Source organism: Medicago sativa, chromosome 1 (assembly GCF_051527215.1).
Source record: "Medicago sativa cultivar Bolivia chromosome 1, Bolivia_mono, whole genome shotgun sequence".
In the NCBI taxonomy this organism is placed as follows: Eukaryota; Viridiplantae; Streptophyta; class Magnoliopsida; order Fabales; family Fabaceae; genus Medicago; species Medicago sativa.
The window spans coordinates 3816417-3872768 of record NC_140749.1 but is presented as its reverse complement, the minus strand read 5'-3'; the positions used below and the strand labels follow the sequence as shown (position 1 = coordinate 3872768).

The 56352-nt window shown below is 32.7% G+C and overlaps 8 protein-coding genes, 2 long non-coding RNA genes and 1 pseudogene across 14 annotated transcripts in view; 4 read left to right on the top strand and 7 right to left on the bottom strand.

The window, feature by feature from the left end:
- The first annotated feature begins 2260 nt into the window (after positions 1 to 2260).
- On the top strand, positions 2261 to 5890 carry LOC146951834 (uncharacterized). Of its 3 annotated transcripts, none has more exons than XM_085755265.1 (6): positions 2261 to 2384; positions 2816 to 3053; positions 3184 to 3324; positions 4398 to 4517; positions 5257 to 5352; positions 5481 to 5890. In XM_085755265.1, exons 2-6 carry the CDS (start codon positions 2835 to 2837, stop codon positions 5625 to 5627), a joined length of 723 nt encoding a protein of 240 aa, XP_085611391.1. In that variant the 5' UTR covers positions 2261 to 2384; positions 2816 to 2834; the 3' UTR covers positions 5628 to 5890. The 3 variants fall into 3 exon arrangements, with proteins under 3 accessions (XP_085611391.1, XP_085611384.1, XP_085611399.1); XM_085755258.1 differs by lacking the exon at positions 2261 to 2384 and adding an exon at positions 2407 to 2690; XM_085755273.1 differs by lacking the exon at positions 2261 to 2384 and adding an exon at positions 2477 to 2680.
- Positions 5891 to 6395: 505 nt separating this feature from the next.
- On the bottom strand, positions 6396 to 12784 carry LOC146951833 (WD repeat and SOF domain-containing protein 1). The gene is made up of 17 exons (XM_085755248.1): positions 12658 to 12784; positions 12354 to 12422; positions 12145 to 12234; positions 11922 to 12033; positions 10136 to 10163; positions 9694 to 9792; positions 9516 to 9585; positions 9398 to 9432; positions 9218 to 9292; positions 9024 to 9119; positions 8351 to 8414; positions 8046 to 8099; positions 7831 to 7916; positions 7685 to 7745; positions 7532 to 7596; positions 7250 to 7355; positions 6396 to 7016 (listed from the first exon to the last, which is right to left on the bottom strand). Exons 2-17 carry the CDS (start codon positions 12417 to 12419, stop codon positions 6765 to 6767), a joined length of 1359 nt encoding a protein of 452 aa, XP_085611374.1. The 5' UTR covers positions 12420 to 12422; positions 12658 to 12784; the 3' UTR covers positions 6396 to 6764.
- Positions 12785 to 13955: 1171 nt separating this feature from the next.
- Positions 13956 to 16184, bottom strand: LOC146951832 (Peroxidase superfamily protein). Its single transcript, XM_085755231.1, has 4 exons — positions 15852 to 16184; positions 15262 to 15453; positions 14827 to 14992; positions 13956 to 14700 (listed from the first exon to the last, which is right to left on the bottom strand). The coding sequence occupies exons 1-4, from the start codon at positions 16122 to 16124 to the stop codon at positions 14288 to 14290; spliced, it is 1044 nt and encodes a 347-aa protein (XP_085611357.1). The 5' UTR covers positions 16125 to 16184; the 3' UTR covers positions 13956 to 14287.
- Positions 16185 to 18395: 2211 nt separating this feature from the next.
- On the bottom strand, positions 18396 to 25022 carry LOC146951831 (GTP-binding protein, HflX). The gene is made up of 13 exons (XM_085755218.1): positions 24605 to 25022; positions 23789 to 23931; positions 22718 to 22834; positions 22198 to 22312; positions 21778 to 21915; positions 21467 to 21562; positions 21249 to 21362; positions 20836 to 20904; positions 20639 to 20709; positions 20423 to 20516; positions 19029 to 19157; positions 18838 to 18927; positions 18396 to 18717 (listed from the first exon to the last, which is right to left on the bottom strand). The coding sequence occupies exons 1-13, from the start codon at positions 24986 to 24988 to the stop codon at positions 18619 to 18621; spliced, it is 1659 nt and encodes a 552-aa protein (XP_085611344.1). The 5' UTR covers positions 24989 to 25022; the 3' UTR covers positions 18396 to 18618.
- A 793-nt stretch (positions 25023 to 25815) lies between these two features.
- On the bottom strand, positions 25816 to 27754 carry LOC146951830 (uncharacterized). The gene is made up of 5 exons (XR_015032395.1): positions 27615 to 27754; positions 27354 to 27512; positions 27070 to 27155; positions 26929 to 26950; positions 25816 to 26693 (listed from the first exon to the last, which is right to left on the bottom strand). It is a non-coding gene; the product is annotated as an uncharacterized LOC146951830 (long non-coding RNA).
- A 7895-nt stretch (positions 27755 to 35649) lies between these two features.
- Positions 35650 to 36919, bottom strand: LOC146951829 (small ribosomal subunit protein uS3x). The gene is made up of 4 exons (XM_085755208.1): positions 36805 to 36919; positions 36556 to 36703; positions 36104 to 36462; positions 35650 to 36011 (listed from the first exon to the last, which is right to left on the bottom strand). The coding sequence occupies exons 1-4, from the start codon at positions 36832 to 36834 to the stop codon at positions 35829 to 35831; spliced, it is 720 nt and encodes a 239-aa protein (XP_085611334.1). The 5' UTR covers positions 36835 to 36919; the 3' UTR covers positions 35650 to 35828.
- A 1120-nt stretch (positions 36920 to 38039) lies between these two features.
- On the bottom strand, positions 38040 to 44230 carry LOC146951827 (uncharacterized). Its single transcript, XR_015032377.1, has 2 exons — positions 43546 to 44230; positions 38040 to 39555 (listed from the first exon to the last, which is right to left on the bottom strand). It is a non-coding gene; the product is annotated as an uncharacterized LOC146951827 (long non-coding RNA).
- LOC146951828 (protein FAR-RED IMPAIRED RESPONSE 1-like) lies at positions 40282 to 42674 on the top strand. Its single transcript, XM_085741053.1, has 4 exons — positions 40282 to 40400; positions 40938 to 42372; positions 42486 to 42563; positions 42663 to 42674. The coding sequence occupies exons 1-4, from the start codon at positions 40282 to 40284 to the stop codon at positions 42672 to 42674; spliced, it is 1644 nt and encodes a 547-aa protein (XP_085597179.1).
- Positions 44231 to 45235: 1005 nt separating the features above from the next.
- LOC146951826 (peptide-N4-(N-acetyl-beta-glucosaminyl)asparagine amidase A pseudogene) lies at positions 45236 to 47501 on the top strand (annotated as a pseudogene). The gene has a single exon (XR_015032373.1). The product of XR_015032373.1 is annotated as a peptide-N4-(N-acetyl-beta-glucosaminyl)asparagine amidase A pseudogene (transcript).
- Positions 47502 to 47631: 130 nt separating this feature from the next.
- On the top strand, positions 47632 to 51391 carry LOC146951825 (peptide-N4-(N-acetyl-beta-glucosaminyl)asparagine amidase A-like). The gene has a single exon (XM_085755192.1). The coding sequence runs from the start codon at positions 49205 to 49207 to the stop codon at positions 51032 to 51034; it is 1830 nt and encodes a 609-aa protein (XP_085611318.1). The 5' UTR covers positions 47632 to 49204; the 3' UTR covers positions 51035 to 51391.
- Positions 51392 to 55126: 3735 nt separating this feature from the next.
- LOC146951824 (BEL1-like homeodomain protein 3) overlaps positions 55127 to 56352 on the bottom strand; it is a 4438-nt gene continuing 3212 nt past the window's right edge. For both annotated transcript variants that reach the window (XM_085755162.1, XM_085755170.1), the window contains exon 5: positions 55127 to 56352. This exon is cut by the window's right edge and continues 110 nt beyond it. In XM_085755162.1, coding sequence (XP_085611288.1) covers positions 55785 to 56352 — 568 coding nt within the window. In that variant the 3' untranslated portion in view covers positions 55127 to 55784.

Here is a 56352-nt window from a genome sequence, read left to right as displayed (position 1 = left end):
TTGTAATTAGTTTATTACTAATATATCCTTTTAATTTTTCACTGATCACGCATTTCTCTTTCGTTGCTCTCTATCATCTTTCCATTGACCTGCACATAATACCCTCTTCCCCCACTGTCTTGTTGCACATAACACCCTCGTTCATTGAATTGCCTTTACTAATTAAGGGCACTGGAATTTTTAGGATAATATTAAGGGGATTTTAATTGATGCACTTTTTCGTTTGTTAAAAACAAAAGATTTTTCAATGCTACTTTATCGTTTGTTAAAAATCTATGCACGTAAATTGATAGATAAGGGTGTGTTTGGGAAGAGGGTTTAGGAGGGGAAGGGAGGGGAGGGCTCACTTTTATTTTTTAAATTACGAACAATGTAAAATGTCTTTTTAAGATAAATTAAGTGTTTTTGAAGTATTATATGATCATTTATCATGTTGTTAATTCAATTTTTTAAAAATCATTTTATAATGTCTTTAAATTAAAAAAGCAATGTAAGCCCTCCCCTCCCTTCCCCTCCTAAACCCTCTTCCCAAACACACCCTAAAAGAATACAAGGTTATTAGTTGCTTTTATAATTAAGCAAGTTAAATTACTTTTTATTGATAAAAAATAATTTATATAATATTACTGTTTTTATATTGTATTTATCAATTTAAATTAAGGGTAAAATAAAGAATAAACAAATTATAATTCACTATATTCTCTCAATTTTAATGTTAATAACTGAAAAGAGAAGAAATTCTATATAAGGTAAAAATATTATTTTTAATAAAAATATAATATGATTTAATTCTACGTAATATTGTTTATTAAACAAGGGTAAAAATGGAATAAAAAAGTTTTAACTCATTCCATTCCGTTCACTTTCCAAACAATGGAACAAGTAATTTGTTCCGCTCCGTCGTATAATACACAAACAATGGAATGGAATATTTATTCCATTCCGTTCCGTTCCGCTCTATTCCATTCCGCTCCGCTCCGTTCTGTTCCGTCAATCCAAACAAAGCCTAAAAGAAAAAATTCCAAATATCTCATATTAAAATTCTTAAAACTAATTTGTCATAACGGTGATTTTAAGAATGAATCTATCTTTTTGAGTCTTTACGTATGGTTCCAGACTAGTGAAGGTGAAGTTATGGCGTAGTGGGTTTGAGATCTTGTGTACAAAAGTGACACTATGTCATATTTAAGTTTGATTGCGAATAAGTCATGAATAATGTGCGGAGTCAAAACGAGAGCTTAGCTGAGTTGAAGTCATAATATATTCTAGTGTCATGGCATATATAGTTTCTTATTTTAATTGTATTTTCTTCTTCAAGTAATTTAACGGCTAGAAGTTCACCCTTTAAGGTTGAAATTTGAACTTTCGATAATTGCACATCACAATGTTTTTACTAACTGAACTATACTTGTATATCACACGTTTTAAAACTAGAGGAATAGTGTGCACCAAGTAGTAACGACTCGTGCTCATTAAGCATGTGATATTGAGTTAGATTTTTGACTCATGCATATAAAAATTCACCATTTTGTTATGTTAATGAATACTTGATTAAACAATCAATATTAAAGGTTAAATACAACATTTTGGGACTACAAGAATCAAATTGTTGTGTGCCATGTAAGCAACTCGGGCTAAGTATATACGGAAACTCACCATTTGATAGAAGAAAATCTTAAATGTATTTCAAATTTTTGAAGAGGTTTTTTATTTTTGAGAGAAAAATATTATTAATTAGTTGTTGAATTTCCTCCTCATGACTTTCGACTTCTTATCTCTTAAGTCGAACTAGTTGAGCTAACTCAACCTTCCAATCTAAATGTTGATATTGTTTATAAATTACTCATAACCTCGATTCTCGAACGATATAAAACTTTTCGGTGTATCAAAACATATTCCCTCATTGCTTTATTTTGTGATGTGTGTGCGGATTTTTCCCTACAAAAATTCACCAAAATTGAAGACTATAAAGTTAAAACCGTTAAATATGCATAGTGTAAAGTCCACCTATGTTTATAACTTGTAAGATCATCTCCGTCCTACCTTTAATAGTAGCCTTTAAATTAAATTTCAGTCATGTAAAAGTATATAGTTATTCCATCTGCTAAATCATGCCTACCAACTCACATTAATTTGGCTTCATTCAAGACTATATATATATATATAGTGACTTTTATTTTTGACATAAAGCATTGATCTCATTATTTTTCTTACAGCACAGTAACTACTTAATTATTTAAAAAAATTGTCCTATTCATTTATCTGTCTTATGGTCACCTACCTATATGTAATAAACGTGGTAGTTGTGTCATAATTTGATAAGAAGGACACTCCATTACTTGCAACCTATTTCTGGTGTCTGTTGTTCCATGCCATACAAATTGGTTAGTTATTATTTCCTTTAATATGGCCCTACGTCATATTAACATATATTTCATTTCATAGTTATATATATTATTTTTTTGGTACAAATTCCATAGCTATATTTATACGGAACTTTTTCAATCTTAGTACATAGTTATTATTACTACTACTTGTTAGAATTGAGAAAATTATCAATGTTCTATATGTTATCATAAACTTAGAAACATTGAGAAAATCTCCCCTCTTAGATGCAACCATAGCATAGCATATTCTCTTAAATTATTCTTAAGAAACAGCACATCCACCATATATAATTGTATAATAAAGTATTCTCTCTTTATCTCTATTCCATTGAAGTTTCTATTTATCTATCATTATACTTTCATGTACTTATTTCTTTTGTTATATGATGATATATTAATTTGTTGAAACTTAATTGCATATTTTGCAGTTGAAGAGAATATAGAGAAATGGAAGAATATATTCAAAAGACAATTGTGGTTGGAGTTTTTTCATGGACAACAACTTTTCTTGTAATGAGGAAAATCTTTCCAAAACGTTCATTTGATTTCTCCAACAGAATTGTATCTACAATTCATGCAATTTTAGCAGTAACATTGGCTACTCTATCTGTTCAAGATTGGAAATGTCCAATTTGTCCAGTGGCTTCAAATTCTTCTTACAGACAGGTACTTCAAAATTTATTTATTGACAATAAGTACTTACTAATTAATTACTTCATTCAATTTATATATGTTGAAGTATATATCATTTGTACTTAATTGGTGTTAATTGTTTATATGTTTGAAATTTGATCAGATGGAAGTTTTGGCAGTGAGCCTGTCATATCTAATTTATGATCTAGTGTGTTGTTTATTTGATGAAAAATTCAATTGGGACAACACTATCCACCATTTAGTAAGCATTGTGGGACTGATAGCTGGCTTATGCTATCAAAAGGTAAATTAAATTGATCACTCAAATAATTCAATTAGTTTTCATTTTCATATTAATCATTATTAATTGCTTATTTAGATTCTAATTATCAGATAATATTAATCGAATGACTCGTTTGACTTTACAAAATGTGTCTAAATATGCAACTGTCACTGTGATTGTTAACAACTAATTTCCTGTTAGAATAATTTAGAGTTTGTTAAAGTTAGTTGAAAGTGTTGTGAATTGGAGGAAAAGGTGAGTGTTGAAAATATGTAAAGGAGAGATCAAGAAATTTAATGCATTAAGGTTTTTGTTTAAAGATGAGATATCCAACTCATTTATGTGGTTGTTTTTGACTCAATGTGGGTGATCTTTTGGACTCCCTTCACTACCCAAACGTGGTGTCAAACTCAATGGTTAACAAAGGGGCCGACTCCTTGTGTCGAAATTCTTTCCGACAATAGTGGTCAAGCGGCGTGCTCCATTGAACGTGTCCAATGGCAATGCAAGTGTATGTGGATGAAAAAGCTTCCACTCGAGGGGGGTGCATAGCCGGATGAATGGATGATCTTACGTTTGAGGGAGAGATTGTTGTGTCAAGTGTGATTGGATGGAAAATTGAGTGTTCAATGATATGAAAGTGAGAGAGCTCAAAAATCTAATATTTTAAGGTTTTGGATAAAAAAATGTGGTGTTCAATTACTTATATGATTACTTTTAATCCAGTTTAGATGATCCCTCAGGCTCCCTAAGCTGTTACACCCAATAAAAAGTTGGATAGAATTAGTTGCAATATAGTTTAGATATTTTAGTTTTGTTAGAATCATAGAAAGTGCATCTAGTATTTTATGATAATGAACTTTTCTCATTCTATCAATTCAAAACATTGAATATTTCTATTGTTTCCATGTAGATAGATTAAATGTTTGGTCATTGAATTTTGGATTATCTCTTTCTCAATTTTTCAATGCTGCCAATTTGCATATTTTATTTTAAAAATATTCTTTATGGAACTATTACTCTAAGCTTTTGTGTTAATTAATATGAGGATTTGGTGATAAGGTTGTAACATTCTGCTATAAACATATGATCAGTGTGGCTCAGAGATGGTGGGAGCAGTATGGGTAACAGAGATGTCAAGCCCATTCTTGCATTTGAGGGAGCTTCTAAAGGAGCTTGGTTACAAGGACACTCCCCTTAATTTGACTGCAGATGTAAGTAAACCACTATTAAGGACATACCAAATATTTATTTATTTTGTACCAAAGAACATTGCATGTGTAATCTGGTTAAGAAAGTGATAGAGTTTACGGTTTAGGTATATATCTTATTCCAGGCTATTTTTGTTGAGCAAGTAATTTTTTTGGAGTTGACTAAATCCTCTATTTTTAAATCAACCAAATCTAGTTCTATTTTCAATTTTAATTGACCTAAATATCTTGTTTTTCTATTTCCTATCTAAAGTACTCGAGGGTTTATGATAAATTAAATTTGAATTATGAATATCATTTCAAGAGTTTAGAGATGTGATAATAAGTTAAAAGAGAAAATCGATAAAATTTAAAACATTTCTTAGCATGTAAGAATGGAGAGTTAGAAGAAGGAAAACTTTGGAGAATTTCTGCTCAAAATGAAATTTACTATTTTGATTGATCAGTTTTTATCAGAAAATAGTTTGAAACAATATGATGGATTAAGTGTGTGAATATTTTGAATAAAAAAAAATATTCTACAAATTTTAAGCAATGAAATAACTTAATTATAATATAAGGGATTAAAAATATAATTACCAAAATTTTTAAAAAATTATTTTGAAGAAGTGAGTGAGTGAGAAGATCACACCAATTAGTGTCATGATTTATAACTATATAAGACGCTAATTTATCTGCACAATACTTTAGACATGTATGAATTACCTTAAAATAAGCTAACAGATGAGTTTGTATGGTGCAGATTTTATTTGCTTCAATATTTACATTTGCTAGGATGATGATTGGACCTTGTATCACCTACGTAACATTAACTTCCAATAACCCATTTCTCATCAAGGTATAATAACACTAAATAATTTGTTGCCCTTAGTTTTTATATTTTAAACATTTTTATGAATATATTTAATAATATGATACTCATTGGTTTCTTGATCACATCTTGTCCAATTCCTTCGACTATTACAGGCTATGGGATTGGGTTTGCAGCTGGTAAGTACATTCTGGTTCTTCAAAATTGTAAGAATGATGAGATACAAACTAACCAAGAAATCATCATCATCCAAAAATGGCATCAAGCACACCACCAGCATCAAAAGCAGGACAGCTAGCTAGCTGACAATTCTACATCAATCAGTGTTTGGGAATTTTATGAATCCAATGAATGATATAAAGTACTTCAAAGTGGCCCCTTCAATCATTATTTTGCTTGTGTGAATTGAGACATAAATTTCGTACATATATATTCATTGGACAATAATTTAGGAGGAGATTGGACAAATCTTGTTTTAATATTAATTTTAGAAGTTGCTCACAAAAACAAAATGATGCGATAACATCATATTTGGATGCAAATGTTACAACACTTCATTTCACAAGCTTTGAGTTTGGTATCTCAAACTAGAACAACAAGCTTCATTCATCAAGATTCCACCAAGTGGAATAGAGTCAATTAGATGATTCAGAAAATGTCATACTTCCTAACCATAAATCATTCAGATTTTGTCTATAATGCACAAGCAAAATAGTGTTACACCATTCACAAATTTTGCTTTCACCAATGGGTCAATAAATTTCATTGTTTTACCTCATTTATTAAATTAAATGAGATTTATTGATCTAATGGTAAAAACAAACTTGTACATGATGCAACATTTATCTTACTTGTGCATCATAGCTTTGCCTATCATATATTAAATTTAATTCTGGATTCTTTATCTATAAGAGCCTGTTTGAAACACTTCCCAAAAACTCTTTTTTAGTTTTTAAAAAGAAACTTAAAAACTTGTTTGCTACACTATTTTTAAAATTACAGTTTTGAAAACTGTTTTGAATTTTTTAGTTTTGGGGACTAAAAAACTAAAACATGTAAAAGGATAACTATTGTGAGAAGAGGACTTGTATATTTCAAAAACTGAAAACAAAAACTATTTCAAACAGGCCCTAAATCTTTCTTTTCAATTTCCTTTTGATTGAATTGAAGATTTTGTTAGAGCTCAATAGTGTAATATTTCATCACATTTACTAATTTAAACTCAAAAATATCAAGAATACTAAACTCAAAAATACACCAAAATTTCTTGCATTGGCACATATAACTGAACCAAGCAGTAAAACACCACAAAATTAGCTATTGATTTCACTAATGATGCATGCTTAGCATCCATTTGCCTGAGAAAACAGTATATAAACTCTTGCCACTTCATAAATATATATATTGCATTTTTCAGTATGCACTGGCTCAGAAAAACCTCACTCAACTTCTCTGATAATTCTTCTTTCCCGCAACGGCTTTGTTGTAACACTCCCTGGGGCACTGTGAGCTTTCCTCCTCTCTTCCTTCTTTTTCTTAGCATCAGCTATAACACGTATCAAAGAAGAAGCCTTGTATATTGGTCTTGGTAAGTGTCTATGCCTTGCAATACGGTTAACTTCAGGAAGGTGCCTGTAGCGTTTCTTTATGGCCTCGTGATAGTCATGCTTCTTCTTTTCCCTCGGAAGAACCTGTGGCATCATCGTAAACAGGTGAATCTCAGGGAATGAATTGAAGGGCCTCTCAGAAGAGAAATTATTAGAGGATAAACCATAGCCAACTAACTAATTGAATAACAAGATCACAATTACAATAGAATTTCAATCGTAGTACAACATGAACCACAATTAATAGATGACAGTTTATTTTATTTTGTGTGTGTGTGTGTGTGTGTGGAGAAAGACGGTGAATGAAATCAACTCACTACTCCAAGTTGTTCTGATGCTTTGGCCTTCCAAAGTCTGAGGTTAGTATCATCACTTCCTGAAATTACATAACTTCCATCGCCGCTGAACTTGACACAGAATACCCTGTGTACAAAAGATAAAGATTAGCTGCCATAAAGCATGATAAGAATATTTCAATAAACTCGGCACAGACAGCAAAAGAAATCTTTTAAACAGCTGAGGTTTGTATCGTTTGAAAAGTTAAGCAGACAATTAAACACAACAGAATGCTCAGTGCACAATATGTAAATTGAGTGAACCTTTGCATTCTTTTAGTATGATAAATCTCTCTGCTGTGACCACCATTATAAGGGAAGATTCTCACCTACAAATGAGAAATTGTTAATACATACAACTCTAACTCAGTAAGAAGATAAAATGACAAGGTTATAATGAAGTCCAAGGGAACTAACTGTTCTATCATAAGATCCGGTGACAAATTCTCGACCAGTTGGTGAGTAGTCAATATCCATCCTGTAGAGTGAAACATGAAAATGTTAGTATGACGAATTGCAGAATTACGAAATACTGTGAACATTTACAGAAAATCCATAATTACACTGCAGAAACGTGATCTTTATGAACACATTTGGCTTCACCCAATTTCCTGGAATCATAACTATAGCAGTAACCATCTTCATTTGCCTGCATGCCAATAAAATTTGTCCACAAGAATTTAAATATCACTAAAATTTTGATTTTGTAATACAACTACAAAAATCGTAAACAATAAAAGCATCAGAACCACTGGACAAACTGATCAGATAAACTTACCACTGTAAAATTTATGGGTTCCATTGGATTCCAAGCTATAGAATTGGTTTTGGTCTGTTACATTAGATAAAAGTTAGTATAGTCATGACTCACGAATATAATATATTTGGAATTAAGACCAAAAGATATGAAGCAGAAAAAAATCTTTAACACATTATCAATTATGCAGTTACGAAATGTGCCAAGGATATGTATAATCAAAAGAAAAATAATAAGGACCTCAGTTTAATAATAATTACAAGATATACCAAAATCAAAACATGTGCCATGATTTAAACTAATGATAATTGATAAGAGATCATTACCATCATTATCATTTTCCTTACTGGGGTATCCATCCGTAAATCATACAGATTTATGCTCCTGTCACTGAAAAAACAAAAAATAAACAGTTCAAGACACGAGAATGAAAAGCACATTCAGATGATATTGTTCCAATGTAAGTAGTAGATCAAAACTTGATTTCTAAATGAGCATAAAATGCAAACCAAAATAAATATAAATCAGTTCCTTATTAAATAAATTCCTTCCTATAAGTAAGATGATTAACATCGTTGACCATATTTAACTAAATAAAACTAAATAAAAACCAAGACTAACTAGATTAAGGTCAATGTTCTCAATGGTGAATTGATGGGAGTTGAGTTAACGGAATTGCCAGATGGCAAGTGAGGAGGAATGAAGAGGACGTGGGAATCATGAGAGAGACTAGGGAAAATAACTGAAAGGGGAGAGTACTATCTGAGACACGGGTAAGGATTTGGAAGGGCTGCGTATGAGAAACAGTTTTCATCTGAGAAGGGTAGTTATCACTATAGTCTATCTAGATTAGATGTACCATTTCTACAAGGAGGTTATATTTCCATTCATTGTAATCAGCCACTGTTGTATTGTAATTGCAGAGAGTTCCCCTTAGTGTTAATTATATAATCCCGTGTTTATTCTATTTTTAGCATTGAAATCAGCATCGCAGTGTACCTAGCTGAGCTTGCTAAGAGATTTGGTTCTCCTGGATTAAAGCGGACAGAAATCACCGTATCTGATCCCCATACGAAACTATTTACTGGCTGAGACCTGCAGAAAGGAGGTAACAACAGCATAAAGTATAAGAGTCTACAAAAGTAGTCGGTGATAGTAAAATATGAAAACTAATTAGAAACTGATATCAAAACCTGTTGTGATTCCATATATCTACTTGAGCGCCACCTGTGGCAAAATGCTCGCCGTCCCATTGGTGATCAACAGCGCTAAAAAAAAAAACAAAAGAAAACCAATGTTTTGTAAGCATAAAAATATAGTAAAACAAGAAGTTTTGATATCTTCCTGAAATAAATAACAGCCCTATGACTTACCAAAATGCATTCTTCCAAACATAAACACTTGCCGGCTAGGGAAAAAAGTTCAAAAAAGTAGATTAGTATATCCAAAAGAAAATTTTACAAAAAAAAATCCTCCAGCACAAAATTCCACCTCAATAGTTGTCTTAATTGAGCCATCTGAGTCCCCAAAAGAAGCAACAGGAACATTCCAAAGTCTGACACTGAACATAAAATTCCAGTTCACACATCAGAAAAGTTACATCGATGACTAAAGATGTGAGTTTAATATAATAATAGTAAAAGAAAAACGAAAAGAGGTTGGTACTTACGTGGAATCAGTTCCACATGAAACAAGAATGCGGCCATCTGTCGATGCTGTCAGGCCTCGCACAGCACCTTGGTGTCCAGGGAACTGACAAACAGTCCGTCTTTTTTCCATAAACAAAATGACAATATTAGATACATAATAACACAGTCCCACAAGTTGTAACCAACATGAAAATCCTTCCTACCATCATTGCCTAAAGTCTAATTAAATAAGCTGATGCATGGCCATTCACCAATATTTTTCTTATCCATAACAAAAGTTTGATGTATTATTATTTACTTTTATCATATAAGAAACAGGATTTTTTTATGACCACTCTTCAGAAAGCAAATATATCCCAGAACATTTAAAATTGCTAAGATAATAACGTACATCATGTACTTGATTCTAGATTCTAGATAGAAACAGAACATTTAAAATTGAAAGAAAAAGGTATATTTTACCTAGCAGCTATATCCCAAAGACGAATATCTGCAAACACAATAAACGCAGGTGTTAATATAGTAGTTTAAAACGGATTGAGCATCAAGTAAGGAAAAGGTGTAATGGCACTAGTATAGAGAGGGGCGGGGGGATGAAAAACCAGTGAAAACAAGCACCAGAATGACACAGCCAGATGTGGGGGACAAAAAGGAGGAGTAATGGCACAAGATACAAAATTCACATGAGTTTAACCTCTAAATGTTTTATGGTTGTTTGACAACCATCTATGAGAATTATGCAAAGAGAACCATTATAGTTTAAACAACTGTCCACTTTCATAATAAGCATGAAAACATTAGCTTTGATTCTTGCCCCACTTATAAGGAGGTTGGAAAATATTAAGCCAATTACATGTGTAATGCTACAAAGTTAAAGAAAGGGTTAATATATATTTACCCCACTGTAATATTAGCGGTTTCTGGTTTACCCCCAGTAAAAAAAAATTGTTTCGGTTCAAACCCTGTAATTTGAAGATTCTTTAGTTTTGGGCCTTCATGAATTTTGACTGTACAAAATCGATGATATGATAGAGGGCAAAATCCGCTCAAATTACAGGGGTGTGAAAGTACCTTCAATTTTGAAATTTGACGTCATAAGGTCCAAAACCAAAGAATCTTCAAACTACAGGGTTGGAATCTAAACAATTTTGTTTACAGGAGGGGTAAACTAGAAATCGCTAATGTTACAGGAGGTAAACATATATTAACCCTTAAAGAAATGTTAACTAGAAGTCAGTAAGAATTTACCAAAATTAAAGTTTGGCTGTTTGATAAGTCGAAGTAATGAAAACTACTCCTCTATCTAATAGTTAACTGATAATATTGTCAAGATGCAAACTCACTCAAGAAAAAGAATTTTGGTTTTCTCGATGTGTCCCAGTTAAAATATATCATAATTACAAATATTAACAATGTCCTTTAAACTAAAATAATCTTGTTCTTCCTGGATCTTACTATCTACTGAACTCCTGAAATTAAAATCGGGTATCCAACTTATATTTTGAAAATTGTTAAACTGATACACATTTCAAGAAAAAGTATAAAAGTGTATGTTTAATTATTAGAAAAGTATTTCTTCAGAGATGTAAAACTGTCTACAAGTTTCTTGACTGGGAGTAAAATTGTGGTTGATGTATCGTCTCTAGGAAAGCATTGTTTGTGACCAAAGATTACAAATAGCCTAGCAGAGGGGTCCAAGTAGACGTGTTGAAAAACCACCAATGAAACACGGGTCTGGTTCGGTATGGTATGGTACCAAACCAAACTTTCAACAGCATCAACCCATCACTCTTCCAATCTTTCTCAACCCATTAGCATAACCATAACCATTCTAATTTCTTATTTATTTCCAAATATCATTTTAAATCAATCTATCAAATGGCAAAACAAATTACCCTATCTTCTCTTCTAAATTTTTCCAATCCTATATCAAGTGTACAACAATACAATTAAGCCATTAGCTAAGCATGAAATTGAAGCAACATGATTAAAGGGTTGTTTGAATTGACTTGTTTATAAGCACTTTTGAGACGGTTTTGGAGAGCTTATAAAAACAGCTTTTGACATGTTCATAAGCTGTTTTCACCTTATTTCCACAAGCTTTTCAGGATAGCTTATGAAAACAACTTATACTTAAATGAAAACAGTTTTGACTTTATTATATCTTTTGCCATAGAAATAGTTTATACATATGCACATGATTAAATCGTTCATCCAAAAAGGACCTGAGTAAGGAAAATTGAAGTACCTCCATCCATTGAACCAGAGAATATCTCTTTCAATTGACTAGGGTTCTTAGCCATACACGAAATTGCATCTACATGTCCATCCATTGCTCCTATAAAAGGTCTAGCAAAAATCTATATCCACAAAAAAAAACTAAAAAATTAAAATCAACAGCAAACATAGTACACATCGTATCCTATAAAATCATATTCACAATAAAAAACACATAGGGTGACAAATATGACCTTATCCAACTTCACTGCATTGAGAGCACGAACATATTCCACCGCCTTCTCTTGAGGACGAAGAATTGGATCGTAATTACGGAAGACACGCTAAAAAAAACAAAAGGGTAATGTTAGAATAACAAAAAGATGATAAATTTACATGAATTAAGAAGAATGAAGAGGGTTAACAATAAAGGGTAGTGTTGTGTGTGCATTGAATGAATTACCTGAAGGTCTTGGCTTCGTTCTCGAGTGAATTCCTCCGTAGAGCGTGATATAACTTTGATCTTCATTGTCTGCAGAAGAAAACCATAAAGAGAGAATATTTCACTTTTGAACTTCTCCAAATTCAGTAGAAGTGTCAATGAAAACAGCTTATAGCTTATACGAAAACAATTGAACTTTATTTATCATTTTGTGATAGGAATAGATTTTACATAAGCAAGGCACTTTAATTCACACTGATTTTAATCTGTAAGATTAAAAAGTTTAATCTGAAATATGTATAATAGAAGTTTGATATATGCACACCTTTACAACGGCGAACGGAGGAAGTAGCAATGAGCGGCGGTGAGCTGTGGTGGATTGGCGGTGGTGCACACAGGGGTTAGGGTTCGGAATTGGCAGAGGATGGTGCTAGCCGGAGCCGATGTTATGCGATGTTGAAGGTGAACTGAACTAGGTTTTATAACTGGGCTTGCTCTCTATGGTTTAGGTCAGCCCAAATGCGAAAATTAAAATCTTATTATTTATACGGATTAACGCGGTAAAAAAATTGAATAGTCGAGCAGGTACAAAGAATGCTAGTTATTAGTATGGAAATATCGTCAACAATCGTTAACAAATAGAATGTAAAATTTGTTCCGCCAACGTAAGTAACATTCCATTGGATTGGATAAGTTGTATTTGGTTTTTTTAGTTACATTGTGATAGTCCGACTCAACTCTATTTTTTTTAATAACTTGTGATAATTGGGTCAACATAGTTCGATGGTTCTACTAAAAAATTGTGTTATTAAAACCAATGAAACATATGTGAATCGACGCAAGTTGACCTAGTGAGCGGAAGAAGACTCGTAAAGTAATTATTCTATAAATCATGCTAAGAGCACAAATTAAATAGATAAAAACAAATGAAATGACAGATAAATTTTTAAGTTATTAAATATACAAATTTCAAAAAAAAATATTTCTATATTTTGTTGAAAAATATTGAGTCAAACAGGTCCTAAATTATTTTCAAATTAATATCCTAATTTTTTTTATATTTAAATTTTAATCTTTACCATAAAGTGAGCTAAAAAAGTTATATTTTTGATTCTTATTTTGAATTGAATTGAAATTTTGTATTTTTAAAATCATATTATAATGACATAATAGATTGATATATGAAATTAGCATATCTAATTAACGAGTGTTAAGCTGTGTAAATAAGTATCGACTGTGTTATTATCTAAGTGAAAAGTTTCTAAACAATTGCAGTAGTTCACTATATATTATCATCATAGTAATAGAGTAGCATTTTATACAAATATGTTGTGACACGAATATTACATGTTTGAGTCATTCAACCATTTAGTTCAAGATATGATCTCTATTTTGTAGCAATTGCGTGTGAGAATATATTGAATTATCCAAAAAGAGTAGCTTTTCATGATCATGTATACTTGCCTCTTGTCCCATTCTTAAACTAAACACGCATGAGATTATCAACAATAGAATATACTTCAAAAAATCAATAAAATATACATTTTTTTACACGAACCATAAAATTAACTTATGGAAGAGTAACAAATGAAATAGAAGCAATATAAACACTCAATTACTACGTGCTTTCAAACTTCACTGTTTATATAGATGCAACACAATTCAAATCCTCCTAACAACCATAGGTTTAATACTTTTAAAGTCTTCCCTCCTTCTACATTTTAAAAAGGGAAATAATACAGAACATATGGTTGTACTTTTTTTAGCACATATATAGTTGTACTTCTTAAATAAATATATAAAGTGCCATGCTTCTTAGACATAGTACCATGTTATTAAGGAAAAGAAACACAAAACATAACACTCAATGACTCTTAATTTTTTTGTTGTTAACCCTCCAATTATTAGGAGAAGGTTCCTAGACTCAATGACTCAATAATATAAAACTATGTTTCTTAATTAACTCGACGACAATTCTTTCTAACTTCGCCATTAAAACCAGTGAGAGGACGAAGGTTCCCCAACTTGATCATAGACAAGGCAAATTGTTGAAAGAAGAGACTCTCATCTTGTGCATATTTCTTCACCAAGTCACGAGTCTCCTTAACATTCCCTGTGAGAAGCACTTCATCTGAATTAAGCAATCCTTTTCCCCTAAGTAAGAGTTTGTAATAGGTATTATCAAACATTCTTGGGGAACCAAAGTCCAAGGGAGAAATAATGTTGTCACCACCTGATCTTGGGCACATTGATTTCAAACCAAAGTAAAATGTTTTTTCTAGATTCGAATCTGGTTGGTTGTTTCCATTTTGGTTGTATAGTCTTTGCTTGAATGTTGCACATTTTGCCACACCAATTGTATGAGCACCTACATTATAAAGTGACGATCTTTTAAGAACAATTTTTGTGTGTAAACGTGACAATTATTACGAGACAGAGAAGTAATATTATGTAACACTAATAGAAAATGTGGTTAAGAATTTGAAAGTTCCACCTGAGAGGGCAACAAGGTCTACTTCATCAAGGCCTTGACGCTTGAAAAATGTTAAGAGGCCTTCAACAGTGGCATTTGGTGGGGGAATGTTTTTGTTTGAGCCCCTTAGACTTGCTGTTTTTGAGTCTCTCCTTCCTAATGGTAGCTCCCAGTTAGGTCCTCCACTCTGTTTCAAAAGAATATTGATCAAGTTTCAAATTAAGCATGTTAGTATTTGTGTGTCAGATTACCTTATATATACAGAAAGAAACACACACATCTAGGTTTAATCATATTGTTCTTAAAATGTTATTTTCTTTCACCATAGTCTATTAAAAAATTGGTTGTTTTTCATTCTTAACAACGATTCAAAAAACATGACCCCTAAGTATATAACATATGCAAAGTAGATAAAAGTTGGTCGTCTCAATTTGAGTCATGTGTGTTTTTTCTTACAAGAACAGTGGATCCCCTAGCAGCAAGCGCAACAATATCTGCACATGAGACTGTACGAGGACATGCTTGTTCCAACTTAGATTTGATTTCATCAATCACTTCAAAACCTCGAACGGAATTTTTGTTAGGTCCACCATTTTTTTCACTGACAATTGTGGCACTATCGTCCAACAAAATTGATGCATCGCAGCCCTGTGTTAAAAGTAAAATGAAGAGAAATTTTTCAGCTCCTTGACATATGCATGCAAAAGAATCCAAAGCAAATTTAACAAATGCAAAGCAATATATACAACAAAATAGCTCAGCAAAAAGATACATGATTTTATATACTGCGAATAAGAATTAATTCCTTATGAAATGAATCTATTTTTTTTCTCTCAAAAGTTGTTGGCAAATTAAGAAAGTGTATTCAGGAAGACTTAGATACATGATTATGATATTATTTTATGTTTTACTTGCAGTCGCAATTCTTGATATTATATCGAAGTACAATCAAATATGTCCAGTACAAATGAAAAGACTTAAAAACCTTTATGTCGCGACTCGGAGCTGTATTTAAAACATGTATTGCTATTGTGTTTGAAATTTACCTGCACAAAACAGTCGTGGAAGTGAAGTCGAAGAAGAGAAGCTGCCATTCTGATATCCTTAGCAATGGCCTTCTCCAAGACTGACATGACAATGCCATTAGCTTGAGGGCATGAAAACTGATAGAATTGAGGAGAAAGTCCAAAAGACATTCCTCTAGTGGTTCCACCATGATGACCACCCCAGCCAAAGTGAAAATCATGGACAGGATGAGCATGGGAAAGTGTAAGTGAGAGAAAAGCTGCAACAAGAAGAATGACTTTGGTGAAAGACATGGTGACAAGTGACAAGTAAGAGGCTTGTTTGATGACTATTAATATTGCTGTGTATCATATTGGATTGGATTGTTTGGTATATATAGTGCTAAAGGATCAAACCACTCACTACTATCCTCAACAAATTAATCACCTAATGTGTGAAATAAACTTATGACTTTATCAACATGTTCTGTCCTAGCCCCACCTATGATGCAATGTGTAGTGGTTCTGGTTTACCTGCTCCTGGACCTTATCAAAACAGTGTATAACTGATTTGCTTAGAAGGATTTGATTCTAAATACTAGTGTAAGTTAGAGGGTCAAGTCTAGTGCAACGTTGTAACATTAGTCAAAGACTGAGATTGTAATACATTCGTTCATGTTTATGACAAAGTAAGAAGTGGGTAAAATACGTTTCCTTGAATTTGAATGTAACAGACTTTGCACTTTTACACACTTCATTTAGAAGCTAATCTTTATCACAATATCTAATTTACCATGTCTTGTATCATATTACCATATGGTCTAATGATATTAATTTCCATCGACTGTCAGTGTAAAACTTTTTAAGTTTTTACACTATCTTTTGTTTTTAATCAGCATATATGTTAAACCACCAATAATCACAAGTAATCTTTTGTATGAACTTTTAGTTAGATTTGATTAAAGTCAAATAATTTCCATGATCTAAGGGTTACTATTAATACTATTATATTGTTTAATTATTATTAATGGAGCAGTAGAAGCATATTTTCTTCTCTAGCTGAAGCATGGGATTGATCTCTAAAGGTCTTTTACGTGTTGAAGATCTGAAAATTGAAAGTACTTTCATGTAACTGCAGAGAGACCGCGTTAGATAGTTGAGTTTAAAGATTAACATTTTGTTCTATTTGTGGTTTTCTACTTGAGATGCAAGAAAGGAAGATGAGTAGCATTCCACATAAAGAATAAGTAGAATGTGACCACACCATGTCGTGACACAGGCAACGTGTGTGTGTATCAACCTCATAGCTCTCATACGGTTATGTGATTTATGACTTGGTCGTGGAAAAATTAAAGCTAGAATGCAATTTAATGATTTAGGAAAATAAATAACAAAATGAACCAATCTTTGAGGGATGTGTTCAATTCAATCAATTGTTCTATGAAGAAAAACATATAGTCGAATAAATTTACTATACTTTTTTTAGACAGACGCAATGACAATAATCACTTAAGAACTCGAACATATAAGTGGGTGAGTTGAGGTTCGAACTCCGATCATGATGTCCATCCTAACAATTTTGACATTTTTGCAAGTTAAGTTAGGACTTGTAGACATAACTTCATATATTAACAAGTAAACAACATAATAATTAATCATAAGTGTCAAGTAATAGATAAAATTTAAGAGCTTTATTATAAGAGCTTGTAAGAAGCTTATTTACCAAGCTCTAAGCTCTATGGCCCCTAGTTTCTGCATTTTATCGTTGTAAAGAAACTGAGGAATGACCGAACGTAAAATCCTTATTCTTGTTTCGGAATTTGAATATTAAAACTAATTCTATTGCATTGACCAAAAAAAACTAATTCTATTGCAATTTATTGCAAATCACAAAAAAAAAAAAAAAATCCTTTCAATGGCGTTCAATTTCATCCAATTATTACTATATATCTAGTCTCTTTGATAAATAAGGGCAAGGTAGACAGTAAAATTTTATCATCCATTTTGTTATTCTTTTGATTTGATTCCTTGGAAGGATATTAGAACGGACACCAGATCGCTGATCATGAAATACTGATGATGATAAACATTTAAAGTCCTATTTGAATGCAGAACATGCTATGTTAGTAGTTAAATTTTATCTTAGCAATAAAGTTTCCTATACGAATGTAGAACATGCTGTGTTAGCAGAAATACAATAATATCTTGGGAATTTACAGAAAATTCTATGTTTGAAATTAATGTTACTCCTTCCATCTCAAGATAATTGTCACAATTTGACTATGTGCACTATTCACATAATCTCCTTTGACCATATTTTTGTACTAATATATAGACAATTGTTAGTAAATATGTTAGATTTGTCTCAATGAATATTTTTCAAAATATCAACTTTTTATAATTTTCGCTAATATATAATTAAAGATATTAATAGTCAAGGTTGTGCATTGACATGTGTCAAAGACAAAAACAATTATTTTGAGATGGAGGGAGTATTTAATTTAAAAAACAAAAAGAGTTGAATATGTACTATGACAACACACTTTGCATTGCTATCATCCTTCAACGCTTTCAACACGGTCCCCATTTTTAAGGGCTTGCTAATCTAACTTCAATAATTACATAAAAATATGTACAGTTTTACATGAGTTAAGACCTGTTATGCTGCAAGTCATTATAATTGTATATCTCGCAGGTGGCTTCAAACATTACTGATACAAAACTATATTAATCGTGTTCTACACCACCTAGTGACAGATATGTATGAAAGTTAATATTGAAAAAAAACATATTTACATGTTTAAGAAAGTTAAGGTCGTGGTACACACAGTTGTCTCATAGGTGTAAGCAACCTCGCATAACGTAGGGGCACATGAGCCTTGATATATGTCCCTTGCTCGGTATATTCCTATATACGAATCCGATAAAATGTCAGGAAATCCAACGATAACAAATAAGAAAACTCTAAACAGTGTTGAATCTGCCAGACTATGATCAACAGGTAGCAATTGATAAATTAATTACTTACAGTTTTCTCAACCATTCCAACTTGGTGTATGGTGCTGAGAAGGTCCCCATTTTCAAATGGTAACAAAGCTTCCACCCATACCATGGAGTCCTGTTAAAGAATAATAGAATTTTAACCAGCAAATGTAAATAGTTCTAACAAATGGACCACATGATATCGAAATCATATTAAAACAGGCTTCAACTTCGTACCTTTAGTTTGTCTTGAACTGCATTACAGAATTCTTGTATGCCATCGCCACTTAAGGCAGATATGCATACAACATCATCTCTTTTTCCAGCTTCTAGCCTGATTTTCTGGGGATCACTAGCCCTATCAATCTGCCATAAGAAAAAGATATGCCAGAATGTTCAAGCTGTAACAGTTAAAATTCAAGTGCACGGTAAAGCCGGTGAAGGAAGAACTGATTCAGAACAACCAAGCTTTTTCCCACTAAATGGGGTCAGCTACATGGATCAAATTACGCCATAATGTTCTATCATAAACCATATTTGGATCCAACTCATTGATCTCTAAATCTTCCCAAATAGTTTCTCTTATATTTTTTCTAGGTCTTCCTCTATCTCTTGTAATCTGACTATCCTCCATCTGATCTACTCTCCTTACTACAGAATCTACGGGTCTTCTCTCTACGTACCCAAACCACCTAAGCTTATTTTCCACCATCTTTTCTACTATAGGTGCTACCCCAACTCTCTCCCAATGTTGTCATTTCTAATCCTATCCCGTCTAGTCTTACCACACATCCAACGCGACATCGTCGTCTCCGCTACGCTTACTTTATGCATATCTGCCTTGTGAGAAACTGATGAACAAAATTCAAATGACAGCCAGTTTTGAACCAAAAGCAGTTCATAATCCAGGAATTGATTTTAAAGCATTATGGTTATTTCCCAATAAACAATAATGAAGATCTTAAACGATATGATATTATAAAAAGAAACGATGCATAAAAATGCCAGCATGACAACGTTTTAAGATTGATAGTCATATTCCCTCTTGTTGCCGTCCTGAATCAACTATCCTAGAAGAAATAAGCATGTGAATGGTTTTATTGTTATAACATGTCTTTTCACGCAAGCCCTTTTGGTTCGAAACAAGGACAATGCACTGATCCATTTGTCTTCGGCTGATTTGTTTTTGCAGTTTAGAATGGGGGGTGGCAATGATCAAACTCTTGAGTCTTGACCACTTGGTCACGAGAGGCTCTGAAAACATTTATGAACAAGCTATCCTAAAGGCTTAAGCAATTCGTGTATAGAACATGAATAGACGTTTAACTAGAATAATCTCAATAAATTATTTGATCACTCTGCTTTCAAATGTCTCAGTCCTTAAGCTAGTCCTTGCCGTAAGTGACAATTTCATCCCAAATAATGTGGTATAGGTTTTGATAGTGTTATGAATAGAATTAATTCGGAGTTAACAAGGATATCATGATATTTCTCAACAAAAAAAAGGATGTCATGATATTGTTCATTAAATGAATCAATGAAGAAATTCAAAAATGAATTCATTATAAAACTTGAAGGACAAACTGCAATAGTTGTGTAAAGGAAAACCAACAAAACCATTTTTCCAATACCTTGTTCCAAACCATCAACTTTGGAATTGATGATACATCCAGTTCTGACAGAACTTTGTCCACAGCATTTATCTGTTGCTCGGCCAGGGGGTGACTGCAATTCATGAAAATAATTGATGAGATATGTTGTAAATCAACACCAGAAGTTGTCTAGTTCTTTTAAATTCCTTTTCTCGATAAATAAAATGACTCCTAGAACTTCTACTGATATATAACCTGATATCAATCACATGCACCAAAAGTGATGACTCTGATATCTCCTCCAGTGTGGCTCGGAAGGCCGCAACCTGCAGAGAGCAGAAAAAATGGCAACGTGTAAATTTTTTTCCGTAAATAATGTCAAAAAATAATACTAAATATCAATTGTATACAACCCAAAGCAAAATCAATTGTAACAGAGGTATCTTTCTTACTAGTGTAGTAGGTAACTTCTGAATAAAACCAACAGTGTCTGTTAGGAGAAACTCCTTTCCATTCTTCATCTGGATAAAAGCATATAAACAAAGAACAACATGTTAAAAATCCTAAAATTCAACCCACACAAGACTCGGTTTCTTGCATGATAACAAAAAAAAAAATCATTTACAACGAATTTTTATCATCCCACAACCAAGGGACACCGTAAACAGAGGAAATGACTGTGCTGTAAGGTAAATGATGATATAGAATTTTGGACTAGTTCTTTATTAAGAAAAGAATAGAAGTTGATATTTGAGTCTCATTACAAATTAGAAGTGCATACACAATAGTTGAAAGCATTCAACAATGAAACAATGTCTAGGTTGTGAATAAAAATGTAATATTATCCAGGTAAATTTTTACTGACCTGTACTCTCCTTGTAGTTGGATCTAAAGTTGCAAATAGTTTATCCTCGGCAAGAACATCTGCTCCAGTTAATTGATTCAAAAGCGTACTCTTACCAGCATTCGTATAACCAACCTAAAATGATGGCAAATAAGCATATATCATCATCTTATAAGGCTTACATTACCATAATACAAAGGCAATATCAGTCTAAAAAAATGGACTGTTGCAAAACTAACCAAGGATACCACAGGCACAGGTACCGAGAGACGCCGATTACGGTACTGCTTTCGGTGTTTCCTAACAGATTCTAGCTCTTTTTTAAGAACACCGATCTGTCAAAGCCCATGCATTATATGTTTATAAGAAAAAAAGTTCTAGGGAACAGAAATAACCACAAATTTTAGAGATATGCACAATGTATGAAACTGGTAAGTTACGAATCATAGTATTGCACTAGCATACATCACAATAAAACAATTGAATGAAGCTGATTTTTTGTAGCCTTGCAGATAAATTTGACAATGATCAGATAATAATGTATGCTTACTTGGTTACGCAAAATACGCTTGTCCACTTCTATTTGTTTTTCACCCATTCCCTTCACCTGTCCTCCTGATTGACGCTCAAGATGAGTCCACATTTTTGTTAGACGAGGTAGTTGGTATTCCATTTGTGCTAATGCAACCTAGAAATCAAAAGAAGGTAGAGTATCAGAATAGGGGTCTAAATTTCTCCTATTTGCCAGAGCTCTGTTTCTGGTAATAACACAAAATATATAATTCGGGGACTTATATTTCAAAATAAAACAAAAAATAATATTGTAATTTTTAGAGTAAATGATCAACTAATTAATTTTCATAAAAAAAAAAAAAATTAAATATGTGATAATATAAACATAAAATACCATAGGAAAGTCCTCTTTTGCATTTATATGTCAATTAAGTCCTCCTTTTTAATTTATAATTACCTGTAAAGATGCTTCATGTGTTGCCGCTCGCTGATTAAATATATCAAGGATTAGAGCAGTTCGATCGCAAACTCTCACATCTCCACCAAAAACCTTTTCCAGGTTGCGCAGTTGCCTAGGATCAGCAGGGATCAGTAATTTTATGCGAGATTCAGAATGGCATTCCTTACACAACAATGCAACTATAATAATAAATTATTCATTTTGGGTGTAGTCACTGTAGCGGACCGATACAATGCAAAGTGGAGCAGAACAGTCTGGATCTATAAAAAACAGAAAGGAAAATAATACGAAATATGTAACATAGTCTGAGCTACCTCACCACCATCTTACTGAAAATTAAAAGTTTCCAAATAATCACTTGCTTATACTAGAAACCAAATTTTTAAACAAATCCTCAAAAGCAACTTGGCTCTTATGGTTCCAACTTCCAATTATCTCAAATCAAAGCTAGTAAACATAAATGGTAGTATGAAAAAATAGTCTTAACAGAAATATGCAGTTAGAAAAAAGTCCTTACCCAGCTGATAGCTCATCATCAAATATCACAGTTTCAACGTCCAATGCATTAATTGCACTCTTAATTTCAGAAACTTTACCAGAGCCAATGTACGTCCTAGGGTTTGGAGAAGCAAGCCTGTAACATTTAGATTAAGTCTGAAACTGAGTCATATGGCAATATGTTGTCCCGATAGGAGAAGAAAAAGGGAACTGAGACATGTCTCTAACAATTGAAATGTTTCAAAGAGAACAAAGACATGATTATTGGTTATAGCCTGCCTGTAAACAATATTGTGCAATGCAAAGCAACGATATTTTTAATGAAACCCTTCAATTAATAATTATCATCGGCATGATAAAACAGAGGAGTCTGAGGAAAAATATTGCATAGCAATCAGTAATGTCTCCATCATTGGGGCACAGTTAAATTCTCATATTCTTCCAACCAAACTCACAATAAAAATGGAAATATGGTTGGGTAAAGTAGAAAAGGTACATATAAAGCCAAGTATACGAACATGACCATGCAATGTTCTATTAACATATAAAGAAGAATCGAAAAAATAAGCAATGAGATACAACAACAACATCATATAGCCAAAAGGAAAGCAGCACTCAAGTGCATGACAATAAACAACAACAGGAGAGTTTAATAACTACACGGTGACAGTATAATTTTTTTTTTTACTTGTATATTATCCAATCCTGTTTCAATGTCTTTGATGTGTTACCACAATGCAAAGAGATTTTAAACAACAATATTATAATGTGATTGTAAGACATGTTTGAATTAAGTTATTTCAAGATAGTTTATGAAAACAGCTTATAACTTATATGAAAACAATTTGGTTTTATTTTATCTTTTGTTATAAGAATAACATATACATAAGCACTTATATGCTAAGCACTTATGATATAGCATTTAATGGAGTTGTTAATCTGGATAGGGCCAATTTATGTGAAAACTTGAAACGTTCCAGTAAAATAATCACTTTGGTGAAACCTGAAATATTCCACTTCCAGATACGATATCTATGTACTATGCCAAATTTGAAATTGAAGTTGCAGAGTAAAAGAAGAAATGGTATACTTCTGGTAAGTAGAGGCAACAACCAATAATCCAGCAGTATCAGCTAACTGCTCCAATTCACTCAAAGAATCTTCTATACCAAATGAATCACTAACTTCACCTTTTCTCTCAACACCAACCAGATACGCTTTCTCTTCAAAAACCTACAAACCGAATCAAAACTATTACAATTTTTGACAGAACTCATAAAACGAGAAAAAATATCGAAACATATACTGATCAACGAGATAATTGTTGTTTACATGAAACGGTACAACAAACAAGACTTATGTAGCCAATAAGTACAACTAACTAGTCTAACTTAGAGCATGTTTGGTAAAAGAAAAACTTGAGCTTATGGCTTATAGCTCATAGCTTATAAGCTCATATGATTAAAAAAGACTTTTTTCATAAATATCATTTTTACACGAGCATATAGCTTATTTTCACGAGCTCATAGTGGCCTATGATAAGCTAATTCAAGTAGTTTATAGCTTACAGCATACCAAACACTACAAATTCAATCAGCTAGTTTCCCCGCTATAAGGAAGGTTATCAGCTATCTGCTATTTTTTAGCAAATGGAGGCTAACTAATCTAACTTAACCTACTAGTGTAACTAACTACTATTGTGTAACTAATTGTTGTAACAAACTGCTATTGGTAACTAAATTTAATTAATTAGTATGCAGTTAACTTTACACTGTCAGCGTATCCTAACTAATTATTGTTGTAACTACTAACTAACTGGTTAACGAATTATTGTAACTACTTACATCTAATAGATTGAAATGGAAGTAAGTGAAATTGAAAATTGAAAAAGTAAGAATGAACAAACCTCTCTTCCGTTACGGAGCTTGAAGCGGTTATCGATGTTATCGTCGTGGTTTTGATCTTTCTTCTTTTTTTTAAGCTTAGTAGTGGCTTTATCTTCATCGGGAGTTGGAGGAGATGATTGTGCTTCTTGTTCTTGAATTGGAAGTAAAACGGCGTCGTTGGAGAAAGAAGAAGAAGAAGAAGAAGAAGAGAGTTGAAGTTCTTCAGTGTTGTGCGGTGTAACGTTAAGAGAGAAAGAGGATAAGGAACGAGAGCGAAGAAGATTTAGATAACGTTGATGATGATGATAATAGCGTTGTTGTTGAAATTGAAATCGAATTGATGAAGAAGAAGATGATTGAAGAATAGCAGAACCACCACCGTTAACGCATGCGCATTTCATCATTTCTTTCTACAAACTCAACTCAATCAATTCTGTTAGCACACTTTCTTTTTTTTTTCAATTAAAAGTATAAATTTTTCAAAAATCCTTTTTTTTATTATCATATTAATTTCAGCTTCACAATTTTATGAGTCTCATTTTTTGTTTGCTTTTTTTTCTTTTTAATGCATGTGACCATTGTCTAATTTCTAGTTTAATTGGTTCGTTTGAATTTAAAACACGTTTATGTACGAATTGTATGTAAACTAGTAATAACGCCCGTGCAATGCACGGGATACTTTATGTTAAACGTTGAGAGTTAAGACATTAATCACAAAATATTTGTAATAACTGGTTGAGAATGATAATCTACTATACATCAATTTTTTTGATAAAGAATCTACTATACATCAATTATATATTTTAATATGTTGGTATATGATATATGCAATTTTTTTTAGAGAATATGCAATTGTTTTCTTAAAATGTTAACAGTAACTCAAAAAAATAAAGAAAAAAAATTATATTTAATTTTTCGATCATATAATGTATCATATTGCCCCCCGTATTTTTTGTGTGCAGAGTGACAAATTACTCTAATAAATATAAAGAAAGATTTATACTCTATAATATATATTATAACCCCATGTTTTGTCAACTTTGCAAGTCCTACACATTTATAAACATATCTCTTTTTGACTCCCGTATGTAAAATCCATATAAAGTCCCCACCCGACCAATACATATGTTGTTATTATGACCTTCTTGTTATCAGGGCCTTATGACTATCAAGAGTGTAATGAAAAACCGAATTTTCAAAAACAAAATTAGCTTAGAGACCTTATTAATTATTTTATTTTTTTAGTTTAGAGATTTATTTTTAAAATCCTCAAATAGTTTAGATATTCATAGAGCATCAAACTTCTATATGTACCCTTTCAATAAAAAACTTCTAGATGTTTCTCTAGCGAGTATTTAGTTATCTTTATTACTAATATTGAGATCAAAATATGGATTAGAAATGTCCCGATGCATGACCCTTTTGATTGCACTGTTGCTATTCTAGCATTTGTTTGAATGAAGTTTCTTTTACTTCTAAAAAAAAAAAAATCTATAGATCATCAAACTTAACATTAAGAAGGCATTATTGAGGTCTCTTTATATGCTTGATTGTTATCTTGGTTATCCAATCCATGCGGATAAATACATGGCTTGAATAACAGATTGTGAATGAAGGAGTGGATTTCTTATATTTTGAAAACATAAACCCAATGAGTAATTACAGATTTTGTACAACACCAGTTATGCCATAAAGGGATTTGTTCAGTTCAGAGACTGCATTCTTTTTTGGCAAGTAAAAATTGCTAATAACGTCCCTATTCCCAATAAAAAGAAAATTTCAATTCAACACCATCAAATTTCTTTTCATATCCATGTCTGGACTAAAAACTATGAGCAATATATCTCAAATTACAACATGAAATCATTAAGCAACTCGTGGTTTTATAATCTTTTTCTTTCCATTAATCACACAACAATATTTTCTTAAAAAAATGTGATCTTTAAAAGTTATTCTTCTTCTCTGGAAGTTAAACCCATGTTCATTCAAAAAAGTTATCTTGATATAATTAAGCATGACTTGTCAACATAGTAGGATCTGTCAAAAAAAAAAAAAAACTTACCTAAATGTTTAAAATCCTTCCTCAAATTCAATTCAAAATCAAATCACCTAAATTTAAAAAAACAATTCCAATCATTAGATGTTTTAAATTTTATAACACTCAAATCACTCTTCAAGTGAAACAACATACTAATATCGAGCGACCAAAAAAGGTGAACACGTAACTAAACATGATTATGAAATTTATGAATCGGAAAAAGAATCAAAAACAGAAAACATATAACAAAATCAGAAATAGAAAACATTGAACAAAAACTTGTAAAAAAAAATATAGAACCCTTACCTCCACGCTAGAGGTTGCCAGTCTGCCACCATAGTGTTTGTTGGAACAGAGAGGGAAACAAAGCGAAGAAAACAGAGAGTGAGAGATAAATGTGAATTTGAAGATGTAGAAATATATATACTGGAGCACATACCACCTTACCTAGGGGTCGGAGCCTGCATCCACAGCTGTGCACGCTGCCTCATACCTTGTGAAGCAGCTTAGAATTAAAACATAAAACTTTGTATCTGCAAAATAAAAAGTCAAAAACAAATCATCAACCATTAACACCATTTATACAAATGTCAAGATATTAACTCTACAACTTGTGTGAAGAAAAAAAAAAAACATTAAACTCATACAGTCAATGTATCAAAACAATAATCCATGAACATATTCAGTGAAGTTGAGAACGAAATTTAAGGGAATTTAAGAGAGGAAAAAACCATGATAGATGCTAATCTGATGGGAAAATCCACAATAACCACGAGACTCGCTTTCCGCAATCGGCAACAACGCTTTCTTTTGGGGTTTTGATGTGGCTATTGCTACCTTCGTTCCTCATCGCACTCGGCATTTCTTTGATTTTGAGGTTCACCATTTTTCTGCACAAAGAAAGCAAAAAAGAAAACATCATGAAAGAGAAGGGGGGGTGGGAGAGAGAGAGAGAGAGAGAGAGAGAGAGAGAGAGAGAGATAGAGAGATACCTTCTGGTGAAAGTAGCCATGGATCTCTGCCAAGGATTGAATCGGAGAAGTCGGAAGGAATGAAGGATGTAGAATGAGGGTGATGTTCATTTGAAACTTTGAGGGAAAATGTGTGGCAGAGATAGAGGAGTTTGAGCCTTGATTTGAGGAAAGAGTCAAATTGTGGAATATATGGATCAGACAAAACTGATTTTGTTTTCTAGTGAAGATTTGAATTTCAAAACAATTGAATTCCCGCCTAGTTTACTCTGCGGTCCCATATCTTGCTGAAAGCTAAAAGTAGCTAAATATTTGTACCTGTGAATTGTTGATTAATAGGTGGATGCCTTTAGCAAGTGACATGTGGCAAATGTTACTATAAACATGTGATGAAAAGGTCTAATATTAAGATGCAGTTTACATATAGCTTACACATACATACATAGTAGTATATCTTTTGGGCGAAGCAAATACACACTAACATCTTTTTTTACAAAAAAGCAATGTGCAATATATCTTAAATCAAATACATTACACAACATGAACACGCTATAGTTTGGCATGGCAAATACACAACAATGATATCTTTAATGTCGTTAATATTGGTAATTTTTTTCGTTAAAGGGTAGAAAGATTGATTTAAACTTTGAACATACATTAGTTGCATTGTTTAATGAAACTCACGGATGCAAGACAAAACCACAAGCATCAAATCATTTGATTAGACATGAGTACGTAGAGAATTGCTCTTCTCCAATCTGGTTTTGTCATTTGTGTCTAACGTGAGTTAACTCATGCTGAAAAATACACTTATACGAGTTAACTCACGTTCGGCTTTTTCACGGGAACAATCAATTCTAAATGGGAGAAGAGCATTTATCGAGTATATATATATATATATATATATATATATATATATATAGGAAAAAACGAGAATCCAAAAAGCAATATACCCAAACACATTATTTTACAAATCACAAGCAACAAATCATTTCAATAGACATGAATATGTATTTTACAAATTTCTAAAATCAAGTAGGCACATTCCATTTAGGTATATTTTGATGAAAATAAACAAGCAACAAATCATTTCAATAGACATGAATATGTATTTTACAAATTTCTAAAATCAAGTAGGCACATTCCATTTAGGTATATTTTGATGAAAATAAATTGACATTATTTAAAAATGCATTTTGTTTTACAAAAATTAAGTTTTGATTTAACACATATACACAACAATGGCTTTGAGTTTGTTTCAGGTGTGTGATTGTCCAATGCACGGAACTTAGTGGTTAAGGCTCAAATTTGTCTATACAATACATGTGTGTGCGTGCGTGCGTGCATAACTTTTTAAATGATATTAACTTATTCCATTATGTTGATTCATTTTAAGCTCAATATTTACGGTTAAAAAGTATATATGCTAATTCACCAAAACACTACTTTATAATAGCGAACAATTGGACCATTCACGATTAAAACACCTCATAACTAGATGACAACTCCTTCCTCCTTCCTTCAAAAAAACTAGATGACAAAACAATACATGTAAACCCAAACAAAGGAGAGTGAAAAATTGACATGAAACTGATTTGCTAATTTACTAAAAAAATAAAAAATTCAAAGGAGATAGAAAAAGAAATCATCTTCACTTTCTATTCAAAGCTATGTCAATTGTTACTCCCTCCGTCCCAATTTATCTGAGCCCTTGGCTCATTTCACACAGATTAAGAAAAATGTATAAATAAAGGGGAAAGTGGAATATATTGTATTGGAAATGATAAAAGTAGTATTATTTAGTGTTATATTGTATTGGGAATGATGAAAGTTGTATTGAAAATTGAAATGACTCAGTTATTTTGGGACACTTTTTTTTAGAAAATTGGTCAGATATTCCGGGACGGAGGGAGTACTAATTTACTTCACGTCTCTTTTTTAAAAAATTTAATATCACCCTCTTCAAATATGCATCTTTGTATTATGATCATCTTGCTGGCATTTGTTACATACCAAGCCATATTTCTTGCACTCCTCTCTAAATCATCAATGTATCACGCATCTTTGAATTCCGACTCATACCGATCCCATTTCCTCTATTTAATTACGGCGTATCATTCATATGCCCAATGATTTTGTCATTATTGTGTCCCACATTCTTAACCGGTACATTTCTCACTCCTTCCACGTGTCCACTTGTTGTTGGCTCATGTGTCTTTCCATTAAACTCAATGAGAACTTTGTTGCTCATTCATATCACATTTATAAGAAAAAAACGATAGGTACATTAAATAGCTAATGTATCTGACAAATAAATGTGTCTGAATACATTAATTATTCAATAAATTTAAAAAGTTGTTTTTTGCTTATAAATGTGACCAGAGGGAGTACCGTAGATTATTTCAATACAAATAAGAAGTTGTTCCCTCCGTCCCAATTTATAAGCAAAAAACACAAATTTACACTTATTAAGAAAATAAAAACATAGTAGTTTTAGGTATAATTTTTTTTGTTCTTCTTGAAATAAGTTTCATGAAAAGATGTAAAAACAATTCTTATTGGTTAATGATTATGGAGAGAATAGAAAGGAGAACAAATTGAATTTAATTGTACTTTGGAAAAGATTATTTTTTTGAAATAACATAAAAATTGGTCATTTTTGCTTATATTTTGGAATAAAGAAATAGAGCTTGTTTTAAAACGAAGGGAGTATAAAGGTATTATAGTGGGATGTAAGGAATCTCAAACCTAAATCGTAACCTTGAGATGAGGAAGATGACCACTATGACCAAAGGAAAACCATTGATATTCATCTTATTGGAACTAGCGGAAATGATAGCTTTCTGGTCAAATTACTCTTTCCAATGGAATTTCTGATAATAACTATTGAATCTACAATGACACATTGGCCTCCTGGAGATCCAATTCCCTTACCAATTTCATGTAGCCTAATTCCCACAATTATCCAATATTTTTTTCCATCGCCACTTACAACGTAACCAATCAAACCAATAGCATGGTTCACTTTGGATCCGCATGATCCTTCATAAATCTCACTATCATTAAAATGATCAAATTCTTCATCAACGGACACTAAAGTTGCTACTGGTTGTTAGGCCATAACTTGTAGAAGTTGTTCATAATCAGGAGCTACAAACTGATACAGATCAAATCATGTTGTATGTATAACATCATTACGACAGTCTTGTCGAATTTCTTTATAAGGATAATCTTTTTATGCGAACATTCTCCAAATTTAAAAGATATTTATGCAAACACACAAGTACCTTATTAGTAGCAAAATAAAAAATGTCACGACTCTACCTATTATCCTTAAAGTCACGCATGCACGTTCGCACGCACACACAAACTTGTATTACGCACACAAATTTGTATTATATAGACATATTTGAGCTTTAACCAGAATCTAATATGAGGCATTGGGCAATCACATTCCTTAAACACGCTCAAGGTCACTTTTGTGAAAAATTATCAAATTTGTAGCTAAATTACTTTATTTCATTTTTTCCTTGAATTTTTTCATTTTTTCCTTGAATGTAATGTCACTTACAAAACATTCATGTTAATATATATTTAATATAATATATATTTAATATATATTAACATCTAATAACATTTTAACTTACTTGTATATGCATTATATAAAAAAATTGAAATATAAAACTTACTTGAATATGCCATGTTAGGTGTAAAAATGAACTTTCTTGTTGATTAATTGAGTTACAACTCATGACTTTATATAGTTTTATGAACTACATATACAAGGTTCAAAACAGGTCATACTTACCAACAATCTTAACCAGTCAAATACCAAAAAAAAAACTAAGTTAGCTCCTAACATGCCATAATTTATATTAATCATAATTCAATTATCATTTTGCCTCTTTATAGAATCAATGATAGCTTAAAATCCTTGAATTATTATTTGATTAATTTTACTAATGAAGACGATCAACATGCTGCACTGATGAATGACACATGGTTCATATATGACCATTATTTGACTGTGAAAGAATGGAGCCCTAACTTTCACCCACAAAGTGACACCATTCAAAAAGTTGTAATGCGGGTGAGAATCTCTGCATTGTCGATTGAGTATTATGATTCTAAAGTATTCAGTTTCATTGGGAATCAAAATGGCAAAATGGTGAAAGTGGACACAAATACGTTGATGCACGGCCATGGGAATTGGGAAGTATTATGCTCGTATTTGTGTGGAAGTAGATTTAACAAAAATATGTTGGTTTAATTGCAGGTCGGTTTGGTTTTTCGCAACCATTTTAGTGTTTCAATTTCTTATAAAATTCAAACCACGATCAGTCCTAACCTTTAACCATCTAGGATTTCATAGTTTCAAATTCAATACAAGTGTCCCTCACCCAAATCTCTCATACCAGTGTTTGTTCATTTGATTTGATTATCTAGCTCTTCAATATTTCTTGAATGCGATTTCGATGTTTCTTTTTTGTACAAATCTACAGATGAAGTCAATAGTTCCTAAAGCCATGATAGACAACCACAATAGAGAATTCTTTTGACCATTTCTTTAACGCCCGCTCTCTTATTGGATCAAAGTTTCACACAATAAAATAGTGAATGTTAAAATTAGAGTGTTGCATTTCTAGTACCATCCGATTCCAAATTTTAAAAGGATGATAGAAAATATATTATCCCTCAACATTACCGCATGAATAAATAAAAATTTAATGTGTTTTGAAACGGAGGAAATAAATCGATTTAGTCATCTTCCGACACAAAATTGGCAAATGAATTCCAATCTGCTTTGTAGATGGCAAATCTAGTGTTACAACAGAAACAAACTCACAAGACCTTTAAACATATTTCCTCTACACTTATTAGAGGAAAAGATATTGAAGCAAACCCAGCACAAGGAAATACATGCGAGGACATACAAATGATTTAGTCATCTTCCGACACAAAGAAGCCGATCTGCTTTATAGGTAACAAAATGAAACAATCTACTCTTAATGAAGAAAAAAAAAAAAAACATGGCACAAATATAATCACTTTTAAACAATACTGAAAATTTTGAATCAATAACATCATAACAAAAAAACATAATAACAAAAAACATTCACTTAAATCTCAAATGAAAAACAATTTTTGTTTTAATCTCAAATTAGGTTTTTACTTAATTTTAATGCAATCTTTATTTAATTTTAATATGTTATAATTTTTACTTTTTGTTATAATACTAACAAGTCATTGCCAATTTATCAACCACCGCCGACCATCATCTTTCAACGGTTGTAGTCACCTCCGATCACAACAATGCCTCACACACGACCATAATCTTGTATGTTTTAAATAATAAAAACTTACTTTATTTTAATATAATATTGTTTGTTTCAAAGGATGTAATATGATTCATAGGTCAAACTAACCATGGTCCATGACCATGAATATTGTCAAGATAGTTCTCACTACAATGTCTCACACGACGCTTGTACGCATTTGGTGTCAAAATTGATATTTTTTGTCATTTATTTTATATGTTTTCTTGTTTTTATATAGTGATTTTTTGAAAATTTCAAACCATAAAACTAAAACCACTCCGAACAGAAGCAACATTTCTCTACAAAAAATAAAAAATTCATGGAATATCTTTGTTTGACTCACCGATTACAAGCTAAAAAACTTTGAACCAATCAATCAAAAATCCTATAACTTATTAGTGCAATTGAGAAATGGGTTGAGACCAATTTTAACCAACCCTAATCTTGTTCATTGCATAGCTTAGTTTTCATAATTATTCTTAAACTAAAACAAATATGATACAATCTATGTGTCAAATATAGCCGGGATGTTTTAACTTCTAATTTGATGTTCGAGAGTTTCAAGCTTATCTTAAAAAGACAAATTGTGACTAATTTATGAACCCCGCTATTGGTTGCAATGGCAATTTCAGCAACATAAGGATACTTGTTCGGCAAGGGTTGCCATTTGATAATGTATGTGTGTGAAGCAACACAAAAATCCAGCAACAGAAACAACCACCTTTCCTATTCTAAGTATGAAGCAAAACTAGTAACACAAGAATATTTTGTAGAGATATTCTTGAATGAACTCTTACCCAACACATCATTCTTACACTCAACCAATAAAAGAATGACACGTGTTATTAACTTTAAAAAAAAGTGTGATTTTAATTAAGAAAATGGAAACATAAATTGTGGTGAGTGGTTTTTGTCGGTTAAAGAAAGTGGAAAAAGGAGAGAGAAATATTAAAAATAATGAGAAAAAATTCTGATATTAATTTTTTTTTATTATTTTAATAAGGTGTTAGATTTTTAATTGATTGGGTGTAAGAATGATATGTTGGGTAAGAGTTCACATAAGAATTTCTCTATTTTGTTTTGTTTAAATGTAACCTTTTAGAATTTTATAACCCTTCAGTTTATGTTGTCACGGGAAGAAAAAAAAAGTTAAAGATATAGCAATTGTTCAACCTGCCTCTTACTTCTTGACCAAAATTTGATTTTTTTTTTCCCTTAAATAATTGTAAAACCTGTTGTACAAATTATAGAACTTCTGACTGTTTTTCCTAAAGGTCCAATTAGAAACTCTGATTGTTTTCCTTAAGGCTTATATATTTTTTATTCCAATTTTAACCTTGATTTAAAAAATATTAATATGTTGAATTCTCCACTTGACTCGATCAATACACTTCACATATATAAAGACATCATGTTTTCAAACTCTCCTTTTTCTGTCAAGGTCCTTAGAAAAAATAAACAATTTTGAGTCAATATTGAAGATCTAAATTGAGTTATGGTGTTGTTCTTTATATATGCAACGTTGAAGACCATGTAGGATACCACAATATTCCAAGCAGCACGGTCAGGATTCATATCCAGTCTAACAAATATATGCATCACCAAAGAATAAAAAAAAAATGAAGTTACGAAAGAATAAAAAAAATAAAGTTAAGAATTGAATCAAGATTACTACCACTTTCATCTATCCATTGAACATAATTTTAGCCAACAACAAAGGATAATATCAAGAAGATAGAAGGAACAGACGGTGAAGAGTTGCAGAAGAAAGGATGCACATAGACAGAAGAAGAAACGGGGAAGAGGAGAAAAGAGGTAAGAAGTATAGAAAAAGTAGGGATAAGATTGTAACCGAATTATTGATGTATTCCATTCCATTGCATACACCCCAATTTGGGAGGAAGGAAAAATTGAATGAATGAGTGGTATTGGATGGAATGGGTTCCATCACATTCCATTCCATCCATTTTTTACAAAACCAAACAATGGAATCTAACTCCATTCCACTCCACTCCATTCCATTCCACCACTTTCCATCAATCCAAACATAGCCTAAATCCAATTAAATAAACTGGCCTTGCACCACAGAAAACATAGACAAAGTTTTGGACCCTAAACAACCCAATGACCACACTTATTAGAATGCTAACCACTTATATGAATAGCTAGTAAATGTTTTTGCACTTCAGTAGAAATTAGTTGACCACAAATGAAACTTGAGCAAAAACTGACATTGCAGTTGACAAAAACAATTGTCATAGCAAGTAGTGGAACTAATTTGTTACTAAAATTATAGAATTAAGATTTCAGTAAAACCATATACTCCATCAGACCAAAATTTTACTTCGATAACAGACTATTTAAAAAAAGAATGTTGATGAGTTTACCATTGGATAATGAAATTAAGTTTACTAATGACTTGGCTGGAAACACCACAATGTTTAAGAACACAACAAGAACTACAGATGTGACTTCAGAACAATAGCTAACAAATAACAAGATCAATCATTGATGTAGGTCACAACACATTGCCGATATGATCTCAGAACATGAGTTTCCTAATATCTTGCCTTAAAACCTAAAGATCTTTCATATTATTCTACAAACTCTCGATAGATAGATTACTGTTATAAAACCAAATATGCAAAAATCCATATACTCTTAGAACATGCCTCAATATATCATCAACAAAACTAAGATGTAAATATTAGATAAGGAACATAATACACGGGAGGAAATTATGGTAATAAAAATTAACAATAAGATCTTAAATACTTGCAACTGAGTATAACATTATCTTGGAAAGTCTGAAACTAAAAATTGCGAAAATCTTAAACAAAGAACCGAAAACTACAAAAGTCTGACAAAGAACACTAAATGTAACAAAAATGTCAAACCATACACTCAAAACATTTTCTCAAACAACAGGGACTGGGACAGGGACCTCAATATCATTTGCAACAACAGCAGCAGGCCTGATGTACTCTTCCTCCTCCTTTGGAGTGTGAATGGTAACAATATCAGGTAGGGGAGTTTTAGGACCTTGCTTTCCTTTAGGATCCCAGTCAAGCATAATCTTCACCTTAATACCAAGAACACCCTACAAAATAAAGGTAATAATCATCATTAGCAACATAAATAAATCAATAACAAACCAAACCAACAAGGTTGTTATAGGGTAAACTAACTAACCTGTCTGAGAAGAACATGTCTAACAGCAGAGTCAATGTAATCCTTAACAGGTTGGCCAGATGAGATCATGTAGCCATCCTTGAACTTCATGGACTTGGCTCTTTGTGCTCTCAATTTTCCACTAACAATAACCTCACATCCCTTAGCACCACTTTCCATAACAAACCTCAACACACCGTAACAGGCTCTGCGAACAGCAAGACCTCCGAGAAGCTTGTAACGAAGAGACTCAGCTTGTGCAATTGCACAAAGTCCCCTGTTGTTAACCTTCTCGGCATATAGTTCAACACTGTTCTCAGGAAACTTAAACCTTTTCTGGACTACTGAGGTCAGTTCTCTGATCCTCCTTCCCTTCTCACCTAATCATTAATTCATAAATCAGATTCAACCATTTAAATTCATATAAAAACAAAAATAAATAAAATCAGATTTGTAAATTAATGACTACGAACCAAGAACAGCTTGGGTACGAGTAGCTCTGATGATGATCTCAGTGCGCATGGGAGTAACCCTAACCTCAACACCGGAATATCCATCTTCAGCAAGCTCTCTGGTTAAAACCTCATTCAATTCAGCGAAGAAAACTCCGTCAGCGACGAACTGCAACAACAACACAAATCAAATTGTCAAATTAAGAATAATTAAGAAATCACTACTAATAGAGATGAATTGGATTAAGATTAACGAATCTGAAAACAAACCTTTCGCTTTTTGCTCATTTGGGTAGCCATGTTTGCAGATTTAGCTTGGGGGCGGCAGCAACACACACACGCACACAGACAGTGAATGAATACTGAAACTGCAAACCCTAGTTTTGGAGAAATGGTTAGGATGGATGGATGTTTATATAAGGTGGCCCATTCACAAACTATTCTAATTGGGCTGCATATCGCATATTGGGCCGGGCCGATCTATTTCCACTAAGATTTTCAACAAAATTTGGAAATTGCTTTTCTCACCTCCAACGTTTCTTAAAAACACATGAAAAATATGTTTTTGCCTCCGATGGTAGTTAACTACCGTTGGGTCTTTCCGTCTGTAGTTCAATACCGATGAGCCAACTGCAGTTAAGTACAACTAGCTCAGTGGTAGCCAGAAGGACAACGGTTGTTAACTACCGTTGGAGGACCAAAAATTGAAGAAAATTTTATAGGGACCAAAAACTTATTTAACTCTTAAAACTATTACATATTCTTATGTTATGTGTATGACATCACTCTTGGCTTTTGTAGCATATTTCAAAGATTGTTATTAAAGATTTCTACCTTTACTTCACAAAACATATCAACCTTGTATATAGCCACTACAAGGTATAATTCTAATCTGAACCTTCCCCTTTTCACAATTATGAAATGATGTCCCATTCTATCATCTTATGTTGCCACAAATGAGAATAAAACATATACCGAAAAGAGCAAGATCACATAAAATGACAAATGCTTCTGTGAAATTGTGTTGCGTGACAATAAAGCAATAACAATGGCAAGGGTGCACATTGTTAGGAAGGAAGGAATGAACCAAGGAGGCAACTGTATTGAGTTTAACTTGAAACTTGTTTATCTGTAAAATATTTTTATCTATGACTCGTGTAATTATTTGGCTTGGACTATTATACAATCATTTGATGTTTCTACTTTGGAAGACAACAATTCACAATGGTTAAAATGTTATTTCTAATCATGTTGATCAGAATGGAATTTGAAACCGTGCTAGCATTAGATTTGAAATCCACTTGATTTTGTTTTGGCAACTTTAGGTATTGGGAAAGTTTGGAAGTTTTTGTTAACCAGGCATGATGACTCATAATCTTTTACAGCATGAGCACAATTTCTCAGACCTGAAACTTAATAGCTTGTTTGCAATACCGATGGATTTGCATTTTTCGCATCCCGAGACAGATTTAACGTGAAAATGAAGAAGCTACATTTTGTAGCTTTAGAGAAAACGTACGTTAAGCTTGCATTCACCACAAAAACAAACAGGAGCAAATCTTCTTTATTAAATAACTGGTATATTATTTTAATTTCAGTATACCTTGAGAAAACAGTGTTGATAAGTAATGGAAATTTCTGAAAAAAATGCATAAACTCTTTATAAGTTTGAAAAAGACACGAATTATACATTCAGTTGAAGTTCTGCATCTCGTACTGGTATCGAATAAAAAGCTATTGTTCCCACTTGGCTTCCTGGTAGACTCTTTCATATCGAACTACTAACCGCGTAACGGATGTATTGACATCTTCCAAAATAATTGCCACAAGAATTACAATCAATAAGCAACTCCTAATTCTTTCAGCATAGCAGATTTGTCACATAACAAGTTGAAATCAACCATGAGTCCATGACACTTTCTCCCGTGTTAGCACTTCCTGCAGGTTTCTCTTAACCTTTTGTTCTTGAAACTAATGCATCTGGGACAAGAGTCAGAGTTATCCTATTGCTTATTTCTCAAGAGAGCTATTTGCAACCACTGAAGCTTTAGCAAATTTAGACACTGCCACCTTAGTCAAAAATTCATTATCATGATCAAAATAGTCTGAGAAGCTTAATAGATCAGTCTCTACAAAACCCTAGAGTGCTCATGATGGTTTGGTCGGAGCCTAAGAACTTTTTATGGGAGGATTTAAAGATAGCATAGCTAATGGTTATATTCTATATAGGATTTAATACAGCTATGCATATCCAATTCTCAATCAGATGAACAATATGCTGTCAAGGATAATCTGCTCCGAATTGTGGATTAATTCAAAATATACTCTTAGAATGCCATAGCTCGTAAGCAAGAGGCTACACTGGAATTTCAAGAACATCTTCTAGAATGTTGGTTCAGTTTTACTATCCTAAGATGAAGAAGGAAATTAGACAATTTGTGCAACAGTGTGTCATTTGCTAACAAGCAAAAATAGAAAATATTGTTCCTGATTCTACAACCATTACTTAAGCTCAACCAGGTATGTGAAGAGTAGGACTCTACATTTAACCTTAAGGACAAGGGTGGTTTAAAGAGGAAGGTATTGTACTGAACCTGCTAGCAAGGCAGAGCCAAGCAGGCAAGAAGCCAGCCGAGTCACACGAAGCAGCGTAAGCCCGTAGTTAGTCATGAAATGTGTGAAGTCATCCTCTCTCTCCTTGATTCCTCCAATCATCTTCTTTATTCTCTACTTAGCTGGATAGTATATCAGTTAATTTCAATTTTCATTCCATAGTTGAAACCTCGATTAGCAAGATTGTAGAATAAGACAACGCCTCGATTGTTTACCCATAAGACTCCTTACTCTTTTACTAAAGTCACTATTGCAGCTTGGATCAAAATGAGGTGCAATAGAAAAAACAAAAAATTGAATGGTATTGAGAAGAACAACAATTTAATTACTCGCGCGTTCAAAAATACAGTCATGAAGATTCATAGGAAACCCTTTGATCAAAGCTTTTGTGGTTGCACGAGGTTTAGCCTGCCAATTTTACATAACCAATGAGCCTATGCAAAAATTTGAAGTTCTAAATAAAGAATAAGTAAGGTCTAAAAAGGTATATTTTTTTCTACTCTTTATTGTGAAAAGACATGTAAATGGTTTATGTCTAAGAGAAATGCTAGGGACAGTTGCTTTTACACTCTCTCTTAAACACTTGCTCTTTCATTGGTCCACCTCACCTTCCTTTTCATTAACTTTTTTCAGTTACCGGCTCTTTTTTTTTTTTTTTAGAATTCAATCACGGCTCTTGAAAACAGACAACATTTAATTGTTTTTTATGTATTTTTTATTGGAACCTCAAACGTTTTGGCGCCTAGCTAAATTGGCGCTAAGTAAACTCTGCTGCAAGTTCACAGCTGCTACTCCCACCATTTTCCTTTACAAAGTGATTTGTCCATTTATAAAAAATAAAAAAAATCATTGGCTTTTTCTTCAATTTCTCAATTATCAGAAAGTGGATATATGTGTTTATCTACAAATTCATCAAGAGAAGAAAAGTGTTGTACGTCATTCGTCATTTTTGTAAGGTATTTTTTTCCTGTAAAAAAATTGTCTTTTGTGTGCCTCCTATGTGTAGTATATGACCGTTTGTAGTATCAAACATCTAATTTTCTAGAGCAGTATCAAAACATCGTATTTAATATTTTTTTTTGGTGTGTAATGATCAATTAACTGTTACTTCTTTTATACATATATTAGGAACTAATGGAACCTATCGATGAAAATGAAGAGTGTGTTGCCAATGAGCCTGTCAATAGTGAATCATATGTTGCTGATTTAGAGGTTAAGAACCATGAAGAACCTTACATTGGAATGGAATTTGAGTCACAAGAAGATGCTTATTCGTTCTATGCTCGATATGCTAAATGTGTCGGATTTGGTGTATGCACTAAAAGTAGCCGTCGTTCGAAAATTTCTAAACAATTTATTGATGTGAAATATGCTTGCACGAGACATGGTAAAAAACGAGAATCGACGGCACAAAATCCACGTCCTTGTTTGAAGGTGGAATGTGGGGCTGCCTTACATATCAAAAGAAATTGTGGTGACAGATGGGTGATCCATGACTTCATCAAAGATCACAATCATGATCTTTTTCCAGCATATGCGCATTATTTTCCTTGCCATAGAAGAATCAATCAAGCTCAAAAGCAATGTATTGAAACTTTGCAACATGTTGGTGTGAGACCAAGCAAAATTTTTGCCACACTTGCGAAACAACACGGAGGGTATGAGAAAGTTGGTTGCTCGGAGAAAGATATTAGAAATCTTTTAGATAAGGATCGTCGTCTGACTTTGGAATCAGGAGATGCAAATGCAATGTTGGAGTGTTTTACGCTTATGCAAGAACGAAATTCAAGATTCTTTTATGCGATGGATTTGGATGATGATGGTCGTCTGAAAAATGTATTTTGGGTGGATGCAAATGGTATAGATGATTACAAAGAGTTTGGAGATGTGATATCTTTTGATACAACATATATCACAAACAAATATAAAATGCCATTTGCTCCCTTCATTGGTGTGAATAATCACTTTCAATCAAGATTGCTTGGTTGTGCATTACTAGCAAATGAGACCTCGGAGACTTTCACATGGTTGATGAAAACTTGGCTTAGGGCAATGGGTGGCAAGCCTCCAAATGCAATAATAACTGACCAAGACAGAGCAATGAAAGTAGCTATTGGACAGGTATTTCCAAATGCTCGACATCGTTTTTGTCTTTGGCATATACTTAGAAAAGTGCCTGAAAAACTCGGTCATGTTATAAGTGAAAATGATGATTTCATGGGATATTTTAACTCGTGCATTTACAAGTCCCGTTCAATACAACAGTTTCATGATAAATGGGAAGAAATGGTAGAAAAATTTCAGCTGTCTGATGATGAGTGGATTCAGTCGTTGTATGAAGAACGTGAACATTGGATTCCTGTTTACATGAAAGATACATTTTTTGGTGGTATGTCAACAACTCAAAGATCAGAGAGCATCAACTCCTTTTTCGACAAATATGTAAACAAGAAAACTACTTTGAAGGAATTTGTTGAAAAATATAAAGTTGCTCTGGAGGATAGAGAAGAAGCAGAGAAGCAAGCTGATTTTAATACATGGCACAAGCAACCTGTTCTTAAGACTCCATCACCTTTTGAAAAGCAAATGTCAATGGTTTATACACATGAAGTGTTCAAAAAATTTCAAGTTGAAGTGATGGGACTGTCTGGATGTCATCTTATGCAAAGGGATGAAGATAATCATCTCACTTCTTTTACAATATACGACTTTGAGAAGAAAGAAGCGTTCGTTGTAGAGTGGGATGCATCAAAAGTGGAAATTTCTTGTATATGTCGCTTGTTTCAGTATAATGGTTATCTTTGTCGACATTCATTGATGGCCTTCCAATTTATTGGTATCTTTGCTGTTCCATCAAACTATATACTGAGAAGATGGACAAAGGATATTAGAAGTTTGCACCATAAAAGAAAGACGAATGAAGATATGTGTTCCAATAAGGATAGATATGATATGTTATATGAAAAGGCCATTCAATTGTTGGAAGAAGGATCATTAAGCAAGGAGAGTTGTAACTTTGCATGTCAATCAATGGAGGAGGCCTTGAAACATTGTGCAATCATTAATCAATCGATGAAAAGTAGCAGAGGAAATGTAGGGAAGAAAATTTTACTTGACAAGAAATTACTTGATCCTAAACCAGCAAACACAAAAGGAGCTCCGAAAAGAATCAAGAGTGGGATTGAGAGAGGTCGTAAGAGAACAAGCAGTGGCAAAGTGAAAAAGGTTAGAATTTATTGCTTTGCTGTGATTTTCATTTCACTAAACTTTCTTAAAATATTCATATTTAAGATGATTTCTCATTGTTGTTTTTGTGATGTGGTTATGTGAAAATGAAGTCTGCATTTGTTGAAAAAGAAGCAGTGATATCCTCTGATACTATCAATGATGAAGCAGTTGCTACATCAACAAAAGTGGTATGAGATTTCAATATTGAACTTGATGCATGTTTATTCTAGAGCTGCATTTGAGTAACCAACTAATTATCTCTCTCATTTTCTTTTCTCAATTTTCAGTCAAGGAAGTAGAGTCATACAAGTTAAAGGACATGGCATTTGTTTAACTTGATTGCTGAATTTGTTGTGTAAAAGGATTGAACTCCTAATTTGATAAATGTTTTTGTATCAGTATCAATTGTGTCTCTATGAAACTTTTTAGTTAATTTCATACTTGTTCCATTTGCTTCAAGTGTATGGCAGTATGGTTATAATTTTGATATTCTATAAATCTTATAATTGTTGACTATATTACTCCCTTTAGCATAACAGTAAGCTTATAATTGTTTTGCAGGATTTGCTTCAGGTGTATGACAGTATGAATTTCCTTTTATACTTGTTCATTATTTTCTGCACTATATAAGCAGCCTTTAAAAATAATTGATAGCATATCTATGAAAGTGAATAAATGATAATTAGTTTTTGTTGGATGCTATCGATTTCAATTATAGTGAAAGTGAGAGGTAAGAGTGTGTGATTTCAGTTTTCCTGCAAGTATAGACTATATATGAGTATGGAGGATGGTAGGTGTGTTTTGGAGAGATGAAGTACGTATAAATGAGTGTTTTGACTTTTATGGAAATGCTAGCGTGTTTCGGATAAAATAAATAAATAAATAAATGAGTATTTTGTCTTAAATGAATGTTTTGTCTTATATGAGAAGTAGATCAACAGGTACAGCAGGTAAACAAGTAAAAACCGAATTAATAAAGCTTTCTGGACCAATAAAAGAGCAAGTGTTTAAGAGAGAGTGTAAAAGCAACTGTCCCTAGCATTCCTCTTATGTCTAATTATGGCTTCCTTCACTTCAACATGGAAACTCATCTTCACAATTTAACTTGTGAGTTATAAGTTGAAGATGAAGAAATAATATTGAAGATGAAGAAATAAAGAAAACAAATACCTAGAGAATTGATTTTAAGGCCATCATTGATGTGCTTCATGTGGCCATTGAGGCCACATAACTTACCAGCAAACTCAGTGACATCAGTTTATAACATTAAACTCTATACACCATTATATATAAATATTAGAACTCCCAAGGAAAAAACTACTCTCTGCACCATTACATATAGCATCATGGAAAACTTAAAAACTCCCACAGTCCCACATTAGGAAAATATGATTTCAAAATCCTTCAATAGCCTAAGGTTCCCACCACTGTTTCCTGGATTAGCACCATGTTCATACAACCTTGCCAAACTAAAATCAGCTAATCTGCCTCATCAAACAAGTACATGTCCAAGCTTCCATTAGCCATTTAATCGTGCATAGGCAGGAGGTCATCTTTACCGCGACACCACCCGAGTAACTGAACCAAAGTTCGGTGGCGATGCTGGCCTATGTTGGCGATTTCAGACACGAATTCCCTCAAGCCTTTGCTTTGATTCATTCGAAATTTTCTTAACCGCTACAATAGGATTTGTTTCCAAAATTGTAGACAATGTGATCCTTGTTGATAGAGAATAGTATGTCCTGAAAGAACATATCGTTTGAACAAACATGAGTATGTATATAAGAAAAAATGAGGATCCAAAAAGCAAAATACCCAAACACACAGAACCTTTTTTTCTCCACTTGTGTGTTTAGAAAATCATACAAGATGAGTATTTATAGTGTTAAGCCTTGCTGGACTATTTGTGGGGGCAATGTGTTGGTTTTTCCTTGTTGAAGGGGAGTGTGGCGCTGGCGTCCCACATATGGCTTACGGCTTCCTTTTTTCGGTATGATCAGTTGACTAAGTCTAATGTGCGCAACCTTCCCTAAAATGTGCTTCCTTACTTACTGTTCCTTACGATTAATCTCCTATCTACTGATTTCGACTAACATGATAACTATTTTAAGATGTATCCTTAAAAAAAAAATATTATTTTAAGATGTAAACAATGATATACTAAACTTATAAAATAACCCAAAGGGCAAACAAATTAAGCTTAGCAAACATAGTGAAATACTTTGAGGATGACATTCACCAACCAAATAAAATGACCAAAGTTCTTAAAAAAAAAAATGACCAAAGTTGTGGCAAAAAAGATTGTGTCTCATTGAAACCTTTTATGAATTCGAAGTGAGACATTTCATTGGAAATGCCGCTTCATCAAGACCTAAGATTGATAATAACATAAAATAAAAAATGTATTTTTTTTAAATGGAAAATATTTTTCCTTCTCTTTTCTTGAGTATGACATTCACATTTATTTGTGTACAATATTAAAACACGCTAGTTTAAATAAAACAACTATAACAAAACCTTCGAATATGTAGCTCAATAGTTAAATAGTTGAGATATTGTCCTCGTGAGTTTAACTCAGTTGGTATGGAACAATGCATAAAATATGCAAGGTTCGGGTTCGAACCCCCGGCCACCAAAAAAAAAAAAAAAAAGAGTTGTGACATTAAAAGAGTTTGAAAATGGGGGCAACTATTAACATTTCTCTCTTCCCTCTAATGATATGCTACTGTATCATTCCTTAAAAATAACACAGTTGTAACAAAATTTACCTCTAAGGGTGAATGAATATCTAAAACAATGCATTTTTAAAATTTACCAATGGGTGATTAAATATCTAAAACACTAATAACTCAAAAATATAGAGTTTTACTATATCGGAAAAAACAAGTACAATTGAGGTAACAGTGTTTGTCTTCACTTGTACCAAGTTTTCTTTCACTTTGTTAAGATTGCATAGCTTTCTTCTCAAATCTTAAACAACATGGACAACACTTTCTTAACCATGTTGTTGTTCTTGTTCTTCCTTTGCCTTCGGCACCACCCCATTTCTGCATCAAATCTACACAAACTCAAACAACTAAAAGCAAATCATCTTTCTCAACCCACATCATCACTATCATCACCAACCAAATACTTTGAGGTAACAAAACCAATTGAACTGCCAGAATTATCAAAACTTTGTTCATACCACATTCTTCATCATGATTTTGGTTATACATATGGAAACCCCCCAGTACTTGCTAATTACACCCCACCTTCACATTGCTTATATTCAAAATTCTCCAAAATTGTTCTTGAATGGAAAGCAACATGTGAAGGAAGACAATTTGATCGAATTTTTGGTGTTTGGCTTGATGGTGTTGAGTTACTCAGAAGCTGTACTGCAGAACCAAGACAAAATGGGATTGTTTGGAGTGTTGAAAAAGACATCACAAGGTATAGATCCTTGTTGTTGAATCCTCAAAAAAATCAAACTTTAGCTGTTTTGTTGAGAAATATTGTCGATAAAACATATACTGGTGTTTATCATGTTGATATTGCTATTCACTTTTACGGTCACAAGTGGGCTAGTTTAGCTTCTTCAAAAAAACAAAAAGACTTTTATGGTTACCCTTTTAGACAGAACACTCATAAGACAAAAAAGTTTGATTCTTTAGCATTTAGGAGTGATTTTAAATCTCATGCAGATTTGATCTTGCCCATTTCAAGGAATCTTCCATTCAACGATGGGTTCTGGTTTGAAATTCAAAATTCAACTGATGTGGGTTTGAAGGAATTTGTGGTTCCTCAAAATGCTTATAGAGCTGTTTTAGAAGTCTATGTTTCATTTCATGAGAATGATGAGTTTTGGTATACTAATCCTCCAAATGAATATCTTGTTGCAAATAATATTACTGATAATACCCCTGGAAATGGACCCTTTAGAGAGGTTGTAGTTACCCTTGATGAGAAAGTTGTTGGTTCGGTTTGGCCTTTTACTGTTATTTATACTGGAGGGGTTAATCCTCTCTTGTGGAGACCGATTACTGGGATCGGCTCCTTTGATCTCCCATCTTATGATATTGAAATAACACCTTTTTTGGGGACAATATTGGATGGAAAGAAACATTTGTTTGGGTTTAGTGTGACAAATGCATTGAATGTTTGGTATATAGATGCAAATTTACATCTTTGGTTAGACGGAAAGAGCAGTAGAACAGAAGGAAAGCTCGTGAATCACGTTGACAAACCTTTGATTGAATCTCTAGTATCTGACTTTACTGGTTTAAACGGAACGTTCTTGACTAGTGCAAAGAAGTCCATTTTGGCTACTGGATGGGTTAGCTCCTCCTTTGGTAATATCACAACCAGTTTTGTTCAAGATTTTGATTACAACAGTTCAATGGTAATTGGGAAGAACGGGGGCAAACAAACTGTGAATCAAGTCATATCTTTCAACAACACTGTTCGGGCTAAATTTCCATCGTCCTATCCAGACTTGGTCGACGACACACACAGAATTTTTTCCCTTTACTTGGACTCAGATGAACTAGAGCAAGATAATGACACTTATTTAGCTGTTTCAAATTTTACATTAGGATTCGGTGAGAATAAGTCTAAGAGCGAGGATTCCGGAATTTCAAATAGCTTTCTAAAAAATGTGCAGGACGGCCAGGGTACAATGGTTGTTAAAAAGAATTTGGTTGTAAGTGGAGTGGGGGCAACACAACAAGATTACAAATATACAAGCAATGAACTTTGCTACTCTAGGAGAATTGGCAGCTCAAATTACACAATTCTCTATGATAAAGTCAAAGATACATGCAACAAAAGAAGTCACTCTCGTTTTGGCAATTTTATCAGAAAGTTTCCCATTATGCTCTAGTGTGAGTCCCTTTCTAGCTTCAATCATGGAGATTATTTCTGCAGTGGCTGTGTCAAGTTCTTTTCATTTCACGTTACATATGGAAACACACAACTCTTTTGAATTGCCTTCTCTCTATTGTTGTGCTGTCTGGTTTCTTTGTATGTCTATTATGATTTAAAGTTTATTGTGTTCATTTGTTTGAGTTTGAACTTAATGAACATTGTGGAATGAATATCTGTTTTTAGAATTAATCGAATGATGAGATTTCTGTTTTCTGGAATATGAATTTATGTTAATTGCGAGAATGTATGGAATTGACAACACTTAATCTTGACCAGCTTGTTCATGTAGAAACCTAATTCAATTGCTTTTGCATTGCCAACTATTAGCATCAACATGATGATTAGTAAACTTACATGCCATGAATCTGATGCATCCTGTTGGTGTTGTGCTCTGTATGTGAAATTCTACTTGTATAAGCTTCTAGCCGGTTTTCATAAACAGCTGCAATAAGCTCGGTTGATAAGTTAGTTCACTTGTTAAAAAAATTTGATTTGCCAATGGTTCAGAATAGCACAGCACGTCAGCACCTATATAGAATTGTATTTATTTTCTTTACCAAATCTGGTTTCAATAGTTATAAGATGACTTACATGTAGATTTTGACAGGACTGATATACCACTTTATGCAGTCTGCGAATTATGCCTTTCATGTAATGTTTGATACGAGTGATAGAAAGTAATGTGCCGTTCTAGTGAAAGTCGGGTTTAATTCGAAGTACTTAGTATTATTGAAAGCTGCTATACATTATGCTTGATTTCATATCTCAGTATTTTAATTCCGCAAAGTTGGGAAGTTAGCACTGAATACATCGTCGAGATGTCTCACTTAAAAATCATGTGTGCTGTTAATGAAAAACAAAGAGTCTTTATTTTTATTATCATTATTTTCTAATTGTTATTATGGTTTTAATTAGTTTCTTTCAAAATTAATTCCTCTTCAATTTCGTTTTCACTTGGTATCTACCTAGATGTTTACCCTGATGTTGTCAAATTAGAGCTTGTGAGTTCCTATCCAACTCATTTTGTTTTGCACTATAATTTTGAAATGCTGGTGAAAGATCATCTCTCGTCGAATTCTGGTTAATATCAAATGAATATGGCTCTTGCATTTGGGTGGCAGCAGCAGTACAATAGAAAAAATTTGGTCTCAGTTGTGGTAACAATAGACTTGTGTATATATATATAGAGTAATTTGGAGTAGTTGGGGAGTGTTTTGGTGGTTAAGAAAGTGTAGTATAATTTGAAGTTGGCTCAATCAAGGACAATGTGGTCATAAAATATGGCTATCTGCATAATTATGCAGGTGGGGTGGTGGATACTGATAGTAGGAATTGATGCCTTGTTAATACCTTTTGCAAATCTTCCTTTGTGCCTACATGAAACTTTGTTTGAAGTACTTTCCTTTGGGAAAATAGTGAACTATTGAAAATTGGCTGCAATAATAATCTCCATTCTTCATGATTTGGATATCTCGAAAGAGTAAGAGGATGTAGATTTGCAGTTAAAGACTACTAGTTTTGGTCGGGTTGTGATCTTCTCCATTTAATACCATAATATTTTTCAAAAGGGGTGACTACCAACATTTCTCTCTTCCCTCTAGATATGCTACTAACATTTCCCTATAGGAAAACAAACAAACACAGTTGTAACATTCCTTTAGGGAAAAAAACAGCTGTAACAAAATATACCTATAAGGGTGAATGAATATCTACAAGACTAAAATGATGCAATTTTTTACGGTAGATTTAAACTGTGACGCTAACAAATTCCCTAATAATACTAGTAAGTCAAAACTATAAAAGTTTACTATATTGGAAAATATTGGAAACAACAAGTACAATTGAGGTGACAGTGTTTGTCTTCACTTGTACTACGTTTTCACTTGTTTAGATTACATAGTTTTCTTCTCAAATCTTATACATGGACAACACTTTCTTAACCATGTTGTTCTTCTTCTTATTCTTCCTCTGCTTTCTGCACCACCCCATTTCTGCATCAAATCTACACAAAATCAAGCAACTAAAATCAAATCATCTTTCTCAATCTCAACCCACATCATCTTCACCTATCAAATACTTTGAGGTAACAAAACCCATTAAACTCCCAAAAGCATCAAAACCATGTTCATACCACATTCTTCATCATGATTTTGGTTACACATATGGAAATCCCCCGGTTCTTGCTAACTACACCCCTCCCTCTCATTGCTCATCATTAAAATTCTCCAAAATTGTTCTTGAATGGAAAGCAACATGTAAGGGAAGACAATATGATCGAATTTTTGGTGTTTGGCTTGATGGTGTTGAGTTACTCAGAAGCTGTACTGCAGAACCAATAGCAAATGGGATTGTTTGGAGTGTTGAAAAAGACATCACAAGGTATAAATCTTTGTTGTTGAATCATCAACAAAATCAAACCTTAGCTGTTCTTTTAAGGAACATTGTTGATAAAACTTATACTGGTGTTTATCATGTTGATATCACTATTCACTTTTACGGTTACCCTTTGAATGTTAAGACTCATAAGACAGAAAAGTTTGATTCTTTAGCATTTAGGACTGGTTTTCATGCAGATTTGATCTTGCCCATTTCAAGGAATCTCCCAAAAAATGATGTGTTGTGGTTTGAAATTCAAAATTCAACTGATGTGGGTGTGAAGGAATTTGTGATTCCACAAAATGCTTATAGGGCTGTGTTAGAGGTGTATGTTTCATTTCATGAGAATGATGAGTCTTGGTATAGTAATCCTCCCAATGAATATCTTGTTGCAAATAATATTACTGATAATACCCCTGGAAATGGACCTTTTAGAGAGGTTGTAGTTACTCTGGATGACAAGGTTGTTGGTTCAGTTTGGCCTTTTACTGTGATTTTCACCGGAGGGGTTAATCCTCTCTTGTGGAGACCGATTACTGCGATCGGCTCATTTGATCTTCCGTCTTATGATATTGAAATTACACCTTTTTTGGGGACAATATTGGATGGAAAGAAACATTTGTTTGGGTTTAGTGTGACAAATGCATTGAATGTTTGGTATATTGATGCAAATTTACATCTTTGGTTGGATGCAAAGAGCAGTAGAACAGAAGGAGAGCTCGTGAATCATGTTGACAAACCTTTGGTTGAATCTCTAGTATCTGACTTTAATGGTTTAAACGGAACGTTCTTGACTAGTGCAAAGAAGTCCATTTTGTCCACTGGATGGGTTAGATCCTCCTTTGGTAATATCACAACTAGTTTTGTTCAAGATTTTAATTACAACAATTCAATGGTAATCGGGAAGAACGGGGGCAAACAAATTGTGAATCAAATTATATCTTTCAACGACAGTGTTCGGGCTAAACTTCCATCCTCCTATCTAGATTTGGTCGATGACACATACAGAAAATTTTCCCTTTACTTGGACACAGATGAACTAAAGGAGGATAATGACACTTATTTAGCTGTTTCAAATTTTACATTAGGATTTGATGAGAATAAGTCTAAGAGCAAGGTTTCCGGAATTTCAAATAGCTTTCTAAAAAATGTGCAGGACGGCCAGGGTACAATGGTTGTTAAAAAGAATTTGGTTGTTAGTGGAGTGGGGGCAACACAGCAAGATTACAGATATAAAAGCAATGAACTTTGCTACTCTCGGAAAATTGGCAGCTCAAATTACACAATTCTCTATGATAAAGTCAAAGATACATGCAACAAAAGAAGTCACTCTCGTTTTGGCAATTTTATCACAAAGTTCCCCGTTATGCTCTAGAGTGATTCCCTTTCTAGCTTCAATCAAGGAGTTAATTTTTGTAGTGTCTGTCAAATTCTTTTCATTTCGCGTTATATTGGAAACACACAACTCTTTCGAATTGCCTTCTCTCTATTGTTGTTGTTTTGTGTGGTTTCTTTGTATGTGTGTTATGATTTGAAGTTTATTGTGTTTGTTTGTTTGAGTTTGTTTGAATTTGAAGTTTGTTTGTTTGTTTGTTTGTTTGAAGTTTATTGGTGGTTAAGAAAGTGTAGCTTAATTTGAAGTTGACGACAATGTGATCATAATATATGGCTATCTCCATAATTATGCAGGTGGGGTGATAGATACTGATAGTAGGAATTGATTCCCGGTTAATACCTCTTGCAAATCTTCCTTTGTGCCTAAATGAAACTTATTTTCCTCTAGTTGTCTAACTGTCACTTACTTCTCTTTTGGTAAATTCTAACACTGCACTTGTTTATCAACATGGAACAGATTCGGACATTTAAAAATTTGATCATGCTTGTTCTATTTTGTCTGCAATCCAGACCTTTTGGGGAAACTTGATTCCTGTAAACCTCTGTTGTCTTTTTGTGCTAGTAGTTTCTGATCATGTAAATGTGTGATTTTTCCAGATTTATACCGGGGTCAGTGTGATCATAAACTAGTTTAAGAATCAACCCGGATTTTAAATTCATTAAAAAAGCAGTCCATCTTCTTTATCTCCTTTAGCTTGAATCTCAAAGAATCATCAAATTTGATATCCTCCCTCTGACTCACCACCCTGCAAAGATGTTCCAAGTTTTGTTCTTTACAAGAAGACGAGATACCTAATTTGGAACATGCATGCACATGCAAGTAGTGTTTGAGTCTGATAGATAGAGGATTCACCAAACATTTCAATAGAAACTCATCATTTTGTCATTTAAATTTACTTTCTAACTGTCTTTAAAACATAATTATTAAATACTTTATTTTTCGACAAGGGCATAAAATAACTTTTTTCAAGAAAAAATATAAAAAAGTTAAAAATTAAGAATGTATAATAGTGTCCAAATAAGCAAAGGGCAATTTGGAAGAAAAAAATAGTAAGTTATTTTTTTTGGTGGTGCAAGATTTTTTTTTGGTGGTGAAATGGTAAGTTATTTGATTGGTAAGAAATGACACATAAGAAAAAAATAAACAAAAGGTAAAATTAGAAGAAAAAATGTTACGTAACAAATTAATATCTTATTATAAGAAAGTATATATATTTAAAAAATGTAATTATTCATTTTAATAAAGAAAGATTAATATGTAAATATAAAAACTTATATAAAGGGTATTGTCTTTTTTTTTAGGCATAAAGGGTATTGTCTTGTTATAGTTTTAGTAATTTCACTTGGTTTGGTCTTGTGATGTTGGCTTGGAACCTCTGTTTCTCTCGAGATCTCATGTTTTATCAATCATTCACAGTACTAAGGTTTTTATACGAGAGAGAAACACTCGAATTTTTCAAAGGAAACATACTCTCATCATGCAACTTTTTGACAAAGTAAAACTATTAACCTTTTAATGGATGAAAGCGAATAACACGGTTTTGTTTTTTGAATGTGAACTTCTGTGGCATAACCCAATTATTTGTATGAGTTTTGTTACATAGTCATGTATGTATTTTTTTTTTTCAAAAAAAAATGTATGTATTTTTTTGTTATGTTTTGTTTTGTCGTTTAGATTATTATACTTTGATATTTTAGTGTTGTTTTCAAACACGTCTTATGCAGGTTTTGACACTTTGCCAGTTTAATATATTTCATTTTGATGGCTTAAAAGTTTTTATACAACACTAATAACAAATAAAAATAATATCAGTTTAATTAACAAATAAAAACTCTCACATATACACTTATTAAAAAAAAAAAAAATCTTTAAGCTATATCATGTTCTCTAGAGTTGGAGTAGTTTATGCATGAGTTGTCACTTTCCAATGTCTAAAGGTTCTGAAAATGGTAAATACATAGATATATGAGAGGCTGATCCTCCATGAGTATTATTTACTCACTCTAATCTCATATATATAAAAAATAATTATTTTTCAGATTTGTTGAATAATTAATATATACATATTTTATAATATAGATCATATACATTAGTTACACATTAATAAATATGATTTTTTTTTTGTTTATACATGAAATCAGATATAGTACCTTTTTTCTTTCGAATAATAATAAACGTTGAACAAAGATGTTACCAATTTCAACTTATTTCATCATCATAGTAAAAAACGTGGACCATGATAGATGGACTCATACAAAGTTTGTTTGGCTTTGTTACGACAAAAATTGATTTCAAACATAAAAACTGATTAAGCAATAATTTCGATAGTAAATCACATGTGAAGTCAAAAATTACAAATTTTAACTTGAAAAGTTAGAATCAATTTTTAAAATCAAAATCAATTCTTATTGAAATCACCAAATAAGTCAAAATTTTGTTTATGGAATCACTTTTAGCTCTATCTACCTTAAAACCAAATACTCCACACAAAGAGAGGACACAGAAATCAAGTTGCAAGTTGGCATGAAGGCATGCCTGTGTAATGTATCCCATATCCTTCTTTGGCGCTGCTGCTGTATATGGCAGAATCCTTCTCTTTCTCAGCTACATATCAGACAGACCTATGAGAGAAGTTATGCACTTTCTTCAAAGCCAAGTAAATTGGCTACATAGAAAATGACTTTAAACCAAAATGGTCCCAACTTTTCATACCATAATAATCCAACTAGCAAAAGCATCAATTTTCCTAAGCAATAATAATTCCTTTTGGAGACTGAAAAGTATCTCAAAAGAATACACAGATTTTGCTCATTTGGTTGCAGTCTCTATGCTGCCCTGGTGTGATCTGCAAGAAGCAGAGAAAAAGTTGGTTATCTTTCACAATCCAAGTTCAAAATTTCTGACCAACTTTCGTAAATATAGCAATATTTTACTTTAGAGCATAAATGTTAAGAGTATTTTTTTATAGACAAATGTCAATGGCTTAGATTAATTTGTTTTCGGAGTTTGAACTCTAGACATCTTCATTAGTACTCATTCGGATGTCTCAACTCATCAACCCGAGTTGTCTATTTTGGATTAGTAGATATACATATAAAATAGATAATTTAACAAATCGATAAATTGTTTTCAAATTATTTAAATAGTGATTGGTAATTAAGTTGATATTCACAATAGTTTAAGAATAGTCATCCAACTATTCTCTTAAAATAATAATTATTGAATAAGTATTAATAATTTATTTATTATTTTCCGTCATTTTTTAAGTTCTGATTCATCCAAATATTTTGGAATTTTAAAGTTTGAGATTTAAAAGTTAAAGGATAGAGCAGAACATGAACACTTTAAAATCAATTTTAGAACAAAAATTATGTGTAACAATAGAATGGACATATGTTTGCTTTGTTTTCAAGATGAAAACAAACATTTGTCATGCAACTTCAACAAAATCACAATGTCATCGTCAATTTGTCCACTATACTTAGATATACACTAAATGTAAACATCTTTTCTAATGATTATTCAAATTGTAGTTCGTTAAATTGTGGTAGACTAATCTCTTCCACTACACTCTCAACCCGCATTGATATTTGGTTTAAGAAAACTACATGTTTTTCGTTAGTCTGGAAAGAGTTAATCGGGACAAATTAGGTTTTTAAGAAAGGTGAGGAGCCAAGAAGAATCTCCCTTGGTTTCACCAATATTAGATGAGCTGATTTAAGCCTTGGCCTTGTCTAGTAGTACACCATTTTTTGTTTTTGTTTTGTGTTGCTGAAATCGTAGTTCACCTTACATCATCAATATCAACCCTTAAAAATGATACTATTAATTAAAAGGATTTATTTAGATAGTAATTTATGTAATGGTTGTTATTGTTACTAATGGTGCACCATTAAACCACGTTTACATTAGACAAACATCAGATTAAGGAGATTAATTAAAGAGTGTTTGTATTCCAACATCTTAGGATGTCATTTAACATTTATGATATGAAGCATGTCGTTCATGAAAGATACGAATCATTAACAAAAAGCACAGAGGTTCAATGCGTTCACATTGTACTAGGATACATTTTCACAAAAGATTCTTTCCTTATTCATGATATTGATGATGATGCATTAGATATGTTCTTTGTCCTTACAAAATTGCTGCACATACATACAACCAATCACCCCACAATATTACAAAACACTATCTACACATACCTACGTGTATATTTTGCACGGTTCATGCTTTACATATAGCTTTATGATTCACTGTGGACAACAATAATATGAATAGTAACACAAAGCAACAGCAGCATAGGTTTTCTCTTTCTAGTTTCTACTTTTTTGAGGTACACATTTTTCATACTTACCTTCAAAAAAAACATTAAAAAAATTCCAAAGATTTTGATGTGTTTGGAAACACGGTGGCTATATCAGGACGCACGATCGGCGTGAAGCTAGTAGTTGTAGCTTTGAGATAGATGTGCGGTGACGCCATGAATATGATGAATTCTGATTGTCCACAGTCAACAATCTCATGCATGCAAGCAGTCATCACAACATTGACCGTTGGATCAGGATCGGATGATCCAAATTTCAAACTGATATTTTAGTTTTTTTTAAGTATTGAAATCTAGACAGATTTATCTCGATCCAACAACCGTTGATGTGGTAACTGCGTTAATGCATGAGGTTGCTGAGTGCAGACAATATGTCCGCTCTCCAAACACGGTTCTTTCAATTCAGACAACAAACTCGTGCAACAAATGTGGGTTGCCAAACTTGTGTTGTTGCTTTCCAGAGTCTGTGAAGTGATAGTCTAACAAATCAGTATCTGGTGAAGAAGCCATTGTTTGATTACGCCTTTTATTGATGTCATCATTGGACAAACCAAATCCATCACTTTCAGAGTTCCTCAACTCTAATGCAAGTGAAACATGGCCACCAACACCAAAGTTATTCAACTCTGATAAATCATCATAAGTTGTAGGAGTAGAATCCATTATGCAGCCATCACCATTTTGGTTGATTGAGATAGGTGGATTTGAATAAGGACTATTGTTCATGTTAAACCTTTGTTGGTCACCTTGCATTTTCCCAATTCTAGAATCCATCACATTTGTCCAATGATCACTACTTTGAATCCCTCTATCCAATTCTGTGGTTGAGGAGGATGCATGATCTAACTTCAACCCTGCAATTTGACCTTGTTGTTCAGCACCATCAACATTCATTAACTTGTCATGAGACTCTTCCCTTTTATCATCCCACACTCGAACATCATCGTCTCTCAGAGCTTTCGGTGTGTTT

Excerpts from the sequence above, each read along its gene's own strand:
- LOC146951834 (XM_085755265.1), top strand. The coding sequence starts at position 2,835 with ATGGAAGAATATATTCAAAAGACAATTGTGGTTGGAGTTTTTTCATGG. Across the intron at positions 3,054-3,183 it reads CAAATTCTTCTTACAGACAG|ATGGAAGTTTTGGCAGTGAG; the intron begins GTACTTCAAAAT and ends AAATTTGATCAG. Across the intron at positions 5,353-5,480 it reads ATAACCCATTTCTCATCAAG|GCTATGGGATTGGGTTTGCA; the intron begins GTATAATAACAC and ends CGACTATTACAG.
- LOC146951833 (XM_085755248.1), bottom strand. The coding sequence starts at position 12,419 with ATGAAGATCAAAGTTATATCACGCTCTACGGAGGAATTCACTCGAGAA. Across the intron at positions 8,415-9,023 it reads CTCTTAGCAAGCTCAGCTAG|TGACAGGAGCATAAATCTGT; the intron begins GTACACTGCGAT and ends TTGTTTTTTCAG. Across the intron at positions 7,917-8,045 it reads AACCCATAAATTTTACAGTG|GCAAATGAAGATGGTTACTG; the intron begins GTAAGTTTATCT and ends ATTGGCATGCAG.
- LOC146951832 (XM_085755231.1), bottom strand. The coding sequence starts at position 16,124 with ATGTCTTTCACCAAAGTCATTCTTCTTGTTGCAGCTTTTCTCTCACTT. Across the intron at positions 15,454-15,851 it reads TCCACGACTGTTTTGTGCAG|GGCTGCGATGCATCAATTTT; the intron begins GTAAATTTCAAA and ends CTTTTAACACAG. Across the intron at positions 14,993-15,261 it reads CTAGGGGATCCACTGTTCTT|AGTGGAGGACCTAACTGGGA; the intron begins GTAAGAAAAAAC and ends CTTTTGAAACAG.
- LOC146951831 (XM_085755218.1), bottom strand. The coding sequence starts at position 24,988 with ATGATGAAATGCGCATGCGTTAACGGTGGTGGTTCTGCTATTCTTCAA. Across the intron at positions 22,313-22,717 it reads GATGATGAGCTATCAGCTGG|GCAACTGCGCAACCTGGAAA; the intron begins GTAAGGACTTTT and ends TGCTGATCCTAG. Across the intron at positions 21,916-22,197 it reads CACATGAAGCATCTTTACAG|GTTGCATTAGCACAAATGGA; the intron begins GTAATTATAAAT and ends TTTGATTTCTAG.
- LOC146951829 (XM_085755208.1), bottom strand. The coding sequence starts at position 36,834 with ATGGCTACCCAAATGAGCAAAAAGCGAAAG. Across the intron at positions 36,704-36,804 it reads AAATGAGCAAAAAGCGAAAG|TTCGTCGCTGACGGAGTTTT; the intron begins GTTTGTTTTCAG and ends TTGTTGTTGCAG. Across the intron at positions 36,463-36,555 it reads TCGTACCCAAGCTGTTCTTG|GTGAGAAGGGAAGGAGGATC; the intron begins GTTCGTAGTCAT and ends ATTAATGATTAG.
- LOC146951828 (XM_085741053.1), top strand. The coding sequence starts at position 40,282 with ATGGAACCTATCGATGAAAATGAAGAGTGTGTTGCCAATGAGCCTGTC. Across the intron at positions 40,401-40,937 it reads TACATTGGAATGGAATTTGA|ATTCTTTTATGCGATGGATT; the intron begins GTCACAAGAAGA and ends ACGAAATTCAAG. Across the intron at positions 42,373-42,485 it reads GCAGTGGCAAAGTGAAAAAG|TCTGCATTTGTTGAAAAAGA; the intron begins GTTAGAATTTAT and ends GTGAAAATGAAG.
- LOC146951825 (XM_085755192.1), top strand. The coding sequence starts at position 49,205 with ATGGACAACACTTTCTTAACCATGTTGTTCTTCTTCTTATTCTTCCTC.